At 33.3% G+C, this 72089-nt stretch overlaps 5 protein-coding genes across 8 annotated transcripts; 4 read left to right on the plus strand and 1 right to left on the minus strand.

Moving 5' to 3' along the window:
* Window positions 1-13991: 13991 nt before the first annotated feature.
* LOC139866301 (PHD finger protein ALFIN-LIKE 2-like) lies at window positions 13992-18158 on the plus strand. 4 transcript variants are annotated; one of them, XM_071854494.1, is made up of 11 exons: window positions 13992-14189; window positions 14838-14976; window positions 15337-15411; window positions 15527-15559; window positions 16159-16381; window positions 16467-16770; window positions 16874-16947; window positions 17200-17313; window positions 17416-17483; window positions 17674-17880; window positions 18054-18158. In XM_071854494.1, the coding sequence occupies exons 1-6, from the start codon at window positions 14166-14168 to the stop codon at window positions 16486-16488; spliced, it is 516 nt and encodes a 171-aa protein (XP_071710595.1). In that variant the 5' UTR covers window positions 13992-14165; the 3' UTR covers window positions 16489-16770; window positions 16874-16947; window positions 17200-17313; window positions 17416-17483; window positions 17674-17880; window positions 18054-18158. The 4 variants fall into 4 exon arrangements, with proteins under 4 accessions (XP_071710595.1, XP_071710592.1, XP_071710593.1 ...); XM_071854491.1 differs by having other exon boundaries at window positions 17434-17483; XM_071854492.1 differs by having other exon boundaries at window positions 17434-17483; window positions 17674-17854; window positions 18054-18138.
* Window positions 18159-26040: 7882 nt separating this feature from the next.
* LOC139866768 (auxin response factor 5-like) lies at window positions 26041-32460 on the plus strand. Its single transcript, XM_071855057.1, has 12 exons — window positions 26041-26318; window positions 27390-27505; window positions 27957-28055; window positions 28136-28192; window positions 28643-28795; window positions 29748-29832; window positions 29928-30018; window positions 30099-30263; window positions 30803-30925; window positions 31020-31785; window positions 31909-32099; window positions 32185-32460. The coding sequence occupies exons 1-12, from the start codon at window positions 26237-26239 to the stop codon at window positions 32306-32308; spliced, it is 2052 nt and encodes a 683-aa protein (XP_071711158.1). The 5' UTR covers window positions 26041-26236; the 3' UTR covers window positions 32309-32460.
* A 5398-nt stretch (window positions 32461-37858) lies between these two features.
* LOC139868931 (peptidyl-tRNA hydrolase, chloroplastic-like) lies at window positions 37859-40155 on the plus strand. The gene is made up of 8 exons (XM_071857264.1): window positions 37859-38169; window positions 38559-38643; window positions 38861-38928; window positions 39021-39071; window positions 39170-39243; window positions 39475-39533; window positions 39633-39709; window positions 40054-40155. Exons 1-8 carry the CDS (start codon window positions 37867-37869, stop codon window positions 40153-40155), a joined length of 819 nt encoding a protein of 272 aa, XP_071713365.1. The 5' UTR covers window positions 37859-37866.
* Window positions 40156-42006: 1851 nt separating this feature from the next.
* On the minus strand, window positions 42007-45625 carry LOC139866450 (uncharacterized). The gene is made up of 4 exons (XM_071854684.1): window positions 45247-45625; window positions 43416-45151; window positions 42447-43323; window positions 42007-42370 (listed from the first exon to the last, which is right to left on the minus strand). Exons 1-4 carry the CDS (start codon window positions 45320-45322, stop codon window positions 42198-42200), a joined length of 2862 nt encoding a protein of 953 aa, XP_071710785.1. The 5' UTR covers window positions 45323-45625; the 3' UTR covers window positions 42007-42197.
* Window positions 45626-46304: 679 nt separating this feature from the next.
* Window positions 46305-48065, plus strand: LOC139867204 (protein SPA, chloroplastic). Its single transcript, XM_071855537.1, has 5 exons — window positions 46305-46523; window positions 46650-46733; window positions 47251-47302; window positions 47480-47636; window positions 47861-48065. The coding sequence occupies exons 1-5, from the start codon at window positions 46362-46364 to the stop codon at window positions 47880-47882; spliced, it is 477 nt and encodes a 158-aa protein (XP_071711638.1). The 5' UTR covers window positions 46305-46361; the 3' UTR covers window positions 47883-48065.
* Window positions 48066-72089: the final 24024 nt, after the last annotated feature.

Genomic DNA, 72089 nt, shown 5'->3' on the forward strand with positions numbered 1-72089 from the left:
TGATTTTGCACCCCATGCGATTGCATGGGGTCTCTTCTTTGTTTTCATGCGATCGCATGAAGGTGATGTCCAGCTCACAAACCACGAATCAAAACTGTCGACACTCTCAAACTTATTACATGCGTAATAGTTATTATGTATATATATTATTTTAATAAATAATATATTTAATCTTTAGAATTAATTAAATATTATATTATATTTGCGTGCATAGTAAAAATGTAATTTTTACCAAAATGACTCTTACGTTGTCACTCGACTCATGTACCACTTTCGATTTTTCGAGCGCACTTTCGTACATTTAGAAAACTAGCCTTTTACGTTACGCGATGTGTACCTTTAATAATAATTTGACTTATTTATTAAAAATTTACTTTATGAAAATGTATCTTATAAAATTTGAGCGTCGTGGTCATTTGCTTCTATAAATCAATGACTCGTTGTTTACCAAAATATATTATTTTAAATTGGGACGTTTTATGACTAAGTTAATATATATATATATTTTTATTTAGAATCGTAAATTTGTACATAATAAATATATTTGAATTATTTTAACTAATGATATAATATTTAGTCTTTCAAAACCAAATATATTTCAAAATTCATTTTATATAATTTCACTCGTTTTATATAATAGTAGTTATTTTACCAATAATGTTTTTAATATGAAAACTAAATAGTCGGTTTATCGAGGGACACAAGTTAATCAAAGTAAAGTACACTTTTGAAATCTAAACGGAAATGATTACTAACTTTTGACTAACTCTCGTTAATGATACATTTGTAAATCACTTTTACCAAATATTCCGGATACCGTTAAAAAGGAAAGGTTTTCTAAATCAAAGTAGACCTCTCAACAAAGACTCGTAATCATAATTCAATGTATTTGATAAATCAATCATTTGAAATTATCTTCTAATGCCATCGATAATCATATTGAAACAAATACGTTCACGTAAAGTATTATACGTTTAATACTTTATTAACGTTCTCAAGTTATAATATATATATATACATACATATACATATTCATATTCAATTATATAATGGTTCGTGAATCGTCAGAATTTGGTCGAGTTTAAATGAATGTATAAACATAGTTTAAAATTCTTGAGATTTAACTGAACAAACTTTGCTTATCGTGTCAGAATAATATAAAGATTGAAGTTTAAATTTGGTCGGAAATTTCCGGGTTGTCACAACAAATAACCGGAACCACCTCCCATCACAACACCGCCACCTTCACAACTCAAGAACACCACATCTCATCTCTCTCTCTCCTATTTTTCTGTTTGTTTTCACTGAAACCACCACTGCAATCATCGCTACTATCATTTTTCTGCTATGTTTTAGCCTGCAAACCACCCAAAACAAAGCTGCAATTTCTGTGGTAATCATCTGTTACGGTTCTTGTTCAAATAACCAGAAAACATAAACATTACTACTATTATACGATACTCCTACAATTGCTTTGTTCCTGATTTCCTGTCCAAATTCGACACTCATTAACCACCAAAATCACCAACTGCTACTGCAACTTCACGTTCCTGTCTTTGTTTCATCTCTAGTAAAATATGCGATGAAGATAAACATAATGATCATAATAATGACAAGAGGAAAAGGCGATGATAAAGGTTGCAAGTTGTTTATTCCCAGCTGGTACCTTTCTGTTATAATATTAATAATGGAATTGGGATGTGGGTTTCAGGAAAGGAACGTATATGTTTAGGGATTGTGAGATTGTTGGTCAATGTTGTTGTTATTTTTTTTAAAAACCGTAAACCAGCCCAACTATCTATGTTGTTGTTTGATACAATTGGGTTAGATTATATGGTTAGGGATTGGACTATTATCTTGGGCTTTATCTAAATAATAATGGACTCCCAATCCCATTTGTTATTTAAGGCAAGATATATGTAAATGATGATGAATGAATGATAATTATTAAAACGTAATAATAATGGTGACGACTAAATGAAGAGGGATTGTGGTTTCGTATGATGATAATGATTGATGGTTATGCGGTGTTAATGATATGAATGATGGCAGTGGAGTGACGATCATAATGATGATATGATTAGGATTATGATTATGATTATGATGGAACCTAGAATGATGATGATGATGTTAGTATGATTAGATGATGATTAGATTATGATTATATGATGATTAGGTGATGATTATGTTGAGGAGAAGAAGAAGAAAGAATACAGGAAATTGATTCTTTAGAAAAGAAACAGAAATCGAGTCATAAGGATTTAAAATACTATTTATTTCAGAAAATCAATGACATCGTAATGGTTTAGGTCGTTATTGGGTTAGCGGGACGTCGCGGATTCAAACCCGGGCTTGGGCATTTTTGGGACACTTCTTTGAGGTAGTTTACTTACTACTCACTTTTATTATTATTATATTTGTTATTATTAGTTATTATTGTTATTAGGTTATTACTAATATGAAGAACATAATTATTAGTATTATTAATACAATTAATATTATTATCATTATTGTTAGTATTATTATTATTATTATTATTATTATTATTATTATTATTATTATTATTATCATTTCTATTAAAATTATTATTCTTATTATTAAAATGATTAATAAAATTATTATTATTATTATTACTAACATTGATATTAGAATTAACATTTTTATTATCATTTAGGTTATTATGATTATTAGTATCATTATTGAAATTATTATCATTACCATTTATATTAAAAGTTATCATTATCAAAAGTATCATTTTTATTATCAATATTATTGTTATTATTACAAATAAATATTATTTTACAAAATACATTACAAATATATTAATATTATATCTTACTAAATTTTTGTTATTAAAATGACATTAAGTAAGCTATATATAAAATATATTAACGAATATAAATATATCTTCTTATCATATATAAACTTTGAAATAAATTTTTATTTGTAATATATTATGATAAATGATAAATATTATATTATTAAACTACTTTAATAAGCATTTACTATATTAATATTAATAAATGTAATATAGAAATAAATATTAACTACTTAAAATACATAGGATAAATATAACTTAATTAGTAATATGATATGTAAATTAATAATATATAAACTCGTTAGTTGTTATTATATGTTTTAATATATATAACTGATATAGGTTCGTGAATCCGAGGCCAACCCTGCATTGTTCAGTTTCGTCATATGTATTTTTATTACAAAATACAGTATTGTGAGTTTTATTTGCTCCTTTTTTAAATGCTTTTGCAATATATATTTTGGGACTGAGAATACATGCGCTGCTTTTATAACTGTTTTACGAAATAGACACAAGTAATTGAAACTACATTCTATGGTTGGATTATCGAATCGAATATCACCCTTTTATCTTGGTAACCTAAAAATTAGGGAACAGACACCCTAGTTGACACGAATCCTAAAGGTAGATCTACAGGCACTAACTCCCCCATACTGGAAAATGGTATGCTTTAGTACTTCGAGTTTATATTATACAGATGGATTTCTGTTTTGGGGATATTCTATATGCATGATGTTAATGTCGGTTACCAGGTGTTCAATCCATATGAATGATTTTTTAAACACTTGCGAGTGTATGATTATTGAATAAAGAAAATCTTGTGGTCTATTAAAATATGGAAATAATTGATTACGATAAACCTATGAACTCACCAACCTTTTGGTTGACACTTGAAAGCATGTTTATTCTCAGGTATGAAAGAAATCTTTCGCTATGCATTTGCTCATTTTAGAGATATTACTTGGAGTCATTCATGACATATTTCAAAAGACGTTGCATTCGAGTCGTTGAGTTCATCAAGAATATTATTAAGTCGTTTATAGTTGGATATATTATGAAATGGTATGCATGCCTGTCAACTTTCGATGAAATGAAAGTTTGTCTTTTAAAAATGAATGCAATGTTTGTAAAATGTATCATATAGAGGTCAAATACCTCGCGATATAACCAAATGTAATATATTCGTCCAGATGGATTAGGACGGGTCGCTTCAAAAAGCATTTGATAAAGTAAGTATAACAGCGTGTATTCTCATCCCTGAAAACATGTAAAAAGTGGGACTGTAGACTCACCTTTGAATAAAGCTCGGATTGAAAAGTGGACAATTAACTTGTACGGTTTACAGCTGAATAATGCAACCTAAGTATACGTATTTAGGTTGGTCAATATATGTATCTTAAATAAGGGTGGTTTCATAGTATAAGTTGTCTTATTGCTCGACTCGACGCGTTTCCAAGTAAAAGTCAACTATATCATGCAAGTCAAACAAAGTCAACCGAAGTCAAACCGAAAGTCAAACTTGGTCAATGTAGTCAACTAAAGTAAACATCAATAGGTTCATGTCAAATGTTGGTCAACATGTCAAACCTAAGTCACACAATACGTTTCAGGTCATGAATGATCATTTTCACAATTTCAGTTTATCGTTGTGCACAAAGTTCATGAACACGTAGCATACTTAGCACAATATCTCATAGTAAAAAATTCTCGTAAACATGGAAAAATCCAGATCATAAATATACTTAAAATAGATTCCAAAAAGTCCAGCCAGGGACTCATACGATAATTAAAAGTCAGGAATCAGAAGGGGTACATTTGGGGTTTGTCCAGTCAGTTTCTGACCGCGCACTGATTTCGTTTTGGCTATAACCGGAGTTAGGGACATGCAATTGATACAATACCAGTGACCATAGTTCAAGAACAAGTCAAAGTAACACATAACAAAAATCTAGCAACTTTTGTTTAGCCAATTTGTACAATTTATTCATGCAAGTTGAATGTTCAGTTTTTCAGCTCAAATCAGAATCCACATAAAGTACGGCTCTATTGTGCCCAATGCATAAGGTTTCAGAGATTGACATAAACTAACAATAAGTCACATATCATGTTAAAATCATATTCCAGAAGCTTACATGCTCATTCAATAAACACAATCCACAGAGTATAAAACAGAGAGCAATTTACAGATTCGATTCTAGTTTAGCTAGTCACATTCGCACGCGATTATCCGAAGATCTAGATACAATTAGCCTATCATATCTACATGAAAGGTGAAGTAATTTTTGTGTAAATTTCAAATATGCAAAGCTTTAATCACAGAAGTTATTACATTTTATCATACAAGGTTATTTTCATGCAAGTGCTGTATAAAACTACTTTTACACTAATTCAAGCATATCTCGGATTATACATAAGCAAACGACATGATATCCTAGTCTAAATTGAGTGTTTTTAAATTATATTTCCATTAGTATAAGTTTCACATGCCAATTCATTTTCTATCAAATCCATATTTCTGATCAATCACGAAAACACAACGTTAATTTAAATTAAGCATAACTCGATCATTCGGAAACGAAATCAAGCGAATCCAAAGCCTAAACTCAATAGTTTTTCGCAAGGAATCTGAATATAACATAATAATTAATATTTAAAAAACTTAATTTTTCTGATCATGCATAAACAAATTCGTTTTTAAACCCTAACGCGTCAAACAATCAATATAACAATTACAATAATTGACAACATAACTATGAAACAATCTTAAAAATCAGATTTTTAAGATTAGGGTTCATGAAAATATACCTTAGATCTACAAATTGTTTATACCAACGCGTAGCTATCGACGTGAATTGCAACTTTCGTGTTGAAGGTTTTATCAAAAATTGAAAATTGAGGGTTATGGTATGGTGCTGGTGGTCGACGAGCAGGAGAGGGAGGGAGAGGATCGACTGCACAATTTTTCTGGTGAGGGTTTTACCTAATTTTTGTTAATACTTCTATTAATACTAACCCTAGTTCTCCTAAATTGCACATAAGTCCTCCAAGTAATCAAAATTATGCATAAAAGGGTGGGGAGGGGGTAGTTCGGCAGATTGGGCCCCATGGGGTAATTCCGGGCTCGTGTTTTGCAATTCCGTGTAATCGTGGCTCGTTTTAAGTGTCGTTTAGTCGTACCGAAGGCCCGGAACGCTAAACCGATCGTTAAACGCAACCAAACGTTAATTTATTAAAAACCCAATAAATTAATTATTTTTAAAAAGTTAATAATTAATAAAATTAATTATTAAAATAAATCCGAGCGTTTCGTTGCTCAAAAAGCAGTTATCAAAATCGTATCGTTTTTATCGTATTTCATTATCCGAAATATTTATTTGAATTAATATCAACCCATATTAATTATTATAACCCTCCAAAGATCAAGTACGCATTTATTACCCATAAATACATAAAAGTCAAATAATCGCCGTTAAATAAACTAACGGAAGGTTAACGGAAGTAACGGAAAAAGCAGGGTTGTTACACCACTAAAGTTGGGCTAAATCATTTTTCACCCTTTTTCCTTTTGTATACGGCCCAAATTAATTAGTTATGCGGTCAAGACGGAGTTTAATAGGGGCTAGAAGCGGTTATGTCTCCCCTAACATTTGAGTAAGTAGTGAAAATGGTAGTTTTTGAGTTAAGAACGCTTGAGCTTTTTAATGTACTAAATCAAAGTCCGTATAAAAAATATACGACCGATTTGGTGAAGTCTCAAAAAGTTTACATTATAAACAATTTACTTCACAAGAGTTATCGGGTTCAAATCTCTTTAGCAGCATATCTTGGGTTGTAAAGATAAAGGGTCAAAAGCGATCATGGAATTACCCGGTTAGTGAACACATATTTGAGTAAAAATACTCTCATTTCATAGCTCCCAAAAACAAGAAAAGCTTTGTTCATTTACCTACTTATTTTTTAGATAATTTTCTCTCCAAATAGTCTAAATAAGACGAGCCTTTTTAAATTTCGCCTAAGCGAGAAAAGTCTTCTGCGATGGAGGATGAAATGTGTCTCGAAATATAAGTATTATTAAGTGAAAGATGATTAACCTGAAAGGACCCATTCATATACATTATAAACGACTTACAATAGTTGATTTCATCGCGAGGTATTTGACCTCTAAATGATACATTTTACAAACATTGCATTCGTTTTTAAAAGATAAACTTTCATCACATCGAAAGTTGACGGCATGCATACCATTTCATAACATATCCCACTATAAACGACTTAATAATATTCTTGATGAACTCAACGACTCGAATGCAACGTCTTTTGAAATATGCCATGAATGACTCCAAGTAATATCTCTAAAATGAGCAAATGCACAGCGGAAGATTTCTTTCATACCTAAGAATAAACATGCTTTCAAGTGTCAACCAAAAGGTTGGTGAGTTCATAGGTTTATCGTAAACAATAAAATTCATCATTTTAATAGACCACAAGATTTAAATACAGTACACCTATCTCGTGTACGAAACCATATTTCATAATGCTTAGCAGAGTACGTTCGTATCCTTTTCTCCCCCGTAGGTTGCCTCGCGATTTTTTAATATCTTTCATAAACATAATCTCATATCAGGCATTTCGCACGGCATAGAGATAAAAGTCATTCATACGAACTACAAACACCTGGTAATCGACCTTAACAAAATGCATCTAGAATATCCCCAGCATACCGGCATTCCGCACGGTCATGCAAAAGCATACAATCAGGCCACCCTTTTAAATATGATGGTTGTGTACACCTCACAAACAGATCATATCTTTTAAAGTTGGCGGTTGTATACCTATTTCGAAGTACTAAAGCAGTTCAAATTCTCTGACTGGGGCTTGTTAGTGCTCATAGATCTATCTTTAGGATTCGCGTCAATTTGGGGCTCGGTTCCCAAATTCTCAGATTACCAGACTAAAAGGGGTGATATCTGGTGTACTCATAACTCATTCGTAGAATGTTTTTAGGTACTTGTGTCTATTTTGTCAAACATTTATAAAAGCATTTCATGTATTCGCAGTTCAAATATATATTTCAAAAGCATTTAATAAAGCAGTTGTAAAAAACAGCGCATGTATTCTCAGTCCCAAAAACTCACAATACTGTATCTCATAGTAAAAATACATGTGACGTCATTGAACAAATGCAAGGTTGGCCTCGAATTCACGAACCTATATTAATTATATATATTTATATGTTGATCAATATTTGTCTAACAATTTAGGTTAAACCATAGTGTATCACAATCCTAATGCTCGAGTCTAATATGCAAAAGTCAACAAAAGTCAACTTGACCCAAAATGACTTCTAAAATTTATACATGATTATTATATATCTTAAATATAATCGTTTTATATATTTTTAAATATATTTGTCAGATTTTATTAAAGTAAATAATAAAGGTCATTTGTTAATAAAAATTTATATTTAAAATTTATATATGATAAAAATATACTTTTTATATTTTAAATAATAAAATTAATAAAGTTTACTTAATATCATAAAATATAGTGGTATGTATTATTAATGTAATTATGTTACGTGTGGTAAAAATATCTTTGTATTACATATTTATTTGATAAAAATAATATTGATAATAATAATAGTAAGTAAAAGCTGTATTATTTTGTAATAATAATAATTATTATCCTACTGATAATAATAACAATATTTATATTTATGAAAAATGGTATTATGATAAAATGATAATTCTTATAATAATAATGAAATTTTATATTAACAATGATATTCCTATTAAAAATAATAATTTTTGTAAAAATAATGGTTTTAATATTAATAATGCTTTCAATAATAATAGTGATAAAAATAATGAAAAACGATAATTTTATCTAAATCAATATCTTACGATATTTTAAATTTTATCATGATACTCATACTCATTATTTCCTAATTGATTCGTTTAATAGCTTTTAATCATCTTTTATATCGCGTTCATATTATGATAATAATAGTAATCATAATAATTAGGTGTTACTAATATTAGTTTTAATTATAATAATACTAATAATAATAAATATTATGATAATATAAATGATAATACTAATAACTATTTTAATGATAATAATACTAATTATAACTTTAACGATAATAACGATAGTAATAATAATAAAAATAACAATTTTTAATGATAATACCTTTTATTGATAATAATAATAATAATAATAATAATAATAATAATAATAATAATAATAATAATAATAATAATTAGATAAAAACTATAACGACGATAATAATAATCATTTTTAATAATAATACAAAAATTCAATTGACTATAACTTCTAATCCGTTCATCGAAACCATTCGATATCTAAATGAAAAATTCCGAATTTTTCGCTAGCTTTCCAACGACATGCATATCTTATACCTTATCTCAACCGCATATGTAACTAATTCAGGATTCAACATAACCTATCTAATGGCAATATCAAAAATACAAGCATGCATAACCCTATATACTCGAGCACTAGTCAGGGATACACTAATAATATATAAAAGTTAAGTTATGAGTTCTCACGTATCAATATTGAGATCCTATATTGTAGGAAAGTACGTAGACATAACGGAGATGATAAATACTAGATTGACCTCACGAGCATACCTATGAACCATACCCATAACCTCCATAGCTATAACCCCTAATTTCCTTAGCCCTATCCTACTCAAAAGAACTCATCTTAAAATATTTCGCTCAAAACCTCGTCGTAGTATTTTATGTATAATACTAATAATAATAACACCCAAGACTCCTAATAATAATAATATGATTAATAATAATAATAATAATAATAATAATAATAATAATAATAAATATATATATATATATTGATAGAGTGCGAGAGATAGAGTGAAAGATATCAAAATTGAATCACAATTCGTGCGTTTTATAGAAGTGAGCTACCACCGACACTCATGCGATCGCATGAGTGTCTAATATCAATTTCATGCGAGCGCATGACAAAAAAATACTGGCACACGGTTTATGTTTTCCCTCGTCGACATAATCATTAATTATTTATTATTATATATAAATTAATATTTAATTTATATAATTAATTATATATTATATTATATTTATGTGCATAGTTAAATTGTAATTTTTGTTCCGATGACTTGTACGTTGTCACTCTACTTATGTTCTGGTTTCGGTTTCTCGAACGCATTTCCGTACGCTTAGAAAACTGATACTTTATGTTACGCGATGTGTACCTTTTACAAAAATTAGACTTAAACGTCGATGAATCATATTATAAGAAATGTAACTTATATATTTGAGGGTTGTGGTCATTTGCTTCTATAAATCAGTGGCTCGTTGTTTATCAAAATGTATTATTTTAAATCGGAACATTTTATGACTAAGTTAAAATATTTAGATATATATGTTTTTATTTAGAATTATAAATTTATACATAATATATATATATTTGAAATATTTATCTAATGATATAATATTTGGCTTTTCAGAAATAATTATATTTCAAAGATTATTATATATAATCGTTTAAATAATAGAATTTACTATGTCGTATAACGTTTACGTTTTTTTTTTTTTGAAACACTATATATATATCTTTATAATATAAAGCTTAAATTCTGCTAATTCTATATAATCAATTTACCTTTATAAATAACAGATTACAATAATTCAGTTTTTGAAATCGTTTTCTTACTTTTGAAAATAGGTCAGTCGAATATTATGAAATCCAGTTCTCCACTAAATTTTGTCTAACCTTTGTCAATTGACACATTTGTTCTTACATGTAAATCACTTTACCAATTATTCCGAATATCGTTAAAAAGGAAAGGTTTCCTAAATCAAAGTGGACTTCTCAACAGAGACTCGTAATCATACAATGTATCTGATAAATCAATCATTTGATATTATCTTCTAATTCCCTCGATAATCCTATTGAAACAAATACGTTCATGTAAAGTACTATACGTTTAATACTTTGATAATATTCCCAGATTTTAATATATATATATATATATATATATATACATACATACATATATATATATACATATATATATATACATATATATATATATACATATATATATATACATATATATATATATATACATATATATATATATATATATATATATATATATATATATATATATATATATATATATATATATATATCCATTTATATAACGGCTCGTGAATCGTTAGAATTTGGTCAAGGTTAAATGAATGTATGAACATCTTTTTAAATCTTTGAGGTTCAATTTAACAAACTTTGCTTATCGTGTCGGAATAATATAAAGATAAAGTTTAAATTTGGTCGAAAATTTCCGGGTCGTCAGATAACATTTTGGATCATTGTTGGATTAAGGGTTTTTGTTAAGTGGAATGTGTAGATTTTGTAGGAGTTTTAAAGTTTCCATCAATAAATTGACGGAATTCGAATTTTAATTCCAGGGACTTTTTTTAAGACTTAGTGATATAAGCATGACTTTTAAGTTCTAATGGAGTAATTCGAAAGAAATTCGCAGTATTGAAAAACATTATTAGAAGAATGTTATACCCGTGAAATGTATCATGCACATCAATTTTTAGACCGTGCTCTCAAATCTATTTTATAAACGCTAAATGTATCATCCTCGTCATCAGGGAAATTGGCCAATATACATTTTTCAATGTTTTCAAACAAAATACATTTTTTAGAAAAAATTGTCATTATACACCGTCAGGGCGACCAAGCTTTTGGTCGACTACCATTATAACATGGTTGACTGCGTAGTCGACCAACCCTAACAAGGTAGTCGATCAACCATTACAAGGTGATCAACTATCATTATAACATGGTCGACTACGTAGTTGACTGACTCTAATACGGTGGTCGATCAAGGTGTATCATTAACAGTTTAATGCATCTATATCAGAGTACCTGACAAATGGCGCATTTGAAATTGTGAATTTATGATGCCTGCAAGGCATGAACACATGGGGATGAGATTACATGCAAAATAATACATGGTATGATTGATATAGTTTCGTGTAGCATTGCTATTAGTTAGTATGGTCTTCCTCATACATAAGGAAACGTAACCCATTTTTTTGATAGTCGACCAAAAGTAAAACCTTTGGTCGCCCGGGTTCTTTTTTTGCTAGTGGGTCGACCATGTTTAAATGAGGTAGTAGTCGCACATACTTACATGGTAGTCGACCAGGGACTTTATGAAGGTTGATCGACCACCTTGAAAATGAGGCGATCGACCAAGTTAAAAGAGTGGTCGACCAACAACTTGGTCGACCTAATGGTGTATATTGGTAAAAAAAAAATTTAAAAAGTGTATTTTGTTTGAAAATATTAGAAAAAAGTGTATATTGACGAATTTTCCTCATCATCATCATCAAAAAGTTATATGTTGTCTGTTATAAAAGAATAAGCATTTTTTAACGGCGATTTTTTTTGACGTTAGTAGATTATTTTGCTTTCAATCTTATTATGAAATAAATTTGATATATTACAAAAAATACGTATATCTAATAAAATAAACATACAAATTACATTTTTAATTTTTCATAATTTATGTTTAGTAGTAAATTCAAACAAATTTATGTTTCATCTTCGACAAAAATTACATATTGTTGTTGGGGATGACTGGTTCCTTTATGGCGCGATTCTGGGTTTTGTTCTGTTGGATGTTGCTCGTACGGTTCGTTCATTTCATTTAACCATCATTGAGTCGATTCGGGTGGGCTGGGTGCCGTTGACTTGGTTGACATGGAAAACGAATGTTTGCTTGGTTTTCTCTCGGGGTCGTATTGTCTGCCCGAATGGTGATTGGTACTTACTCGATGGACCTTTTTGGGTTTTTCGGATACGGGAGTGTTTCTTGGTTTGCAGACGTCAGTTAGGTGTGCTCGGATTGCCCGGGGAACGTTTTAGTTGTGTGATTCTCAAGGAGTGACAGATTTGGGATTGGATACGGGATCGGGTTTATATGTTTAATTTAAGTTTTTGACTGGTGGTTGTTTCTTCTTTGTATTTTCATTTCATAATTTCTATTGTGCTCGTTCGGCTTTCAATTTGATCATCTAAGTAGTATAGGACGTACAGAGCGAGTGTCAACGATATAATCCCATTATAGATCTACAGGATCTGCAATGTTGTAACACTGGTTCTTTGAACGTTATATATATATATATATATATATATATATATATATATATATATATATATAATGGTAGGATCATGGGGGAAGTAACCAATCGGGGGGAGCGGGGGAAGTAAAAAATTTTCGTTTTTTGAAAAAACTTTGTTCATGAACATTATAGATTGGATGAAAATATGAACATTTAATAAAGACACTTTGTGATAAATGTTTTTATTTTGGCGGGAAAATGCTCGAAGAATTAATATATACAGAGTAATAATTATCGTGTTTTTCGAGCGTATTTTGAGGATTTAGATATTAGGGTTTAGAAATTTAGGGTTTATGGTTTAGATTTAGGATTTAGATTGAGTTTTTAACACGAACGGTTTAGAGTTTAGGGTTTAGGGACTAAACCCAAAACACTAAACCCTAAACTCTAAATCGGGCTAAATTTTGACAAAAAATACTTCACAAAACATGAAGAAAAAAAACGTTATCATTATTCACGATCAATATTATCTTAAATGTTATTTTTGTCGATCGTTTTCCCGCCTAAATAATAATATTCATCACGAAGTGTCTTTTTTAATTGTTCATATTTTCGTGTGATCTTGATTCCTGAAAAAAAAACCAAAAAAATGAAAGAAAAAAAAAATTTGCTCCCCCGCTTCCCCCGATTGGTAACTTCCCCATTGATCATGCCTAAATATATATATATATATATATATATATATATATATATATATATATATATATATATATATATATATATATATATATCACTATTCACTATATACATTAAAAGAGAGTTTCGATTAGCTAATAAATGTTTTCAAAACCCCCTTAATTACCATTAGATTAGAAAATTACATTATAATAATCTTTGATCCAACAGTCATTAATCATCCGCTAAAAAAATTACTAGTAGCTAATAAATTAATTTTACATAACTCCATCCCTAAAATACCATTACAATTATAAAATCACGGTGATGACACATAGAAAATAGGGTTGTTTCACAATTTCCTTCATTCATTCCGTTCAAACTACAGAAAAAAACCTAATTTTCTCCCCAAAATCATAGTCGCCTCAATAGATCATACTCGTTTTCATCACTGTATTGATCATAAATCTGATATTCTCCATCGCTGTTTTCAGCATCTTGGGTGCCTCCACCGTATGGAAAGCTACCAAACAGATCTTGTAAGTAGTTCTTTGATATATTATCCTCTTCGTTTAGATCTATGCAACTTATAGGAAATCTCAAGCAAATATTATTTAGTAAAATTAATAATGTAAATAGACATCGGGTCACAACCCTTATGTTCATCGATAAAAAAAAACCTCAAACTTTTTGAAGTTCTGATTCAGGGTTCACCTGGTCAAGTTATTGGTACGTGAGCATCATGAACCGAATGACATTTTTTTAGTCTCGAGGGGTTTTAGAATAAAAAGTTATTACTCGAATTATACGAAAATAAAGTTAGTCGGCGCCTTTAGGTATGTTAATGGGCTTCGCCCTGTTATGAGCTATTCTGACCAATAGGTGTTTTGTAGTGATGATTAATGTGATAATGTTATGTTTTACTCATGTACTCCAATTCACCTTTTTAGGTTTGACAAAGAAAAAAACTCATGTACTCCAATTCATTTTCAATATCAGCTTATACATTAACTAAGAATATAGTTTTCAAAATGGGTGGGTCGGGCAAGTTAGATAACGGGTCATAACGTGTTATCATTATCTAAAAAACTTAAGATGATAAGACATGGTTCCAGAAACTATTCAATAGCATTGAAAATATGGTTCGTCCCAAATTTGACAGACTAAAATGTGTCATTTTGGTGTAGGTTGAAATAAGTTGGCTAGATTTGGTTTATTCATTTGTTGAAGTTTGTTATATGATATTAAGCTTTACAACTCTAATTCTGGCCTCAGTGGCTGTACGATTCATTTTGCATGAGAATTTGAAAATAGCTGAAGTAGCAGGTTCGGTTTTACAATAAAACATTCAAACTTGTTTATATTTAATACTTATATAGAAAGGTTCCGTATGTTTGGTACATCTCTTTGCCTTAGTGGGGTAATTTGGGATTAGTTGCATAGCAAACCTAGAAGATATAATATGGACTTCTTCCTCCAACGACGGAGGTTTATTTTAGGATACACCTCTTAATCTTCATCTTCTGCATTGCTGAATACGCCTATCTACCTTTTGCATTTTTCTAATTTTCTTTTTAGTCAAATCCCCTTCGTCAAAAACACATAAGAGAAATAGAATACTCAATCTTCTTTCAATACTTCAAAATTCAATTTAATTCAATTTTTTTTGTACGGACATGGCTGCAGGTCTTCGAATAGTAGAAGATATCTTCAAAGATTATAGCAGTCGCCGTTCCGGCATCGTTCGTGCCCTAACTCATGGTACTACTTATAAATTTCTTTATTAAACCTAACCCTAATTTTAATCCATAAAAAATCCCTCTTTTTGTTTCAAGTTACTTACTTTCGAATCCATGTTTTAATTTGATTTACTCAGATGTCGATGACTTCTATGGACTTTGTAATCCAGGTATACTTTCTTTCAATTCGAGAGTTTTAGGCTTTTTATTTACTTTTCTTCTTTAGATACATTCTGTTGCCGTTTTGTTTGTTTTTGTGTTGCGTATGTTATCTTAATGCTATAACATCATAAACCAAAAAAATTAGGTCAGCTATTGTTACGCACAAATAGGTATGTATGAATTTACGAATTTTGTTTTTTAGTCAAATTGCTTTATTCGTGAGTCAAGACAGTCAACTTTAATGTGTTAAATTCAAGATTTTTTGGGATTAAACTTGTTAATTGAATTGAATTCGTGTTCAAACCCTTGTATGCAAAGAGTATCTGTTGTAAATATGATATAGTATCACAATTGCAATACACAAATTAGCTTAATCATGTTAATTAAATGTTTTAAAAGAAAGTTGTTCTGTCAATGAACTTTTTTTTTTATTGGGAGTGAAAATTGTTAACATGTGAAGCATATGATGAATATAATCATGATCTTACGCAGTTTAATGTCTTTGCAAATAACTTGAAATTTTTAACTTAAAATTAAACTTTTCAATGTTGGTTAAAATTCTTTCTATAAATTAATACTTTTTAGTGTATGTTTTTTGTGTTTTCAGACAAAGACAACCTGTGTCTGTATGGACACCCAATTGAAAACTGGCAAGTTACTCTTCATGCGGAGGAGGTTCCACCGGAACTTCCTGAACCAGCGCTTGGAATCAATTTCGCAAGAGATGGTATGAACCGTAAAGACTGGTTCTCTTTGGTTGCAGTTCAGAGTGATTATTGGTTGCTTTCTGTTGCGTTTTATCTTGGTGCCCATTTGAATCGAAGTGAAAGGTGATTTGATTTTTTATTTACTATTGATGTACATTGGTTCAGTCTCTCTCCATTCACTTATGCAGGTTTTTATCCTTTTGTGTAGTTCTTTTCGTATCGCTTCGTAATTTTGTAATTTTTGAAAAGACGCATCTCTTCCCTGACGTCAAACCAACAAAAAATAAGGGCTTTATAACTGCTATTCTTCTTCACCAATCACGCTTCCTCTTTGACAGCCGGTGAAAAAAAGGAAAAATTAGGTATACAAATACACGGTTGTTGATTATCATCTTTCATAGTTGGATTAATATTTTGTGGGAGGCAATCTCCTGGAGGACATAATGTTGTATGGGGCCTACATGAAGCTCTCAAACTTCACAATTCTAAAAGTATTTTGGTTGGATTTCTCAGTAAGTAATGTTTGTTTTTGTTTTATTTGTTTTATACTTGTGAATATGTTATAGTCTCACGATTGAGAAATCATAAAAATAATTATTTAATGGATGTCATTAGGTGGTTCTGAAGTTTATTTACTCAACGGACACTTGAAATCACAGCCGATGTTCTTGCTACCTACAAAAATCAAGGTATATTGCAAGAAAAAAGATTTATGATTTTTTTTTTTTCCTTTTTGAAGTAAGTTAGCTACAGGTGGCAAAATGGGTTGGTCTGGTGGGGTTGTTAATGGCTCACAGTGTTGATTTTTGACAGGGGCCATGTTGTGTTGACCCAAAACACTTTTTATCTGAACCTTTCCATAATTTGTGAAATGATATATAAGTTTATGGGATACACTACCACCTGTCATAATGCTTTATGACTGTTTGAGTGATCTTTAGGTGGTAACGACTTATTGGGTCGAACAAAAGACCAAATTAGAACAACAGAACAAGTCAATTCTGCAATGAACACGTGTAAGGCGTTGAAGTTAGATGGACTTGTCATTATTGGAGGTATGCAACAGCTAAAATTGTGTGATAGTGTTCAACTGTTCATCATTAGACTTCTTGTTTTTATAGTTAATAAATTTCACATTTTGTTTATTAAAATCAAAGTGGTAACATCAAATACAGATGCAACCCGTCTTGCTGAGACGTTTTCTCAAGCAAAATGCTCTACAAAGGTACATAAATGTGGCCTTATGGCTAAGTGTAGTTTATTGTAATTGTAATGATATTTATATTGAAGTTGAAAGTATTTATTAATTCATATAGATGTTTTTGGTTTTGTGCCGCTTTAACATTGGTTGAAATTGCAGCTTAAAACATTCAAAAAGTCAAAACATTCACTTATCCTATGATGTTCTTTTTTAGTTTTTAGGGGATAGAAATGGTCGTAAAGAAGAATTGGCTTACAACTGTCTCATCAAGTTGAAGTAAGGCGGGAATCAAATATTCAGCTAAAGGCTACTACAAGAGATAATAAGTATCATTCGTTGTCTGCCATTGGAATGCTTGAATCTAATGATGGTGATGGCATGATGAAAGATAAGTTGTATGATCTAACCGCGAGTCCTCGATGTGTGCATCCACTATCTTTTTGCCTTTATTTTTATTTTTATTTTTTCCTAGCTTAAATCTTAAATAAAAAGGAATTTTCCTTTTTCATTTGCAATCCAATTTTTGCGTTTCTGTTGGCAAATATTATGATTATGTAATATTTGATTTTATGTTCCTTTTTGTATTTGTTTCAGGTTGTGGTCACAAAATGGGCAGTTGGACAAGTTGTGTAAGTCATTGAAATGAGACCGGTGGAAATGAGTCAGGGTTGAAATCGTCATTTTTTAGTTGGACAAGTTTTGTAAGTCATTGAAATGAGACCGGTGGAAATGAGTCAGGGTTGAAATCGTCATTTTTTAGTAGCAGCAGTTGAAATGGGTCGGGTAAGTTTGGTTGGCTAGAACTCTTTTTGAGATGTTTGTCATTTTTCCGTCTTGCTTTTATCCTTTTGATAATTTAACCACTCTACACTGCTCAATGTTGATCCTTTATTTGTCTAGAATACAAATTAATCTTAAGCTATTTGTCATTGAGCAGTCGTGATCTAGATATTCAATCGGTAGGAAATGAAGTCTCAAAGGGGTTTCAACTTTCTGCTTTAATATTAAGCAACTGATCTAGATCATGTTGGAAATGAATTAGATGAATAAGACATCACGTTTTACTACGAGATTAATGTTTGTGGCTTTGTGCAGGGATCAACTTTACTAAGTGTCAAAATGGTTTTGCTTGACATGAATATCCACGATGGGGAAAGGGATCAAGGATTGCTTAAGAAAGTATTTGACGAAAAATGCATATAACAATTTCCAACATTGCCAATCCCTTTTTCAACCATTTCGTGTGTTTACAATCCTTGCTATGTAATTTGTATAAATGTTATTTGCGATTTTAGTAATAGCCATGGATATAAGAAGCATGACCATGTAAATGCCTATAGCATTGCAATCATGTTATGGGAATACATTGTCAATCTTCAAGTTGTCATGTAAATGGCTATAGCATTGCTATGTAACACATTTAATCTGGTGTTGACCGAATACATTTTTCTTAATCTGAATTGTTCAAGTCACAACATTTTCCTACACCATACTTTTCATCTTACATTGTGATGACAAAAAAAAAAAAAAAACAAGTTATGACACATTACATTTGTCATGTAGCATATACATCATATTACAAAAATTATTAATATGTATTTACTTCTTTCAATAAAATGAATAAACAATCATTGCAGACATGCGTATTTGACTACAAAAAATGGATTAAACCAATCATATTGGACGACAATGGGAATGATTCAAATACCACCAAGAATGTTGTTTATAAGAAAGTCTTGAGACGTATTTGACTCAGATGTAAATGTTCTATGGTTAAATATATTTTGAATATTTTTTGTACTTCTGTAACTATATATACTTATAGTACAAACTAAATTCATTTTGACAACTGATATAAGCTCAATTGATAAAAAAGATTAACGTTGAGAGTTAATGGTTTAAGGTTTAGGAATTGCTATTTAGGGTTTACGGTTTATGGTTTACAATTTAGGATTTAGGGTTAAGATTTTAGAATTAATGCTTCAGGGTTTAATGTATAGGGTTTACGGTTTAGTGTTAAGGGTTTAGAGTTTAGGGTTAAGGGTTTAGAGTTTAGGGTTTAGTTTTTAGAATTTATGGTATAGAGTTTAGGGTTTTATGGTTTATAGTTTAGGGTTTAGTGTTTAGGGTTTAGATATAGGGTTTAAAGTTTAGGGTTTAGTATATAGGGTTTAGTGTATAGGGTTTTGGTTTTAGATTTTAGGGTTTAGGGTTTAGATTTTAGAATTTTTGGTTTAGAGTTTAGGGTTTAGTATGTAGGGTTAAGGGTTAGTGGTTTAGGATTAAGGGTTTGAGGTTTAGATATAGGGTTTAGGGTTTAATGTTTAGTGTATAGGGTTTAGGGTTTAGTGTTTAGGATTAAGGGTTTAGGGTTTAGATATAGGGTTTAGGGTTTAGAGTTTAGTGTATAGGGTTTAGTGTTTAGGGTTTAGTGTTTAGGGTTTATGGTTTAGACTTTAAGATTTAAGGTTTAGATTTTAAAATTTATGGTTTATGGTTTAGGGTATAGGGTATAGGGTTTGGGGCTTAGGGTTTAGTTTTTATAATTTATGGTTTAGAGTATACATATAGGGTTTAGGGTTTAGTGTATAGGATTTAGGGTTTAGAGTTTATAGTTTAGTGTATAGGGTTTAGGGTATATGGTTTAGGGTTTAGAGTTTAGGGTTTAGGGTTTAGGGTTTAGATTTTAGAATTTAAGGTTTAGGGTTTAGGGTATATGGTTTAGAATTAAGGTTTAGTGTATAGGGTTTAGGGTTTAGTGTGTAGGGTAAAGGGTTGGTGGTTTAGGGTTTCGATATAGGGTTTAAGGTTTAAAGTTAGTGTATAGGGTTTAAGCTTAATGGATAAAAAGGATTAACGTTGAAAGTTAATGGTTTAAGGTTTAGGAATTGCTATTTAGGGTTTACGGTTTATGGCTTACAGTTTAAGATTTAGGGTTTAGGGTTAAGATTCTAGAATTTATGATTTATGGTTTAGGGTTTAGGTTTTAGTGTATATGGTTTACGGTTTAGTGTTTAGGGTTTAGGGTTAACGGTTTTGGGTTTAGAGTTTAGACTTTAGAGTTTAGGGTTTAGTTTTTAGATTTTATGGTATAAAGTTTTGGGTTTAGAGTTTAGGGTTTTATGGTTTATGGTTTAGTGTTTGGGGTTTAGATATAGGGTTGGTTTAGTGTATAGGGTTTAGGTTTTAGAGTTTAAGGTTTAGATTTTAGAATTTATGGTTTAGGGTATAGGGTATAGGGTTTAGGGTTTAGTGTGTAGGGTTAAGGGTTGGTGGTTTAAGGTTTAAGGTTGATTTAGGGTTTAGGGTTTAGATATAGGGTTTAGAGTTTAGTGTATAGGGTTTAGAGTTTATGGTTTACACTTTAAGGTTTAAAGTTTAGATTTTAGAATGTATGTTTAGGGTATATAATTTAGGGCTTAGGGTTTAGTTTTTACAATTTATGGTTTAGAGTATAGATATAGAGTTTAGGGTTTAGTGTATAAGATTTAGGGTTTAAGGTTTAGTGTATAGGGTTTAGGGTATATGGTTTAGAGTGTAGGGTTTAGGGTTTAGTGTTTAAGGTTTAGATTTTAGAATTTAAGGTTTAGGGTTTAGGGTATATGGTTTAGGGTTTAGAGTTCAGGGTTTAGGGTTTAGTGTGTAGGGTAAAGGGTTGGTGGTTTAGGGTTTAGGAGTGGTTTAAGGTTTATGGTTTAGGGTTTAGATATAGGGTTTAAGGTTTAGAGTTTAGTGTATAGGGTTTAGGGATTCGGTTATAATTAAGAAATTACAAATATTGTAATAATTTAATCTAACTACATTTACATGAGTCAAATATAACTAATATGTATTTTTTTATAAAATTTGCAGAAAGAAGATAAAAAACAAAGAAGAGATAAGCAGTTATGAAACACCGCTATAAAAACAGGTTCCAATTGTTAGAATGACAATAGTAATTGTCAATTTTAAACTGTTATAATTAACTTACAATTATATTTTTTTTTAATTGTAGACGTATTTCACTAAGATGGAAGAAAACGTTATACAACTGAACAAAGATATACAACTAAAAAACGAACTACTACAAAAGGTACTTTTTAATACATGTTCACCAAAAAATAGAAAATATACGAATTTATGACTTTCAATTCTCAATCCATTTACAATTACATTGCTAAAGTATTATATCACATTTACAGATTGCCAGTAACCAAAACCTCAATCGTGGTACATCTTAATTTAATATAATTTATATACTTCGATCTTTTATAAAACAATACTATGTATACCTTTTAAGTTTTTGTTTAAATGTTTCCTGAAGATCCGATTAACTTTAGCAAAAAGTATAGTGATTGGTTTGCTGAACATCACTAACGTAGATTACAACTACGTAGAAAATTGATTGGAGAATTCATTGAAGACGACATTCTACCGATTATCGAAAACATATTATCACATTTCTATAGCTTACTTAATATGAAAAAAATTGTTACTAAATTTGAGGTCTTTAGTATTACTTATGGTACTTGGATGTGTCCTACTCAGAGGTGTATAATGCGGATTGATGGATTACGTCCAACTGATATGCTACAGGCAAGTACACGAAACTATTTCTTTACCTTATTTATTATTATTGGTTTTATATTAACTACTTTTTCATATTTCAATTTCGAGATTAACATGCATTAACTTAATCTTGATTGTGACAGTTAATCAACAATCATATTGAAGTTTTTGGGCCTCAACTTGAAAAAAAATTGAAATCTTTAACATCTGAACTTATGAACGAAGAGATTGCACTTACTACAAAATTTAGAAATTTAGAAGTCACAATATCAAATGCTTTAACAGAGAAATATTTTGTGAATAAAGGAGACGAAGTGAGAGTGTCAAGTTATTACAATTATATGTCATTTTTAGTTGGAAACTTACTATTATGCACAACTTTATGGATGAGGTATACTAAATCATAAACTTCATGCATCTTCTAAATAATTAAAAATATATTATAATATTATGCATTTTATTACAAATATAATGTTTCAACTTACTATAGGCTGACGAATTAATATTTGATATAATGTTCATCATAGATCATAGATTTATTAATAGTTCGTTAGTGCATTTTGAAACTTTAAAAATCCCAAACCCCTATAAAACATTTGGTTTAATGTTCATCTAGAATTAATAATAGTTTTTTAATTTATATACTTAATTTTGTAGCATAATTGATTATACCCTTCAAAAATCCCGCGAAATCGCGGGTCTTTAACTATATATATATATATATATATATATATATATATATATATATATATATATATATATATATATATATATATATACTAGTATTAATTTTTGCAAAAAAAAAAAAAAAATGTAAGATCATATTATTCGCAACAAATAAAGAGTTATTATTTAATTAAAATATTTTTACTTTTTATTTATTAATTAGAAGTCAAAGGTTGTTACTTTTTTCTAAGTAGAAACTAACTCACTGTATTGGATACTTGGTGGGTTGGTTAAAAGTTTATGTAATCAAATGGTAGGTTGTTAGGTATTTGGCCTAAACTTTTGGTTGAGTCTTTGACCATCTCATGTCGTTTTATTCGATTATGAAGTTTTAGGTTGATTTTCACGTATGTTTGAAATGAGCAAACAAAATTTGTTACTACGTAGTTTATTACTCCTTTCACGCAAAAAAAATTTTATTATTATACTAGAGTTGTAATCCCTTACATCCATTAATTTGCTTAAAATCCTAGGGACCAATGAGAGCGCGACATGTGGCGGCAAAATCACATGTAATTAAAAAAAAAATTCAAAATTTGTTTTTTGAAATTTTTTTTTTTTAATTTTTTTTTTCGAATTTTTTTTTTAAAATTTTTTACAATCACATATGATTCTGCATGTTAATCATATGTGATTATGCATGTTAAATTCAATAACATGTGATTGTACAATTCAATCACATGTGATTGTGCAGGTAAATCACATGTAATTGTAAAAAAAAAATATCGAAATTTTTTTTTCTATACAAATAATATTTGAAAAAAAAAATTTATCCTAAAACTTTATTTTTTTATTTTTTTCAATCATATGTGATTTTCGCACCACATGTCGCGCTCTCATTGATCCCTTGAATCTCAATTTAATTTATGGATTTAAATGAATATTCCCTATTATACTAATACTATAATTATTCTTTACTTTACAACTTTAATCTTTACTTTGTACATGTTTTTTTTGGTCTTATATATATAAAAGTTGTAATAGTTAAAGGTATGACAGAACTTTACCTTATTTTATTTTTATCTATTAATGAAGATTGACTATTAATTTGGAACACTCAAAATGGAACACTGAACTACTAGGGTTAAGACTATTAAAGGGTCATATACTTTTTTTTTTGTCCCTATGTAGGCCATATACCCAAAAGAATACTATTATAGGCCATAAACTTTAAAAAAATGTGTTAATGTAAACCAACTTAACTTGTTGACCTGATAAATAAGGTTGTTCGTATGACTTTTTTTCTCGAAACTTTGACTTCGAAATTCGGATTCATTTCTTTGATTTAAGAGCTGTAAATTTACAAAAAGTTTCACGAAGAGATTTCGATCACATCTATATTTTTACATTTTGCTATAACCTCTCAGATTGATCCGGTGCTCAATTCGGGCACGACTTTCGGTGAAGGATGAACTCGAGATCAAACTCTATGAATTTGTTGTTGATTATCAGTTATGATGATGTGCGAAACTTCGTTTGATGTTATGATTCACTAATCCGAAGTCAATTCGTTAAGAGAATCATCGTTGATTGATTTTGTAGATTGAGCTTCAAAAAACGTATAATTTTTTTTGTTTCAATGTAAGCTATATACAAAAAAAAATACTAATATAGGTTATATATTTTCAAAAAGTGTATCGATGTAAACAAAAGGTGACCTGTTTAGCTGGTAATAGGTTACCTTTTGTTTACATCGATACACTTTTTGAAAGTATGTGACCTACATTAGTATTTTTTATTTTTTTTTTGGTATATGACCTACATCGAGATAAAAAAAAGTATATGACCCTTGAGTGGCGTTAACCCGAACTACTAATATGAAACGAATGGAGTAGAAATTACATTATCATCGATTCTTATATTCTTCAACGATTAAAAAAATTTGTAAATGTAGCTAGCAACGTATAGCTTCACCAACATTATAGAAGTGCAAATCAAAGTCTCACATACGAGAAACAAAAATGTATCCATATAAGTTTGAGGGGAACTCTCTCTACTACCAATTGAGTTTAGAACTGAAGAGACTTTTTGAGCTTATATTATAGGACATATTGTTAGGCTACACGATTCTATCAAACATATCTTTTATTTTTTACTTTTTCATTCTTCTTTTAAACTTTTTTTATTTATTGTTTTTTATCTTTAATAATAATTATAATTAATACTATTAAAATATATGATTTTAATAACATTAAAAAAAATTAGAGGTAACTGCCTTTATGAGTTTTTTATTTATTTTTTTGAACGGAAAACAACTTTTATTAACCTTCTAACAAGAAATAGAAGCAAAACACACAAACAACAATACAATACAATGTTTTAAGTGTAACAACAATACAATGTTGGCTTGCACAAAACTCGTCTAAATGTCTATACAAATGGATAAACATATAAACTTTTTTTTTTGTTTAGGATATTGGAGGAGGAGATTTTTTTATTGAAATGTAAGCGACTCAATCAAGTTATTATTTAATCGTCATTGACCCTTTAAACTTACCATTGCAAGTAGTGAAGTTTGAATTTGTGACGGATATTAGAGCCTTAGCTAATATGCTAGTAATGTCTATCTTCGCTATTTTAAAATAGAACTCGTGCCATATGTTTGGCCAACCCCCCTATGGTTTTATATTCGTTTAGTTGGATTGGATAAACTTTATAATACTCTCTATTCTATGCTATTAGTAAATACTCTAACTATTAAGGCACTCCCATCTGTATCTTTGACCTATAATGAATTAGTTTTCGTGAATCAATAAACCTCTATTCTTGTGTAAACTTTATTAATAATATAAATATAAATGTTAGTTTAATCATTATTCATCACACTTTGAACATGCAAATATGATCACCAACGCATACAAAAATCAGTGCACAAAAAAAAAAGTGAGAACTTTTTGTTTGTATGTGGAGTGAGAAAGAATGAAATTAGTATTATGACCACTTCCATACAAAGGTGATTTGTTTTTTCATGGAGGACCCCCTATGTATAATTCACAAATTCACAAATTCACAAATTCACACATTCACAAATTCACAAATTTATTTATATTAAAGATAGCACTCAATAAACAGAGCACTCTTTTGCTTTGATAACCGTGCTATGATGCAAATAAGCAAATAAACAAAAGAAAACACCCTTTCATTCTTCTTCTTTTTTCTTTTGTGTTTATGATTAGAGAAAGATAGGCCCACTTAAATTTGCAGATTTTTTGTTCTTTGGTTTTGGATTTATATAGCATGCTCTCTTTATCAACTTCTTGTTTCTTAGATTCCTCTGTTTTTTCTCCCATAAACAAACACTCAATTCTTGAAAAGTTTTTGTTTTCTTTTGCTTGTTTCTAACAAATGAATGGTTTTTCTAAATGGGATTTTTCAGTAACTAAGAATCTCAAGTGGGGTTGTCTGTTTTATGCGTGAAAGAATTTGGGTTGATTGATGTGAGAAAGTAGTTTGCATTGTTATATTTATTTGATGATAATTGAAGAGTCATTGCATAGTTTGAAATGAGCATGATTGAAGAGAAAACTGGGGTACAAAGTTTAGTTGAAGGCGTGAACTTGTTGAAGGAAATGCAAGATCATTGTGGTTAGTTTCTCCAATTTTTTGGTAGGATTTTTTTATTATGTAGGAAGATATATCATATTATGTTGAACCTAATACAATCTTGAGGTTTTACCAAAAAAACATGTTGCTTTGCTAATATGTTTTATTTATAAGTCTGCAATACTTGCTACACCTTTTTTTAGTACAAGTGCATAACAATGGTGTACTAGTAAGGCATGGGTATAACACTCGTTCACATTTACTCTTTGTTTCATAGCACAAGAGTCAATACCTTTTTTCCTCCGTTTCCAAATCCAATGCCGAGCCACCAGCGTTGGCGACTCCTTTCCGGCGGTACACCGCCGTTGCTGCTCACCGCCGCCCTTCAGTGTGGTCTCCACGACTTTGAATTTGCACCGAAACATTTTCCCAAATTTGACTTCAGCGTTAAATTTCATTGTCTCCCTATACACTTAAAATAGACACCGAACCCATTGTCACGATTCCTTATGCTCTCAATGAATAGAAAGAGTATTATACTTTTTGAGGTTTATCTTACCTTGTTGAGTTATAAAAGAAAGGAGAAAAAGTTATGCTATTTCCACATCGGAGATGCGAGTTCGAATCTTTGCACACACAATTAATTCTCAAGTTCACCCTCACATTACGTGAGATGCCTGGGTTGAGGTCACTAATTTAAATCTCTTCGTGAGAGAATATGTCTCATTAAAATAAGCCTAACTAGAAGGTTTTACTGGATTCGTTCACGGACCTCTACCCGGACACTGCCCGTATGGACGTGTTTCCGGGTACCGTCGATCGGGTTCGGGTTTCTGCCTGAACGTGTGTGTTACGTGCAAATGATGAGGGTCGTTGAAATAAATGATCCGTTGATGCTAAAATGACCGTTAAAAAAAGATTGTGATAATTAAGTAAAATTAAAAACACTGTTTTATAGAGTCAAAAGGGTCACGTGCTAACCAGATTAGACCCTGTACATCTTAGTTAAAATACTCACCTTCCAAATTCTAATAGTGATAGAGAGTGAAGAAAATAGTTGTTTATATTATTCAGGTCCTGTAATATATGGTTTTGTTTTTATCCAAATTGTAGGGGTAAAGAAGCCAATAATAAATTCAGAACTATGGCATGCATGTGCTGGACCACTGGTAACCATACCACAAATTGGAAGCCTTGTTTATTACTTCCCACAAGGACACAGTGAACAGGTTTGTTTGGTTTACATATAATTCATTATTCAGTATTAATGAATAATTGTACACTGTTGAGGTGTGCGAACAAACAACTTAATACAAAATTCTTTCATTGTTGGCCGTGAAGTAAAGTAGTATTCGATAACACCACTCAAATTCCTTTTGTCAATTTATTTTTACGCATTTACTTTATTCTTTTATTGATTTGATGGTGCAATTGTGTTTAATTTTTTGTGTCATTTGGGTCCAAAATTCCTAACATGTAGTTATATGGTACTCTTCTACAATCACTCTTTTGTTAGCTTGTATGAAACCGCCATAACTAATTATATTATAGCAGAGTGAAACTAGAAACTGATCATTGAGACTGATAACCATTTTCAAAACACACATGATACATAATCTCAAGTATTGTGAAATTAGACTGATTATTTGTGGTCGACTAACGTTCAAGTTGGCTTATTAGGTTGCAGCAACAACTAATAGAAGTGCAACAATGCAAGTTCCTAACTATCCTAATCTTCCTTCTCAGCTATTGTGCCAAGTTCTAAACACTACCCTACATGTAAATCTTCTAAATTTGTATTAAAGAATGTTTGTGTGTTACTTTTTTTCCTTAATATTTTCTTTTCATGGAATTAATAGGTGGACAAAGACACTGATGAGATCCATTCACAAATGAGCCTTCAACCTTTGAACTCTGTAAGTTCTTGCATAACTAAATATTTAGAATGTAGCAATTTCAAAAAATATAATTAATTAATAATATGTCGTTACGGGATGCTTCTTGTCTCAAACACGCCTAACCTTTTTCAAATCAATATCCGTTGAATTTTATGAAAATGTATTAAAAGTATTTTAAGGTCAGTTGAACCCACTTTGACCTGTTACCGGTGGCGGAACTTGAACTCGATCACAGATGGGGTTGTTGCCCAAACTTAAAAAAAATTCATTGACAGGGGGTAAACACTAATAAAAACCTTAATTTTTAGTAATTTTTTTTCTTTTAGTGTAATTTTTTTTTTTTTTTTTTTTGAAATCCAGATGGGGCGGGGGCACCTACCTGTCCCTTAAATGTTCCACCCCTGCCTGTTACCCAACCCGTTCATCTTGCCATTAGTGATGTAATTGATGAATATGATAATGTTTCAGGAAAAAGATGTTTTTCCCATATCGGATATTGAAATGAAGCCAAGCAGGCATCCATATGCGTATTTTTGCAAGAATTTGACCCCGAGCGATACTAGCACACATGGTGGCTTCTCCGTTCCTCGTAGAGCAGCCGAAAAGCTTTTCCCACAACTGGTTAGGTTTTGTTTTCGATATGGGCTATGCATTGTCACTAAACGGGTCAAACCAGTAAATCAACAACAATAAAAAGGTTCAGATTAGTTGAAAGTTGTTCAAAATATATTATTATTTAACTTGTGCAATATAGACAAACTAACTATTTGTTAAAATAAATTATATTATACTTTACTTATATACTAAACCTCCTCTCATTTTGTGCCGTTTCAGTTTTAACGAATTGTCGTTTTGAATTTGTAGTTATACTAAACCTCCTCCCATTTTGTGCCGTTTCAGTTTTAACGAATTGTCGTTTTGAATTTGCGTTCACACTACAAATGGTCCTCCAACTTTCGCACAAATTACACAACAACCCCTCAACTTTACACTTTTTCAGGGGTAAAAAACGTAAATTTATAATTTAATTAAAATAAAAAAACCTTACTCCACCCGAATTTATAACGGGCCCTATCTTCTCGCTCGGTGCGAGTTAAATTTTCCCGAGGCCACCGTTCAACTCGAAAAAATCTCACGAACCCAACGGGACTAACTATATACAAAACGGACATCGTTAAAAAAACACTAAATAACGGGCCCTATATTCACGCTCGATGCGAGTTAAATTTTTCCGAGACCACCGTTCAACTCGAAATAATTTTACGAACACAACGCGACTAACTATACGCGAAACGGACATCGTTAAAAAAAATAAATATTTCGGGCTATATTACATACATATATATACATATACAACACGACTAACTATACGCGAAACGGACATCGTATATCCAAATTGGACCGCGCGTCGAATACAACCGCAGCAACGCGCGGTCGGACTTTTTCTAGTTACTAAATATATGGACTAAAAGTGTTTTCACCCAACCTAACCAGTACTGAAAACCACCCATTTTAACTTGTTACCTGACCCGCCCATTATGTGACCCGCCCGTTTTAACATGTCATTTATCAGGATTTCTCAATGCAACCTCCAACACAAGAGCTTATCGTTCCAGATTTACATGGCCATACATGGAAATTTCGTCATATATATCGTGGTGAGCAACTGAGCATGCCATTTATTTTAAATGTTTCATTGTTTATAATCTAAAAGATAACATTCAACTTAAAGTTATGGTTTAATGTTACGCAGGGCAGCCAAAACGGCACCTTTTAACTACAGGATGGAGTTCGTTTGTTGGTGCAAAACGTCTTAAAGCAGGCGATGCAATTCTATTCATCAGGTAAGGGACAGCATTTTAAATCCTATAACCGCATATTTCAAACACGTTTTGATGTTGTTTGTACTACATTATTGAGGTAGGGATGAAAAATCACAATTATTATTGGGAATAAGACGTGCAAACCGTCAACAAACAGGTTCACCATCTTCGGTTTTATCTGCTGATAGCATGCACATAGGAGTTCTTGCTGCTGCAGCTCATGCTGCTGCTAATCGAAGCCCGTTTACAATATTTTACAATCCAAGGTAGTCTTGAATATCCCAATGATATAATACACGAAAATATAATAACTCCATTGTTATGTAGATAATCATATTTCTTGTAAAACCTCGTATGTAGAATATATTATTAATCAGCTATATATATACTACAATAGACCCTGATACCTAATTAAACCTGACGGAACCAAGCCCACATATTGGACTTTGGCCTACCCAGTGACTGATCTAGCAATGGTAGTCACTGGTTAAAAATCAATTTTTTTTCTACTAGATGGATTTTTTCGATGGTGTCACTTAACAAAATTTACACTGTCTACTACTATCACTAATTAAAAATCTAAATTTTTTTCCATTAGATCGCGATTTCACTGGTAGCACTTGCTACCGGTCAAAGTACACTTGCGCCTAACCTATCATCTAACACTCTCCATCAGTTTGAACGGCGAAATCGTGAAAGTTCGGAATGGAAGGAAAAACGCTAACAAATAAACAAAAGTGACTTTTCTTTTTCTTATTTATTGCACTGAATGATTGATATTCGTTGTTTATTCACTATTTTGTAGGGCTTGTCCTTCCGAATTTGTAATCCCGTTGATTAAGTACCGAAAGTCCGTAAGTGGAATCCATCTTTCGACAGGTATGAGGTTTGGAATGATGTTTGAAACCGAAGAATCTGGAAAACGCAGGTAATTTTTCACATTTTTTCGCTTCAAAGCCTGACTTTTCGGTAAGGATCAGAAACTATTCAAATGTGAAACGGTTGTCTTGTTATTCATGTAGGTATATGGGCACAATTACAGGCATAAGTGATGTGGATCCAATAAGGTGGCCCGGTTCGAAATGGCATAATCTTGAGGTACAGTGGGACGACCCAGGGTGCGGTGATAAGCAAAATCGAGTTAGTCCATGGGACATCGAGACTCCCGAAAGTCTTTTCAGTTTTCCTTCACTCTCAAATCTTAAACGACCCTTCAGTACTATCTTCACAACAGAACCGACCCAATGGGGTAATGTGGGTACCCGCCCGTTTGTCAACTGTACCATCCCATCAATATCTAACCAATGGTCAGAACAGTTAGTCAACATGTTAACAAAAACTCAAACAGTTAACAGTATTTTCCCCATTTCACCTATTACTCAAAAAACCGAACATTCACCTCCCGAGCCTACTTTAAATGAGGTGCCGATTCTTAACGAGCTGTCTACTGTCGAGCAGCTCGATCCGTCTCTTTGTGGTTTATTCCCTATCCCCGGGCATGAAACCTGGGGTCCACACGAAGATGTTTATAGTTGTATTAATTTTGAGGTTAGTAATGGCGGTGGCTCAGTTGTAAATCCATCAGCCTCGAGTGTGATGCTGAATGAATTTAAAGATAGTGATTCGTGTAATCCATGTGATAATTTAGTCAACAAGTGTAGTTTGACCAGAGATGTTCAGTCACAGTTAACGTCATCTAGCAACGAAGAGTTAACTGACACTGGAATCGTGAAGAATGGCTCGTGGAAACAAGTAGCCCCACCTCTACGTGTGAGAACCTATACAAAGGTGAGAATTTTGACCCATTTGACCCATTACAAACAACCTCATCAAACTCCCCGATTGTTATGTGGAGTTGTGTTTTGATGATACAATTTGCAGCCCCTAAATAAACTGTAATTTTTGTTGCAGATTCAAAAGGCGGGATCAGTAGGTAGATCAATAGATGTTTTGAGTTTCAAGAACTACGATGAACTGTGTAGTGAAATTGAAAGGATGTTTGGGCTCGAGGGGTTACTTAACGATTCGTTAGGTTCTGGATGGAAGTTGGTGTACGTGGATTACGAGAATGATGTTCTTCTTGTTGGTGATGATCCATGGGAGTAAGTTTTATTTAAAAAAAAAATAAAAAATTGTTTGTGACTGCTTTGATTTAGTGCTAATTTTGATTTGATGGGTTAAATGTAGGGAATTTATTGGGTGTGTTCGATGCATTAGGATTTTATCGCCTTGTGAAGTTAGGCAGATGGGCGAAGAGGGTATGCAGCTTCTGAACAACAGTGCAGCAGCATTGGAGGCGCTAATCACGTGAAGTTTATTGTAGTATGATCACTTGGATTCTAATTTGTTCGTGATATAGACATATAGGGGTACAAGCTTTGTAATATATGAATGCTAGTTTATTCATGCTAGAATAGTAGGATTTAGGTGATTAGATCAGATGATAATGTATATTAGCTTATGTGTAGCTGTCAAATATGGTGGCTTGGTAGGTGTATTTGTGGTCAAATACTCAAATGTATTTGATGGTATATGTGATACAATTAAGACTTTCATGCCATGCAAACTTCACCAACCTCAATCTCATTTACTATAAATAGAGGTATGAGATGGTTCATTTTATTCATCCCAAAATTACAAGATTACTTATATACTAAAAGAAATAATTAGAGAGTTTGTGAGTAATCTCCTAATTACAAGAGATATAAAGATTAGTATTTATCCTTGTAATTAGAGAGAAAGTGTAATTCCTATTTTTCTTATTAGTGAAACGTTTCTTTCCTTGCCCGTGGTTTTTACCCTATTGGGGTTTTCCACGTTAAATCTTGGTGTTCCTTTATTGTCATTATTTCGAGTATTACTAGCGGTTTGCTATAATTCGGTGTCGCTTTTCTCAACAAGTGGTATCAAGAGCTAAGGTTCTAATATCTAGTGTGTATTAATCTACTTATCGTATGCTCTGTGGTTGCCACTGGAGTGGATCGTCCACATCAGAAAATAAGTAAGATTAATTTCACTCGATAAAAGTTCTCGGGTACTATTTCTCAAGAAAAATAATATTGTCGAAAAGAAGATTGTAATTATAGCAATGTCTACGAAATTTGAAATTGAAAAGTTCAACGGGAGTAACTTCTCGTTATGGAAACTAAAGATGAAAGCTATCCTGAGAAAGGATAAGTGTTTGGCGGCCATCAGTGGACGTTCCGCCGAAGTCACTGATGAAAAATGGGAAGAAATAGACGGCCAGGCTATCGCAAATCTTCATCTGGCACTAGCAGATGGCGTTTTGTCTAGCATAGAAGAAAAGAAGACGGCGAAAGAGATTTGGGATCACCTCGTAAAATTGTACGAGACCAAATCACTCCACAACAAGATATTCCTTAAGAGGAAACTTTATGCGCTACGCATGAATGAATCTACTTCAGTTAATGAGCACATTAATTCTTTGAATACTCTATTTTCTCAACTCGCTTCATTAAGCTGCAATATAGAGCCAAAAGAACGTGCTGAACTTTTACTTCAGAGTCTACCTGATTCATATGATCAACTCATTATTAACTTAACCAATAATGTTCTCTCGGAGTATCTAGTCTATGATGAAGTTGCGGCTGCTATTCTAGAAGAAGAAAATCGGTGCAATAACAAGGAGGACAAACAGGCCGGTTCACGACAAGTGGAGGCCTTATTGGTGTCAGGAGGGTGATCAACGGAACGTGGCCCAAGTGGGAGTCACAATCACGGTAAACCAAAGTCTAAAAAGAAAAAGACCTATACATGCTACAATTGTGGCAAGAAAGGTCACCTGAAGAAGGATTGTCGAAGTTTAAATAACTCAAATCCTCAAGGAAATATTGCAAGCACTTCAGATGATGGGACTGCTTTGATTAGTGAGGCAGTGGTAGCAAATGAAGGCAGAAAGACATTTGTTGATGTCTGGTTATTTGACTCGGGAGCTACTTTTCACATGACCCCTAGAAGAGAATGGTTCAAACAATATGAACGTATCTCAGGAGGATCTGTATACAGTTGTAATGATCATAAACTAAAGATCATTGGAATTGGAGATATCATTTTGAAGATGCATGATGGTACAGTTCGTACTATTCAAGGTGTGCGACACGTGGGGGGTTTGAAGAAGAACTTATTGTCTTTAGGACAATTGGATGATCTTGGTTGTAAGATGGTGATACATGAGAAGATCATGATAATCAAGAAAGGCGCGGTTGTACTTATGAAAGGAGAAAAGGTGGGTGCTAATTTATACATTCTGAAAGGCGAGACGGTACAGGAATCGGAAGCATCTGTTGCTTCGAATAGTTCAAGTGATAAAGTTGCTATGACATGGCATCAAAAGCTTGGACACATGTCTGAACAAGGTATGAAGATTCTTGTGGAAAGAAATCTTATTCCTGGTCTTACAAAGGTATCGCTACCTTTCTGTGAGCATTGTGTAATCAGCAAGCAGCATCGCCTGAAGTTTAACACATCAAATTCTAGAAGTAAATTGATTCTAGAATTGGTTCACTCTGATGTGTGGCAAGCACCAGTTCAATCCCTAGGAGGAGCAAAGTATTTTGTATCATTTATTGATGATTACACTAGGAGATGTTGGGTGTACCCAATCAAGAGAAAGGCGGATGTGTTTGAAGTTTTCAAAGTTTACAAAGCGCGGGTTGAACTTGAATCTGGTAAAAAGATCAAGTGTTTGAGGACAGATAATGGAGGAGAATACACTGGTGATGAATTTGATAGGTTTTGCAAACAAGAAGGTATCAAAAGGCAGTTCACGACAGCATACACTCCTCAACAAAACGGAGTGGCAGAGCGGATGAACAGAACCTTGTTAGATAGAACAAGGGCGATGTTGGCAACTGCAAGTTTGGGAAAATCATTCTGGGCAGAAGCAGTAAGTACTGCCTGTTACGTGATAAATCGGTCACCATCAACTGCAATTGAGTTGAAATCGCCGATGGAAATGTGGACTGGAAAACCAGTTAATTATTCTGACCTTCATGTATTTGGAAGTCCTGTGTACGCAATGTACAATTCTCAAGAAACGACAAAGTTGGATCCGAAGTCCAGAAAGTGTTTGTTCTTGGGGTATGCTGATGGAGTTAAGGGGTATCGCTTGTGGGACCCCACTGCCCACAAAGTAGTCATCAGCAGAGATGTTGTCTTTACAGAAGACAAAGATCTTGAAGATGTTAGCACTTCAAAAGAAACTATACCGATACAGGTGGGTAATGAATTTCATAAAGATTCTTCTGAAGCAGTACCAGAGCACGATGAAAATCAAGTAGTCGTTGATGAAGCTCCAGCGACTCGTATTTCTAATCGGGAAAGAAAACGTCCAGGGTGGCACTCGGATTATATTATGGAAAGTAATGTTGCATATTGTCTTCTAACAGAGGAAGGAGAGCCAACAACTCTTCGCGAGGCACTAAATCATTCAGATGCATCTCAGTGGATGACAGCTATGCAGGAAGAAATTGAAGCTCTTCATAAAAATAAAACATGGGAACTTGTGCCATTGCCGAAAGGTAGAAAACCTATTGGAAATAAATGGGTGTATAAGATCAAGCGAAATGGCGATGATCAAGTGGAGCGGTATCGTGCAAGACTGGTGGTTAAAGGATATGCTCAGAAAGAAGGTACGGACTTTAATGAAATATTTTCTCCTGTGGTTCGACTTACAACAATTCGAGTAGTTCTAGCGATGTGTGCTACATTTGATTTGCATCTAGAGCAGCTAGATGTGAAAACTGCATTTCTTCATGGAAATCTTGAAGAAGAAATTTATATGCTTCAACCAGAAGGTTTTGAACTACAAGGAAAAAAGAACTTGGTTTGCAGGTTAAAGAAATCTCTGTATGGTCTCAAACAGGCGCCGAGATGCTGGTATAAGAGATTTGATTCTTTCATAATGAGCCTTGAATATAACAGACTTTATGCAGACCCTTGTGCATATTTCAAGAGGTTTGGGGACAATGATTTTGTCATTTTGCTGTTATATGTAGACGACATGTTGGTTGCAGGCCCCAACAAAGATCGTATTAATAAGCTGAAGGCTCAATTGGCTAGGGAGTTTGAAATGAAAGACTTGGGTGCCGCAAACAAGATTCTAGGGATGCAAATTCACCGAGACAGAGATAATAGGAAGATTTGGCTTTCTCAAAAGAATTATTTGAAGAAAGTCTTGCAGCGCTTCAATATGCAAGATAGTAAGCCAATCTCAACCCCACTTCCTACTAATCTCAAGTTATCCTCCGTTATGTGTCCTAGCAGTGAATACGAGAGAAAGGAGATGTCTCGCGTACCGTATGCATCAGCAGTGGGAAGTTTAATGTTCGCAATGATATGTACAAGACCAGACATTGCACATGCAGTGGGAGTAGTTAGTCGGTACATGGCGAATCCTGGTAAAGAGCATTGGAATGCGGTAAAGAGGATCCTTAAATACATCAAGGGAACCTTAGATGTTGCATTATGTTATGGGGAACCAGAATTTATTGTCAAAGGGTATGTTGATTCAGATTATGCAGGTGATATCGATAAAAGTAAATCTACCACTGCATATGTTTTCAAACTTTGTGGTGGAACAGTAAGCTGGGTTTCAAAACTGCAGTCAGTTGTGGCAACGTCAACAACAGAAGCAGAATATGTAGCAGCTACTCAAGCTACTAAAGAGGCAGTATGGTTGAAGATGTTGTTGGAAGAACTCGGGCACAAACAGAAGAATATCACTTTATTTTGTGACAACCAGAGTGCCTTGCATCTTGCAAGGAATCCGGCATTTCATTCGAAAACAAAGCATATACGAGTTCAGTATCACTTCGTTCGTGAGAAAGTGGAAGAAGGAACCGTGGATGTGCAGAAAATTCATACTGACGACAATGTGGCCGATTTTCTAACAAAGTCAATCAACCGTGACAAGTTTATTTGGTGCCGTTCCTCATGCGGCCTAGTAGAGACGTAAGCAACATCATTGGCAAGGAAGAATTATCGTGTGAAGATTGATTGAGCTTCAATCGAATTTTCAAGTGGGAGATTGTCAAATATGGTGGCTTGGTAGGTGGATTTGTGGTCAAATACTCACATGTATTTGATGGTATATGTGATACAATTAAGACTTTCATGCCATGCAAACTTCACCAACCTCAATCTCATTTACTATAAATAGAGGTATGAGATGGTTCATTTTATTCATCCCAAAATTACAAGATTACTTATATACTAAAAGAAATAATTAGAGAGTTTGTGAGTAATCTCCTAATTACAAGAGATATAAAGATTAGTATTTATCCTTGTAATTAGAGAGAAAGTGTAATTCCTATTTTTCTTATTAGTGAAACGTTTATTTCCTTGCCCGTGGTTTTTACCCTATTGGGGTTTTCCACGTTAAATCTTGGTGTTCATTTATTGTCATTATTTCGAGTATTACTAGCGGTTTGCTATAATTCGGTGTCGTTTTTCTCAACAGTAGCGTGTTCTTTTACTCTACTATTATCAATACAACCTGGAGTTATGGTGTAACAATCCGTTTCGCGTTGATTTAGATATAAAAATAGAGCTATAGTTCGTCTTTATCATGATATAAATTTAGTCATGATTAATGTTGTTGGTTCGTTTTGGTATGTTTTGGTTTGTTTAGTCGTGTGAAATTTCAGTGGCTTTACCTTTGTTGTATTTTGTACGAGTTCGTGTTGTGCCCGTATTTGGTTCTTCGGCTGTTTGGTTTGTTTTGTGATGATGAAGTGTTTCCTTTGTTGTAAAGTTTTTTATTTTTTTTTGGGAAAAAAAGTAACATGGAATTTAAATAAGCTTAAACCAAACAACCCTTGTATGTGTTTGTGATTGGCTACAACCACCATGAATATTACCACCGGAATACTATCATCATTGCGCCCATTATCATCACATTCATCAACCCTAATTAAATTTAACCGCTGTAACCAATTTTTAATTTCATCGTTTACCTCATCATATGAAACCAAAAAACTTCAATCTAATTGGAATTCAACTTTTTGGAGAAGTAATTCAATGCGTTCATCATCTGCATCACCGTCGGTTGCCGGAGAACCGACGGAGGATAACAAGCCTCCAAAGCAATATCCGTGGTTGATTGTTGGTCTTGGAAACCCTGGAAAATTGTACAACCGTACAAGGCACAATGTCTGTAATTTTTCTTTCTATACATATACATATATTTGGTTGCTTTATGATTTTGGATGAGGGTTTAGGTTTTTAATTGCATAGGTTTTATTTATGTATTCAGTTGTGTATAAGGGAGTGTTTGATTAACCTTATGTTGCTGTTTTATTGATTTACTGAAATTTAAGAAAGCCATTAAGTTAACTTTCATGGGCTTATGAGCTTTTAAGCTTCAGATAACACGTAAGATCAAGTTGATGGTCAAAAAAGAGCTTAATCAAATTCAATTTTAGCATATATATATATATATATATATATATATTTTAGATATATGTGATTGGTAAGTCGTCTTATTGCTTTTTGAGTATTTGTAAAAAGGTGTGAACCATTATGATTATGGATACTTGCAGGTGGGGTTTGAAATGGTGGATGCTATAGCAGAAGCTGAGGGTATCTCACTGAGCAGTGTCTCCTTCAAAGCTTTATTTGGGAAAGGTTCGTTCGTTAAGTTTATTATTCGTTCTTTATGTTTGTTTGGCAATACTTATTGTTTCATAATCATATGAGTTATGATATTTTTTTATTAAACTCGGTTATGGTCTATTAAAGTTTCAGCATTGAAACGGCCCAAATCTTTTTATGATGCTATGTATCTTATTATGGAATATGTGAATCTAGTAACTTAACAGAGTCGTCTTCTATTTCTCTTTAGGGTCTATTGGGAACACGACATTGTTGCTTGCTAAGCCACAAACTTTCATGAATGTTAGCGGTGAGTCTGTAAGTAAGCTCATTGGATTGTACAATTGTTTATTTTATTTTATTTATTTGTGTTTAATGCAATTTATTGACTTCTCGATTTCATGTAAAAGGTTGGAGCAATTGTTTCTTTCTATAAGATTCCACCAAAGCAAGTACTTGTGGTGAGGTCTCTGTTATTATTTTTATTTTAATTTAATATTAATATTATTCTGCATAGCATTCCTTTCTAGTATGTTTACGTTCGTGATGTCACTTGCAGATATACGATGACTTAGATTTGCCTTTTGGAAAGTTGAGGTTATTGCCGAAAGGTGGACATGGGGGTCACAACGGGTAATTGTCATGCAATTATCACTTGCTTTTTACATCTTTTATTTCTTAGTTTTTTTTTTTTTTTTTTTTTTTTTTTTTTTTTTTTTTCCTTGAGTTAGGACCTGCTACTTTCTTAGTTAAATGTTTGACCTGATAGCATAAGTATAGAACCCAAGTTGACCCATTTTCTCGTAAAGTGGTTGAAGCTACCCCGTTTAGTAAATGATTTTGATGGTGTTTATGGTCTTGAAGGATGAAGAGTGTGATTAATCACCTAAAAGGGAGCCGTGACTTTCCCCGTTTAAGAATAGGTTGGTTGACCATCTCCTTCATTATTTTTACCATTTATTTTTATAATATATGTTTATTATTTATTATTTATTGAGCAAATAGTTGGTCCACCTATGTAGGCATTGGGAGGCCTCCAGGCAAGATGGAAGCTGCTAGCTACGTTCTTCGACGATTTAACAAACAGGAAAGTGAAGAGGTATGACGCACATAGCACTTGCCTATAGCAAACAAATCAGTTAGAGCTGGCAATTTCTTATGAATGGATCGGTTTGGTTCATGTTTTATCTTTAATGGCTCAGATACGTAAAAAAAATCCAGTTCAAAATAGGATCAGGTCAAATGGTTGAAAACTGAAAGGGTATTTAGAAGGCATAAAAATCTTGAGTATATCAAAAATTTAGACCAAGGTTTTTGGATCGGCTCAACCTGAACAAAAAGTTAACCATTTTGATGCGAGCTTGTTACCTAACCCGCCCATTTTGCCACGTATAAAGCTAAGTGAAAGGCTGAATGATGGATCCTCATTGTGTTATTTTGCAGCTGGATTTTACGTTTCAAACCGGCATTGTTCGAATGCTATTACTCCAAGGTTTAGATAAGAGTGCAACATTTGTGAATAGTCAAAAGCCCTTAAAAGTATAATTATAGAACATCACTAGTTCATGAAATTTCTATTTAAGAGAAGAGGCGATGAAGGTATATATGGGACAAACTATGGTTAACACTTTCCCTGTCAAGTATCAGCCAACGATTTTGGGTGACTGATTTGTTTTTGTGAGATAATGCGTGAGTACGTTGGGACATATTCTTTAAAAGCTATAGACTAGCAACAAATCATGATCTTAATTTTTTTTTTTATTAAGTTTTATGGAAAGTATGTATATGTTATAGGTATTGTACTAACGCATGAATGCAAATGCTATCACATACTACTTCCCATAGAACTTAATAAAAATAAAAATTAACGATCTTATTATTATTAAGTTTAGTTATGGATGTGGTCTTATTTCACAATGTGGTGAACCTACATGGTGTGCTAGGTTAAACTCCTTTATTATGTTGTGATTGTAATGTTCGTTAGTGCATTCCTAGTGTTGCAGATTATGGGGAGGACACTTACGTTTGCAAACTTCGACATACATTTTGGGGGATGATATAGGGCAACATAGACAAGTTTGAACTTTATTACGTTATAAATCTATTGTGACAAAAAATGGTTGATAGCTGGCAACCCTACCGGCTCAATCGGCTGATATACATAACGTGAGGGTATACTTGATTTACTTGGTGGTTGTCGTTTTGACCTTTTTCTTATTGTGCCAAAGATACACTCACTCATTACCAATTGAGTTACGATGGTCAATGGCTTTAATATAAAGCTATTAGAAAGTACTACTTCATTTTGAGAAACATAATGTCACAAAATGACATCGTGAATTGATAAATGCGTCATAGGAATTGACTTTATTAGAAATTAGAAAAAATAGGTTAACAAATGAAAACAAGTCAAATTGCATCCCGAAAAGTTAAAAACTCTATTATATGTAACTTTTTGTTGGACTTTTTTGCTCAGTTGGTCCCTCTATTATACCCCAAATCGCTGGTTTGGTCCCTCAGTTTTTAATTTGGCAATCAGAGTCCCTTTATTATTTTAATTTTGCAATTGGAGTCCCTCCGTCAACTGGACATCCAAATCGAACGTTAACTATCATCATGTGAGTTACACGTGATGGGTATTATCGGAATTAAATTTTTTTTTTTTGGTATTTAATAACGCCAACGGGTAAGGTCTCCACTTTCATCCTCCGCTTTTCACTCTCTTCTCACTTGAAACCCTAATTCATTTACATAACGTATTAATCAGAAATTGGAGCTACAAATCGATAACAATGGAATGCTGGTGTGGTCGACCTTGTGTAATTCGAATATCTGGCACTGAATCTAACCCTGGACGTCGATTCTATACATGTGAAAAAAAGGTAAGATTGTTTATGTTGTTTCGAATTTTATGAAATAATTAACAAGATGTTAGCATTTCCTGTTTATGTTGTTGCTCAGATCACTAGGTGCGACTTCTTTGCTTGGTATGATCCTCCAAATACAATCAATGCCCTAGCTACACTTATGAATGCCAAAATGGAAGTGGATGAAAAGCTCAAAGATGCAGAAAAAAGAGGGACGAATTGGAAGATGATGTGTATATTTAGCTGGATTGTGTTTGGTATTTATTTTTTTAGTCATTGAAATTGTGGTGTATGTATGATGTACTTTGTAAAATGGTAATGGTAATGGAATGAAGGTTGTTTTGTTAAATTTTGCATCTGTTTTATATGTGTATCAGTAACCTTACAACACAAGACAATGACTCCAAGTGTAGACAATAAATTGTAACCAAAGTCATACAGTGTAACCAAAAACACAAGACAATACATTGTAACTAAAGTGAAATGACAAACATACAGACAATACATTGTAACTAAAGTGAAATGACAAACATACAAGCATTACCAAATGTCATAGATTCCAAAAGTCAACATAAGTACGTAGTACCAGTTACCAAATGTGCTTAAACTTACCAAAAGACAACAACACACCTTAATAAAATACAAACATTGTACCAAGTCACATAACAAGTTTTAAGTAGACATAAAACACATGATTAAAACACAAACCACCACCAACATTCACTTCTTCTTCTTCCCTTTTCCAACTACCATTGTCTTCTTTGAAGATAGCTTAACTTTCACTGTCTTTTTTGTCCACTTGTTATCCACATTCCCACTTCTTTTCTTCTCACCTGTACAAGTACTCTTATTGTGTCCATAAGTACCACATGTGCCACACTTCTTTAGCTTGCCTATAAATATTAACAAAATAAATACCATATTAATTGAAATGGTACTAGATGTAATTAATAAATAAAATGAGCATACCTTTTGAGCTAAGTTTACCACTATCACCAATGACATCAACTTCATTTTTGGACAACCTTCTTTTCTTTTTTGGACGACCAGGTGTGGAAATAGTCTTTGGTGATACCAGAGTGAACATGCCTTCTGCCTTTGGCCATAAGCTTCTCCCATTCAATGGCTCAATGGTGTATTGGTAAGTTTTGATCCATGTATCTAACAAATACACTGGATGAACCCATGTTTCTGGTTCACCAGTTTCCAAACCATTTTCACTCATGTTATAAAACACTGCAATTGCATGCTTACAAGGTATCCCTGTTAGTTCCCACTTTCTACAAGCACATGATCTAGTCTCCATATCCACAACATATTGATTAACTTTTCCACTCACTTGGTACCTTTGATCTCCACCCCATAAGACAGTACACTGGTGAGCCTCAGATTTGATTTTGTCAAACAATTTGGTGGCTGCAGGTGTTAAAGGGCCATTAGTCTTGGAAATGTTTTTCTTTACATTAACAATTCTCTTCATGCAATACTCTCGGATGTATTCTAAAGCTGTAACTATGGGTTTGTCACGTGCATCAACTAACCATCTGTTGAAACACTCACACATGTTACTGAGCAACACATCTGATACAGCCCTTCCTGTAAAATGACTCCTTGCCCACTGATGGGCAGGAATTTTAGCTAACCAAACAAAAGCTTCATTATCAAACTCCTTCAATTGTTGCATAGCCTGCTCAAACTCAGGAACTGTTGTTACACTAGCACATCTCCACAAGTGATTCTTATAAGCAACACCCCTGAAATCCCCTTTCATATTCCCATGAATATGTCTAAGGCAATGTCTATGCTCAGCACAAGGAAACACATTTGTAACAGCTTGTATTAAACCCTAACAGCATAAAACAATAAAAGTTAAAGTAACTAACCATTAACAAATGTAATGTAATTAAATTAAATATGAATTAAACAAGTAATTTTTACCTTTTGCCTGTCACTGATAAAAGTAAAGTTAGAATTGGTAGACAAGTCAAGATCTTGACCCAAGCACTCTAAGAACCAAGTCCAGGATGAACCACACTCTTGTTCAACAATGGCATATGCTACAGGATATATGCCATTGTTTGAATCAACCCCTACAGCACTCAAAATACAACCAGTTGCAGGTTGTTTCATAAAAGCACCATCCAACCCAAGTAGATCTCTACCTATTGCTTTAAAACCCTTCTTCAATGGTCCCAAACAAATGTAAATTCTCTTGAAAACCCTAGTTTCAGACTTTAGGGTTCCTGGCTCAACCTCAAACTTAACAGTAGTATCAACATTACCTCTCTTTAATTCACAAACATAATCTCTGAGCTCAGCATACTGAGATTTATAATCCCCTTGAATCATCTTTGTTGCCTTTCTCACAGCACGATATGCTTTATGCTCACTGATGATTAATTCAGTTTCTGTTTCCAAATATGATCTGACAGCTTTAATTGGTATCTTTGGATTCTTTTGAATTTGAGGTACCAACCGATTTGATAAAAATTGGTAAGTGCAGAATTTTAGTATTCTTGCAGGTTGACATTCATGTTGGTGTCTGTAGGTTCTAACCTCCCATTCTTCACTATCTTTTTCTTTGGATACCAACAACACCCACTCACAAACAATGTGTAATTCCCTTTTTGCCCATTTGTTAGTCTTCCCACTACAAGATTCCCCTGCTTTTTTAATTTGACTAGTCACTTTCTCTTTACTCTTCCCAACTACACCACCTTTAACTCTTAATTTACTGGGCCCCACATCACATTTTGTCTTCTTTGACAAATCACTTTGACTAACTATCTCACCACCTTTTGAATTTATACACAACCCTTCACATTTAACCCTAATTCTTCTTTTGTCATTCTTAACAATAACTAGCTTTCTCCTAGTTTCAATAGCATGCATTCTCACAGCTTGCCTAACCTCTGATTTACTTTCAAACTTTTGTCCAAGATAGAAGATAGTTTTTCCCACTTGAACACTACCTTCAACCTCCTTTTTATGATTACGAATTCTCTTCTTCCTTACCCCTTCTTCATCACTTTGAGAATCATAGCTTTCAAAACCATCATTGTTCAACACTTCCAATTCTGTACCCTCAATATTGACCTCATCATCTTCAAATGAGTTACAGCCATTTCCCATAAACTCTACATTCTTATCAATGTTAAAATTAAAATCTTTCATCTCTACATGAACATCCAAAATCTCATTTTCATCATCAACAATGTAATCACTATCCTCAGAGTCACTACCTTCACTGTTATCACCCTCTACTAAGCTCCCATCACTGTGAACACCACCAACTACTAAGTTATCATTATTAATTTGTTCTGACCATAACCTCTTCCCTTTCATATCCTCATGTTCAGCATACACATCAATTTGCCTATAAATCACATCACCATCTTCTAGACAACTAAGCAAATAGTCCCTATGTTCATTATCATTTAAAAGATTTAACCCAGTATCCATGTTTGTATTGGGTTTAAGAAAACGATATACCACAGACCTGGTGGGATCATAACCTAATTCTTGCATGACTGAATCCAGTTGTCCTAAACAAAACTTTTCAATGTCAAAACAATCAATGTAATCAATTTTACCTTCTGTGTACACAACTTCACTACCCATTCTAAAATATCCACCATGATGTAACACAATCGTGAACAAATCAGGGTATACATCTGAAAAATGTGTAAAAAATTAAAGTTAACAAAACAATTACCTAATAATATTTAGGGTTCCACAGAATTATGAGCTTTGGGTGCATAAAACATACCGTATAATTGGTCGATAGCCTTTTGATCAGTTTCTGATGTACGAATAGTCCATGAATCATCCATTGAATCATCCATTGATAATCAATTTTGCTTTTAGGTTTTACTTCGTGGTTAACACTATTTGGAGGGATGAGTGTGAAAATCGGTGGATAATAGTGGGGGACCATACCCGTTTGGGTTTATTCAGTACCAAGAATTAAAATTAATTCCGATATTACCCATCACGTGTAACTCACGTGATGGGAGTTAACGTTCGATTTGGATGTCCGTTAGACGGAAGACTCCAATTGCAAAATTAAAATAATAAAGGGACTCTGATTGCCAAATTAAAAACTGAGGGACCAAACCAGCGATTTGGGGTATAATAGAGGGACCAACTGAGCAAAAAAGTCCTTTATTATGTTGTGATTGTAATGTTCGTTAGTGCATTCCTAGTGTTGCAGATTATGGGGAGGACACTTACGTTTGCAAACTTCGACATACATTTTGGGGGATGATATAGGGCAACATAGACAAGTTTGAACTTTATTACGTTATAAATCTATTGTGACAAAAAATGGTTGATAGCTGGCAACCCTACCGGCTCAATCGGCTGATATACATAACGTGAGGGTATACTTGATTTACTTGGTGGTTGTCGTTTTGACCTTTTTCTTATTGTGCCAAAGATACACTCACTCATTACCAATTGAGTTACGATGGTCAATGGCTTTAATATAAAGCTATTAGAAAGTACTACTTCATTTTGAGAAACATAATGTCACAAAATGACATCGTGAATTGATAAATGCGTCATAGGAATTGACTTTATTAGAAATTAGAAAAAATAGGTTAACAAATGAAAACAAGTCAAATTGCATCCCGAAAAGTTAAAAACTCTATTATATGTAACTTTTTGTTGAAAGTATACTCGATAAAACTCAATAATCTCTTGAAATCACATGATCCAAAAAACAAACTTTTTATGAACGCAACTTCTGGTTGAAAATTGCTGTGGCCCCACATGATCCAAACTCCCTCCAATGTTTGATTGCAGACAACAGATTCTGCAGTCTCACTTGTTTTTTTGAGATAGATATACAGATAGAGATAGAACGCACAAAATTCACCAAAAATGTCATCTGCAACATCACTTCGGTCACCATTTCTTTCACCTCCTGCATCAACTTCTGCTTTGAAGCTTTCTTCATCTTCACATATCCATTTGCTTTCATACAAATGGTCAAGAAGTCAACGTTATCCACACCTCATCAAAGCTGAACTTGACCAAAACACGGTTTGTTTCTATTTTCAATGTCAAAACATCATTAATTATATGTTTGGCTTAGTATCCTTTGTTAAGTAGCTAAGTAATTAGTTATGTTTTGTTTCATATGAAAATTTTGTCGTTTGTGGTTGGTAGGTGGTGGCTGTAGCAGTTGGAGTTATTAGTGTTGCAGCTGGACTTGGCATTCCCATTTTCTACGAATCGCAGATTGATAATGCCGTATGACATTTTATATATAGTTCTTTTTCTCTTTTTCTCATTTTGTTTGTGGATAGTTTTGAAGATTTATCGTGTTAGTTTGGACTAATTAATCAAAATGTGGTAAGAAAGAATATTGGCATTGTAGATTAAATTCAGCCTGCGTAATTAGTTACTTAAATCTAGTGGTTTGGGTCATGATATTTTCGCAATAGGTCTCAAGTTCTATCCGGACTAGCAGCCTATCTTAAAGTGATGAAGAAAAATGGTCGAAAATGGTCACGGATACCCCGGTTAGGTAGCATACATTGAGTAATAATAGTAAAAATACTCACCTTCCCCGGGCAGACTGAACAGGAAAAATCTTATTTGTATATTTGCTTACTATTTAGAATAAAATGAATAATGATACTAGTAAAAAAATGGAATATGATACTGTTGCTAGATGCGATAGGAAACCAAATTGATCAGGAAATTGAATTATATAGCAAACTAGTATTGCATATACTTTTTTTAAAAAGAAATGTATGTACTGCAGGCAAAACGAGATAACACGCAGCCATGCTTCCCCTGCAGTGGAACCGGAGCACGTAAGTCACTATCTTATACGTATAAATGTGGTTTATAGACTATCTGTGTATGGTACAGATGCGAAGCAAAACTGGTATTGTATAGTTTACATCATAATCATAAGGAAACAATCGAAATCGAACGTATGACCTCCAACAACTAACTGGCTTTTAAATGTCGAAATTCTATTGTTTCAGAATCGTGCAGATTTTGCACAGGAAGTGGTAATGTAACTGTCGAGCTTGGAGGCGGAGAAAAAGAAGTGTCGAGATGCATCAATTGTGACGGTGCTGGTTCTTTGACTTGTACCACTTGTCAAGGCAGTGGGATTCAACCTAGATACCTTGACCGAAGGTACTAACCTCAAATTCGTATCTATCTGATTGTCAATATGGGTGGTTTTTTATGGGTCAAAACAGTCGGATTGGGTTGAGCTGACCCACAGATACTTTTTTATCTAAAAAAGTTACTATTCTGCCTCATTTTTTTACTCCATCCAAAACATAGGTCTAAATAACATTATTAAATTTTAATAACTTTGCATTATAACTCATGAATTGTGTGATTTGGGTCGCCAGGGAATTCAAGGATGACGACTAGACCAAGAGTTTTTGAGGTATCATTATCAGAGGGTTACTCATCTACTGTAAAGATGCACGAACATCTTAATATGAAGAATATTTCCGTTACCTACAAACAACATTGATATTGATATACTTTTTGTAAATGTTTATAACTTGTTCCATTGTTGTTGAGCTAATAAATACCGTTTCAAGTTTTCAATATCTTCACATTATGTGTATAACAGCAACAAGTTGTTCACTTGATATATCTGAGTTAACACTAGGTGCGTATACCAACCATATTCATCTGGTTGTAAATAGTAGTAACGGTGAAGTGATGTGGCAGCTTACCACCAGTGCATTTTGACATTTTCGTACCTTTTATGGGGTTAAGAGAAAGGGTTTGATAAAAGACATGTGTCACGAAGTGATTGGTTGTTTGGGTGATCCATTCTTCACTAGGCTACTTCGTTATTGTAAGACTTAAAACACACTCACAAAAGGGTAAGATTTTTTATTTTTCTCATTGAACAATATGATAATGCCATTTGCCTTAATTTGCATTAACTTGTGTGTTTGTGTTTTTATATGGATTAGTATCATCTTATTATATTTCAATATATTGAATAGAATATAGATACAGTAGTTCATAACATTATGATATCATTGGTAAATGGTAGATATATACACTAAATAATATACATCCTCTGTACCAAATATTACTGGTTCTATTGGGTTAGTGTTAAGTAGGAGATTTAGCCCTCTATCGAGAGGGAAGAGGGAAGCAAGGTGACTGCTCGTTGCTTTCTGGTGTGAAAGTCCAACCAAGATCGGATATAACTAGCTTTCCGCGAAATCTATTTCAGTTGAGCGTATGATGTCGTTGGCCTGAGGTAGCGCGCACTCATAAATTTTCACATAGATTTTTGTTTGTTCTAATATAAGTGTCCATTGTGAAAATGTGGTAATCAACTTTACCTTTTTACTTTTATTTACAATTTTTTCACCAACTCTACACCTAAAGTAAATAATCAATATTAAAATTTAACTTTTGTCATGAGAAATCTTTGACTCCCTCTCCCTCAGTTTTGACGCCCCACATTATGAGGTCAAACATTACCAAGTCAGATTTTAACGCCTATTTGATGCCCCGTAATGTGTGGTCTAACAACCACGGACTACTTAAACATGTCTTACTCAACCAGCTTAAAACACACTATGACTCACACTCATACATCTTTTTATATAAAGATATCGGGGTTTGTAAGAAACACGGGCAATGTTTTTTTGATGGCAATGAACCCCTATCAATGAACATTTTGGCTCCCATAGCCAGGGGCGGAGGGAGTGGGGTAGCCAAGGGAGGCTGTGTCACCCCCAACAACATTAATCAACCCAATATATATACTTGGTATTTGTTATTCATGCCCATAAAATTAACTAATCTCCTTTATTCAAGCCCATAAAATTAACAAGCTTCCCTTATTCAAGCCTATAAAATTATTAATCATCTACATTCCAATACATGCAATATGATTCTATTTAATTTATTTAAATATAGAAGTTACCTTTGCCCCCGGTGGATTTTTTTATTTACCCAAACCTACATATTTTGCTTCAAAAACCTTCAAATTTACCCAAAAATCTCCAAATTTTGTCCCAAAACTTTCAAATTTTTCCCACAAATCTTCAGTTTTGCCCCAAAACCTCCATAATTTGCCTAAAAACCTCTATTTTTGTCCCAAAACCTTTATATTTTGCCCCAAAACCTCCATATTTTGCCTAAAAAAATTGTTATGGTTTTAAAAATTATTTTGGCCCCGGTGAAAAAAATCCTGGTTCTGCCACTGTGCGTGAGCCTCCCCCATTAGGAAATCCTGGCTCCGCCCCTGCCCATAGCAGGAAAACCTCGGATATCTGAAATGAAATTCAGACGTCACCCTGATGTCGATGTCAAGTAAAACACCTACCACTAAAATTTTCTGACTAGGTTTAAATGCACATTGCTAAAGATTGAATTCGAGATCTACAACCAAGTGATAACAGAGGCAAATTAGGGAAGAAGGAAATGGGAAACTAGAGGAGACATGAGTTCTGATTTTGAGACAGAGAGAGTTAAAATATAGTTTTCAAAATACGTATACAATAATTTGAAATAATTAATGCCTTCCGTAACAAATTTAATGAATAAACTTGGTGAATGAAAGTTAACCTAAACAACCATTTGTGTAACAAGTATTAAAATAAACAATTATTAATATGTTAAAAAAACCTTAAATAATGAAATTATTAGTATTAGTTAGTAATTTCAATACAAGAAAAAACTAGGGCTGTAAACGAGCCGAGTCTAGCTCGAGCTCGGCTCGTTTAAATTTCATCGGGCTCTAGCTCGAGCTTGGCTCGGTTCAAGACTAATAGTTTAATCTCGAACTCGGCACGTTTAATATTTTACAAACTCGAGCTCGGCTCGAACTCGACACGTTAATTAAATAATCTTTTTTTTCTCTTCTTTATAGTATTAATTAATTACATTATATTATAAATTCATTGTTTTTTGTAAATTCTATTAACATATAATAAGATTTACTATTATTCTTTCAACTATTGTTGGTGCATGAATCCCCAGCCGTAGCTTATTTCTTACGTTTAATACATTCGGTTATGTAATAATGTTTACTCTTGACTATTGATTACATTTGTGATTGTGCGTACTTAATTTATTAAATGATCAATATGTTAAACTGCACACAGTCGACCGAGTGTGTATAGACACTCGACCGACTGTGTTAGTCAGACGACCGAGTGTACACAGACACTCGACCGAGTGTGTCTGTGTTCACTATATATACGGGTTTAGACTTCTTTGATGAGGTTACTCGTCCCATTCACCCTAAGTCGTAGGTTTTCGTCTCCAGAGAACCCTAACACCATATACCACCGAAATATATCATCTAGGAGTCGATCTAATCTAGGTTTTGCTCTAGGTTTGACCAATTCGATCCCAAAACGACCCATATTTCGGTTTAACCCTATTCTAGTGTATTACACCTCTAGTTTAGAGTCCAAGCGACCTAAGATCCTAAGAATAAACGTCTACGAAGTGGTATCAGAGCTGGAGTCTTTGGTTTTGCTTGATCAAATAGTTTTTGGATCAAAAAAATTGGTGTTTTTGGGTTTTATTCAATTAACCAGCTTTTCTACGTTATTATTGGTGTTTTTATTGGCAAAAGGTTTTTCTGGAGTCATCACTATTGTTGTCTACGTGTTGGTTTTGTGTTTTTCATCCATAATCGATTGCAAAATCGATTTTTGTCTAGAAAACCCTAATAGTCGACCTGATACTGTCAAGAACACACTCGGTCGTGTGTGTACTGACAACCGACCGAGTGAGTCTTTAGATCGACCGTGTGAGTAGTTAAACCGACCGTGTGAGTTTTACCAGAGCCGTATTAGTTTCCAAAAGTCAGTCGGCCGTATGAGTTAGTCATTCGACCGTGTGAGATAGTGAACCGACCGTGGGAGAAAGACAATCGGCCGTGTGAGTTTGTAATACTCAAGGCTCAGCTTGTAACGAAGTGCTGCCAAAATTTTGTCAGACAATCGACCGTGTGAGTCTTACACACGACCGTGTGTCTCATTCAATCGACCGTGTGTCAAGGACAATCGACCGTGTGAATTTAAACAGCTCATAATTAACTTTAAATTTAATACTTAATTAATTAAAATGTCTGACACAAACGAACAAGTGATGAATAAATACAGTGCATTAGTTATTGCACCCGGACTACAAAAACTATTACTGAATGAAAGTGAATCTGGTTCATCAAATAAAGTACCTAGACTGGACAATCTTAAGAACTTCTTGGACTGGAAAGTTAGGTTTGTTATTTACTTAAACGGTGTCGATTCTAGACTTTGGGAATGTATTGAGAATCCGTATGTATGGCCATGCGGAGCAGATGGTGAACCCAAAGAAACTTCACAGTTTAGTCCCACAGAGTGTGAAAAGTACAATCTTGAGTGTAGATGTTATGCTCAGCTAACCCAAGCTTTGTCAAAGGAGATCTTTCAGCAATTTAAGAACCGAAACAAAACCTCGTATACTATCTGGTTAGCTCTTCAGTCTGCAACAGAAGGTACAGCTACTTACCGTGCGACTAAGGGTAAGGTTTTGAAGGATGAGTGGAGGGTGTTTGCAACTCTTCTATCAGAATCTCTAGGACAGACTTTGGAGAGATATCGATTATTGGTTGTAGAGATGGCAGATGATAATGCTAAAAACGAACATATATTTCATCGCATTATCCCTCAAGAAAGACAAGCTTTTAGTTGCAATTGTTCTATTTACAAGTGATATTCGTTTAAATAATAAAAGGTGAAGACAAAAGACAGATTCGACGAATTGAAGATGCAAACGACCAAAAAGCTCAAAAGTACAAAGTACAATCAAAGTGGTTCAAATTATTGATGAGAAACGTCTCAAAATTACAAGAGTACAAGACGTAAAACGCAAAGTACAAGATATTAAATTATACGAAAGGACGTTCGAAAATCCGGAACCGAGACATGAACCAGCTTTCAACGTACGACGCAACGGATCAGAAATTATAAATTAATTATGTATATAAATATAATATAATATATAATTAATTATATAAATTATATATTTATATTATATTTATAATAAAAACCGTCGGCAGCTTTGGATCCTGGTTTGGTGAGCTGAAATTGTGGGCTCCGCACTCGCTGAGCTCTGAAGAGTAAAATCCACCGCATTCGCGAAGCATAGAATTCTATAAAAGCCCATGCAATTCGACGGTTTTGAGATACCTTTTATATTTTATATATATTTTTCTTTCCCCATTTTTATGTATCAAGTATCACTCCAAATCGTAATCTCAATTTGTAATTTTAATTTTAAGTTAGTGATAATAATAAGGATCGATTAGTCGAATGTTTTAAGGTTTTATAAGTCGAAACTCTGTCCGTGTACCACTACGCTAATAAACACCCACTGTAAGTTATGTTTATGTTATTTTCATTAATGTCTCGTAGCTAAGTTATTATTATGCTTATTTAATGCCGAAGTAATCGTGACGTTTGACTAAAAATATTAAAATTGGGTAATTGGGCTTTGTACCATAATTGGGGTTTGGACAAAAGAACGACACTTGTGGAAATTAGACTATGGGCTATTAATGGGCTTTATATTTGTTTAACTAAATGATAGTTTGTTAATTTTAATATAAAGATTTACAATTGGACATACCTATAAATAACCATATACACTCAATCGGACACGATGGGCGGGATATTTATATGTACGAATAATCGTTCATTTAACCGGACACGGGAATGGATTAATAGTTACTAGAATTATTAAAACAGGGGTGAAATTATGTACAACGACACTTGGCGTAATTGTTAACAAAGTATTAAAACCTTGGATTACACGCAGTCGATATCCTAGTGTAATTATTAAACAAAGTATTAAGACCTTGTTACAGTTTAAGTCCCCAATTAGTTGGAATATTTGACTTCGGGTATAAGGATAATTTGACGAGGACACTCGCACTTTATATTTATGACTGATGGACTGTTATGGACAAAAACCAGACGGACATATTGAATAATCCAGGACAAAGAACAATTAACCCATGGGAATAAACTAAAATCAACACGTCAAACATCATGATTACGGAAGTTTAAATAAGCATAATTCCTTTATTTTCATATTTAATTGCACTTCTAATTATTGCACTTTTATTTATTGTTATTGTATTTAATTGCACCTTTATTTATCGTCATTGTATTTAATTGCACTTTTAATTTTCGTACTCTTTAATTATCGTAATTTTATTTTATCGCACTTTTATTTATCGCAATTTCATTATCGTTATTTACTTTACGCTTTAAATTAAGTCTTTTATTTATTTAATATTTTACATTAGGTTTTAACTGCGACTAAAGTTTTAAAAATCGACAAACCGGTCATTAAACGGTAAAAACCCCCTTTTTATAAAAATAATATTATTTATATATATATTTTTATTTTTACAAATTAAAACTAATATAGCGTTAAGCTTTGTTTAAAAGATTTCTCTGTGGAACGAACCGGACTTACTAAAAACTACACTACTGTACGATTAGGTACACTGCCTATAAGTGTTGTAGCAAGGTTTAGGTATATCCATTCTATAAATAAATAAATATCTTGTGTAAAATTGTATCGTATTTAATAGTTTTTCCTAGTAAAATATAAGCTATTTCATATACACCTCGCATAACATCAAGTAATTTTTGGCGCCGCTGTCGGGGAACAACACTTAACGCCGAAGCGAGACGCTATTATAAAAAAAAAGTAGTTTTTACGTTATTTTTGTAGAAATATATTTACATAAGTTTTAAATATCAAAAATATAAAAACATAAAAAAATATATATATATCTTTAAGTCTTTTAAAAAAAGAAGAAGGTATTTTTAGTTATAAAATACTCATAAGTGATTTTTATTTAAAATATAAGTTTTAGTTATATTATAAAACATTTTTTTAACAGAAAATTAAAAAAATAAAACATAAAAAAAAAAATCCGAACCTGCATAAAAAATTGAACCTTTCTCAGCTGAAACTGAACCCTCCGCGACTCGCGGAGAATTTGAACTGGGTTTATCTGCACTCGCGGAGGTACCCTGACACGCCTGATCAACCCTAGTTTCGCATTTATTATGGTGTATTATTATTTATTATAATTAAACCTTAATTAGGTTTTTAGTATTTTATTATTTAGTTTAGTTTTATTAATTAATTTGTATTTTTAAGTTTAATTAGTTTAAATAAATATATAAATTAATACTTTTATAAAATAAATAATATAAAAATAATATTTTTATAAAAATTATAATTTTATAAACTTTAAGTTTATTTTTATATTTTGTATCTTTTTATTTGTTTTAGCATAATTTTTCTTTTTTTTTTATCGTTCGTACTTAGTTTTAAATATAGTATTTGCCATAGTTATTTTTACTTCTAGATTTTTAGGCTTTGCCGTAAAATACCTTAAGTGCTTTTTCTTTAGACTAAGATTTAGGTGCTTTAGAATTTTGCGACGCTGTTCTAAGTTTTTAGTACCTTTTTAAGTTATTACCATTTGGGATATATTATTTCTTTTAAGCTTTAATATTTTTAGACGCAACTTTTAATTTTTAGTTTTTAGTGCCTTTTTAAGTTTAGACGCGCTACTTTCTTATTTTTATTTTTCGACGCCTATTATTTTTCGCCTTTTTATTTTTCGACGCGCTCTTTTTCTCTCTTATTTCTCGCCATTCTAGTTTTTAGGACTTAGAATTTTCTCTATTTCTTATCTAATATTTCTTTAAATTTCAAACGAAAAATTATTTTAAACAGTTAAATTGATAGACATCAAAATTTTCTGGTTCGTAGTAATAGTTGGATTTGTACGTGGACCGGGTTATTGGAGCCAAACAGTACTCAATTATATTGAGACCAAACGAATCCTGCCCCTCTGCTGCATCTTTTGGCTATTCGAAACTTGGGCAAAATCAGAAAAGTCTATTAATTTGATAACTTATATAATTTTTCTTTCTTTTTAAAAACTAATAGGATATTCAGTGAATGCACCGAGCAAAACGTTCACCACCTTTTGTACGTTCACCACCTGTAACTCGATCAAGACATCTAGCAAATATTATCGCCGTTGATTTTTCTTTAGAATCGTCATCCAGTCGACCAAGTACTCCAATTCAAATTTCCGATAATCCATTTTTTGAACCCGACCTCACAATTGAGAATCCGGAGAATATTCAGGGACGATTTCGAGATCCTGAACCACTAATCTTTCCTCCGGAACCACCAATCATTCAAACAGAGATTGTTGAGGAACCAACCATTAAATCAGAATCCTCTAGTGATTCAGATTCAACGAATTCAATCATGGAAAATCTGAAACCTCTAAGTATGGAAGACCGAATGAGAGCTAAACGCACTGGCCAAGGTCACGCAATTACTCAACCTGACATTAATGCGCCAGATTATGAAATCAAAGGACAAATTCTACATATGGTGACTAATCAATTCCAATTTAGTGGTGCGCCGAAGGAAGATCCAAATGAACATCTTCGTACCTTTAATAGGATCTGCACTCTATTTAAAATAAGAGAAGTTGAAGATGAACAGATATATCTCATGTTATTTCCCTGGACTTTAAAGGGAGAAGCCAAAGATTGGTTAGAATCATTACCTGAAGGGGCGATTGATATATGGGACGTTTTAGTTGAAAAATTTCTTAAACAATTCTTTCCGGCATCTAAAGCCGTAAGACTTCAAGGAGAAATTGTTACGTTCACACAGAAACCAAATGAAACTCTATATGAGGCATGGACCAGATTTGGAAAGTTATTGAGAGGATGTCCGCAACATGGTTTAGACACTTGTCAAATAGTACAAATATTCTACCAAGGATGCGACATCACTACAAGGAAAGACATAGACATAGCAGCTGGTGGTTCCATTATGAAGAAAACAGAAACTGATGCTTATAAAATTATTGATAACACTGCTTCCCACTCACATGAGTGGCACCAAGAAAAAGATATCGTTAGATCATCTAAAGCAGCTAGAGCCGATTCTAGCCATGACTTAGATTCCATTTTTGCAAAGATAGATGCTGTCGAGAGACGAATGGAAAAGATGACTAAGGATATCCACTCAATACGAATTAGTTGTGAGCAGTGTGGAGGACCACATTTGACAAAAGATTGTCTCAGTATTGAACTAACAATGGAACAAAGAGAGAATGTTTCATACGTAAACCAAAGGCCTGAAAATAATTATCAGAATAATTATCAACCGCCAAGACCGATTTACAACCAAAACCAGAATTATAACCGAAATGTTCCATACAACAACCAACAAGGTCCTAGCAATCAACAAGTATCCAATAATACTTACAATCAGCAAAGACCTAATTTTCAAAACAAACCACCACAAACCGATGATAAAAAGCCGAATTTAGAAGATATGATGACGAAGCTAGTTGAATCTCAAACTCAATTTTTCACATCTCAGAAACAAACCAATGAACAAAATGCTCAAGCATTTAGAAATCAACAAGCTTCTATTCAAAATCTGAAACAAGAAGTGAGCAACCTAGAAAGGTTAATAGGTGAAAGAAAATCGGGAAGTCTACCTAGTGATACAAATGCTAACCCCCGGAATGAAACAGCTAAAGCCATTACCACAAGAAGTGGTATTACACTTTAACCACCTGAAATACCTGTAATTTCTGATAAAGCTATTCCTACTCAACAAGAACCACAACCTGAACAAGATAAGGAAAAAGAACCGGTAGTTGAAAAGGTTAATGAAGATAACACAGTTAAGGCTAAACCTTATGTTAAACCATACCAATCACCACTTCCTTACCCGAGTAAAATGAGAAAAGAGAGACTTGAAGCCGAGCAATCCAAATTCTTGGATATGTTTAAACAGATAAATGTAAATCTTCCTTTCATTGATGTAATTTCAGAAATGCCTAGATATGCTAAATTCCTGAAAGATCTAATCACGAATAGAAAGAAAATGGAAGAACTCTCGGCTGTTACTATGAATGCTAATTGTTCTGCAGTGCTGTTGAATAAGATACCAGAAAAATTATCAGATCCAGGAAGTTTCACAATTCCATGTTTTCTGGGTAGTCTTAGTTCAATAGAAGCATTGGCAGACTTAGGTGCTAGTATAAATTTAATGCCGTATTCACTATACGCTAAACTAGACCTTGGAGAATTGAAACTAACAAGAATAAGCATACAAATAGCCTATCGATCAATAAAATATCCTAGAGGGATAATGGAGAACATGCTAGTTAAAGTTGGTACTTTAGTATTTTCAGTAGATTTTGTTGTTTTGGACATGGAAGAATATTCTCAAGTTCCTCTCATATTAGGAGGACCATTCTTAAACACGGCTAAAGCAATGATAGACGTGTTCAGTAAGAAACTGACCCTAAGTATAGAGGACGAGAGTGTTACCTTTTCAGTTGATAGAGCAATGCAACAACCGCAATCTGCAGATGATACATGTTATTATATTCAAAATATAGATTCACATGCAGAATTGTTAGAAGAATTTCCAGAATTACAAGGAACAGGAGAATGTTCTTTAGGAGAAGGTACTGAACCAATTAATGAAACTGAAATGTTAGCTACACTTATGGCTAATGGATATGAACCAACAACAGAAGAAATTCAAATGCTAAAAGAAGAAGACAGATATCGATATAAATCATCGATAGAAGAACCACCGACATTAGAGTTAAAGCCACTTCCAAACCATTTGGAATATGCTTATTTACATGGTGAATCTGAATTACCTGTAATAATATCATCTTCTCTTACTGAAAATGAAAAATCTCAACTTATTTCTGTGTTAAAAGCTCATAAACCAGCCATTGCATGGAAGATTCATGATATTAAAGGAATAAGTCCTTTGTATTGCACACATAAAATCCTTATGGAAGAAGGTCATAAAACGTATGTGCAACGCCAACGAAGACTAAATCCTAATATGCAAGATGTTGTTAAAAAAGAAATTATTAAACTGCTAGATGCAGGTTTAATTTATCCAATCTCTGATAGTCCATGGGTAAGCCCAGTTCAATGCGTACCTAAGAAAGGTGGCATGACTGTCATTACAAATGAGAAAAATGAGCTTATTCCTACCAGGACTGTAACAGGATGGCGTGTTTGTATTGATTATAGAAAATTAAATGAAGCCACCAGAAAAGATGACTTTCCCTTACCTTTTATTGATCAAATGTTGGAAAGATTAGCCGGAAACAGTTACTATTGTTTTCTTGATGGTTTTTCCGGATATTTTCAAATTCTAATAGCACCCGAGGATCAAGAGAAAACCACATTCACGTGCCCTTATGGTACTTTTGCTTACAAACGCATGCCATTTGGACTTTGCAATGCCCCTGCAACCTTTCAAAGGTGCATGATGGCGATTTTTCACGACATGATAGAAGAATGCATGGAAGTTTTCATGGATGACTTTTCAGTTTTCGGTGATACTTTTGAAACACGTCTAGTTAATCTTGAATGAATGCTTATTAGATGTGAACAATCAAATCTAGTTCTTAATTGGGAGAAATGCCATTTCATGGTTAAAGAAGACATCGTTCTTGGACATAAAATTTCAAAGGAAGGAATTGAAGTGGATAGAGCTAAAGTAGATGTAATGGCTAAACTTCCACATCCCACCAATGTTAGAGGAGTTAGGAGTTTTCTAGGGCATGCCGGTTTTTACTGACGTTTCATAAAAGATTTTTCTAAAATTGCCACTCCTATGAATAAACTCCTAGAAAAGGATGCTTCATTCATCTTTTCAGATGAATGCATCAAATCTTTTAATATTCTTAAAGAGAAACTCACTAATGCGCCGATCATGATAACACCAAATTGGAATCTGTAGTGACCCGAACTTTTCCATGTTTATATAAATTAATTAAGATTGATATTTACATGATTAAATGTTTCCAACATGTTAAGTAATCAAACTTGTTAAGACTTGATTAATTGAAATATGTTTCATATAGACAATTGACCACCCAAGTTGACCGGTGATTCACGAACGTTAAAACTTGTAAAAAAAACTATATGATGACATATATATGGTTATATATATAGTTAACATGATATTATGATAAGTAAACATATCATTAATTATATTAACAATGAACTACATATGTAAAAACAAGACTACTAACTTAATGATTTTGAAACGAGACATATATGTAACGTTTATCGTTGTAACGACATTTAATGTATATATATCATATTAAGAGATATTCGTACATCATAATATCATGATAATATAATAATTTAAAATCTCTTTTGTTATTATAAACATTGGGTTAACAACATTTAACAAGATCGTTAACCTAAAGGTTTCAAAACAACACTTACATGTAACGACTAACGATGACTTAACGACTCAGTTAAAATGTATATACATGTAGTGTTTTAATATGTATTTATACACTTTTGAAAGACTTCAATACACTTATCAAAATACTTCTACTTAACAAAAATGCTTACAATTACATTCTCGTTCAGTTTCATCAACAATTCTACTCGTATGCACCCGTATTCGTACTCGTACAATACACAGCTTTTAGATGTATGTACTATTGGTATATACACTCCAATGATCAGCTCTTAGCAGCCCATGTGAGTCACCTAACACATGTGGGAACCATCATTTGGCAACTAGCATGAAATATCTCATAAAATTACAAAAATATGAGTAATCATTCATGACTTATTTACATGAAAACAAAATTACATATCCTTTATATCTAATCCATACACCAACGACCAAAAACACCTACAAACACTTTCATTCTTCAATTTTCTTCATCTAATTGAACTCTCTCAAGTTCTATCTTCAAGTTCTAAGTGTTCTTCATAAATTCCAAAAGTTCTAGTTTCATAAAATCAAGAATACTTTCAAGTTTGCTAGCTCACTTCCAATCTTGTAAGGTGATCATCCAACCTCAAGAAATCTTTGTTTCTTACAGTAGGTTATCATTCTAATACAAGGTAATAATCATATTCAAACTTTGGTTCAATTTCTATAACTATAACAATCTTATTTCAAGTGATGATCTTACTTGAACTTGTTTTCGTGTCATGATTTTGCTTCAAGAACTTTGAGCCATCCAAGGATCCATTGAAGCTAGATCCATTTTTCTCTTTTCCAGTAGGTTCATCCAAGGAACTTAAGGTAGTAATGATGTTCATAACATCATTCGATTCATACATATAAAGCTATCTTATTCGAAGGTTTAAACTAGTAATCACTAGAACATAGTTTAGTTAATTCTAAACTTGTTCGCAAACAAAAGTTAATCCTTCTAACTTGACTTTTAAAATCAACTAAACACATGTTCTATATCTATATGATATGCTAACTTAATGATTTAAAACCTGGAAACACGAAAAACACCATAAAACCGGATTTACGCCGTCGTAGTAACACCGCGGGCTGTTTTGGGTTAGTTAATTAAAAACTATGATAAACTTTGATTTAAAAGTTGTTATTATGAGAAAATGATTTTTATTATGAACATGAAACTATATCCAAAAATTATGGTTAAACTCAAAGTGGAAGTATGTTTTCTAAAATGGTCATCTAGACGTCGTTCTTTCGACTGAAATGACTACCTTTACAAAAACGACTTGTAACTTATTTTTCCGACTATAAACCTATACTTTTTCTGTTTAGATTCATAAAATAGAGTTCAATATGAAACCATAGCAATTTGATTCACTCAAAACGGATTTAAAATGAAGAAGTTATGGGTAAAACAAGATTGGATAATTTTTCTCATTTTAGCTACGTGAAAATTGGTAACAAATCTATTCCAACCATAACTTAATCAACTTGTATTGTATATTATGTAATCTTGAGATACCATAGACACGTATACAATGTTTCGACCTATCATGTCGACACATCTATATATATTTCGGAACAACCATAGACACTCTATATGTGAATGTTGGAGTTAGCTATACAGGGTTGAGGTTGATTCCAAAATATATATAGTTTGAGTTGTGATCAATACTGAGATACGTATACACTGGGTCGTGGATTGATTCAAGATAATATTTATCGATTTATTTCTGTACATCTAACTGTGGACAACTAGTTATAGGTTACTAACGAGGACAGCTGACTTAATAAACTTAAAACATCAAAATATATTAAAAGTGTTGTAAATATATTTTGAACATACTTTAATATATATGTATATATTGTTATAGGTTCGTGAATCAACAGTGGCCAAGTCTTACTTTCCGACGAAGTAAAAATCTGTGAAAGTGAGTTATAGTCCCACTTTTAAAATCTAATATTTTTGGGATGAGAATACATGCAGGTTTTATAAATGATTTACAAAATAGACACAAGTACGTGAAACTACATTCTATGGTTGAATTATCGAAATCGAATATGCCCCTTTTTATTAAGTCTGGTAATCTAAGAATTAGGGAACAGACACCCTAATTGACGCGAATCCTAAAGATAGATCTATTGGGCCTAACAAACCCCATCCAAAGTACCGGATGCTTTAGTACTTCGAAATTTATATCATATCCGAAGGGTGTCCCGGAATGATGGGGATATTCTTATATATGCATCTTGTTATTGTCGGTTACCAGGTGTTCACCATATGAATGATTTTTATCTCTATGTATGGGATGTGTATTGAAATATGAAATCTTGTGGTCTATTGTTACGATTTGATATATATAGGTTAAACCTATAACTCACCAACATTTTTGTTGACGTTTTAAGCATGTTTATTCTCAGGTGATTATTAAGAGCTTCCGCTGTCGCATACTTAAATAAGGACAAGATTTGGAGTCCATGCTTGTATGATATTGTGTAAAAACTGCATTCAAGAAACTTATTTTGTTGTAACATATTTGTATTGTAAACCATTATGTAATGGTCGTGTGTAAACAGGATATTTTAGATTATCATTATTTGATAATCTACGTAAAGCTTTTTAAACCTTTATTGATGAAATAAAGGTTATGGTTTGTTTAAAAATGAATGCAGTCTTTGAAAAACGTCTCATATAGAGGTCAAAACCTCGCAACGAAATCAATTAATATGGAACGTTTTTAATCAATAAGAACGGGACATTTCAGTTGGTATCCGAGCGTTGGTCTTAGAGAACCAGAAAATTTGCATTAGTGTGTCTTATCGAGTTTGTAGGATGCATTAGTGAGTCTGGACTTCGACCGTGTTTTCTTTAAAAATGATTGCTTAACATTTTTGTTGGAAACTATATATTTTTAACATATGAATATTATGTGATATATTAATCTCTTAACGTGTTTGATATTATGTGATAGATGTCTACCTCTAGAACAAGTCCCATTGACTCACCTAATAATAATGAAGAGTCAAATGTAAATTGGAATGATTTGTGGACTGATTCACAAGTTCCCGAAGAGGAACCGGAAGAAGAGTCGGAACCGGAAGAAGAATCGGAACCGGATGAAGAAATAGAACCGGTGGGGGAAATAATAAAACGGTTAAGTAAAAGAAAATCCTCAACCAACCGACCAAAGTTAATTATGGTCAATGGTGTTTCCGCCAAGGAAGCAAAATATTGGGAGGATTACCAATTCTCCGATGAATCGGATTCTGACGAGAATTCCGATGATGTTATAGAAATTACCCCAACTGAATTTAAAAAGGCAAAAGAAAATAATAAGGGAAAGGGCATAAAAATAGAGAAATCTAATTCCAACCCCGATGAACTTTATATGTATCGTCAACCCCCGAAGTCCTTAAGTTGTAACAATGACCCGGGAACCTCTAAACCACCAGGTTTTTCTAAACCAATGTGGATAACGACGGCTCGTATTAGGGGAACATCATATATCCCTAGAAACTTGGCAAAACGAACCAAAACTAAAGAAGAAGAAACAAGCGAGTCGGAATAAGATAGTTGTATTCGTGTGGTGTAATATATGTAATATAGTGTGCTTATGCTTTATGATATATGTAAAAATTGCTTGTATTAATAAGTATTTTTTTTTTATGAATCTAACTCTTGTCTATTTTACAGTATAAAAACACAAAATGGATACACAACCCAATATTTTAAGAGACCTACCCGGAGACATGATTGATGAAATCTTGTCTAAAGTCGGTCAGAATTCTTCGGCACAACTATTTAAGGCGAGATCAGTTTGTAAGACATTCGAAGAACGTTCCAAGAATGTCTTGGTTTATAAGAGACTTTCGTTTGAAAGATGGGGGATATCACATTGGGAAACCCATAAGTTACGATGTGTTTACTTTGACGCATATATTGCGGGGAACCCAAATGCTATTTTACGCAACGGGTTAAGAAATTATTTTGACTCAATATATCCGAATATTGGACTTCGTGATTTAGAAAAAGCGGCTAACATGCAACATAAAGAAGCATGTTATGCTTACGGATTAGTAATGTTCGCTTCTCACCAAAGTGAGAACAAGAACATCGGGCTACAACTATTAAACAAAACGTTTCCACAAGTGACGGAGTCGGTAATTGGGGTAAGAAATGAGGTTTTTAGATTATTACGGGACTGTTGGACATTACGTAACCCTCGTCCCTTTGATGACGTTACAACACGCTGTCTTATCAACGGCCATAACGGTTATGTTGCACAAGACCAAGGATGGGAAGCAGTCCTAGTAAAACCAGAATGCATGACTTGTTTCTGGACGTATGAATTACGTGTCTTTATTGCCTTTGCTGAACGACTTGTGTACTAGCTAGAATTGTCTTCACAACTATCTTGTATCAAAGTTATTGTGTGCTATATTTCATGCTTTATGTAAAATAAGCGGTATTGTAAGTTTGTAAAATATTGTATAAAAGTTTGAACGCGAAATATTATTATAATCAGTTTTTCATATAGAATTGTAGTAGTTGAATTGTATATTAGCTACTAAGTATGAACTTAACGGGTAGGTACTACCCGAATTTAAACTTATAAAACGCTAATATGAAGAAAAAGCTTTTATAAATGAGTTCATATTATGCTACGAAATACTATTAACTACTCTTAATATTCTGTATGATTAACTTGTTCCATTTAACTATTTTGAAGGAAATGGCACCGACTACTCGACACACTGTGAATATGAATGAAGAGGAATTCCGTACTTTTCTAGCTTCAAACATAGCCGCAGTACAGGCTGCGCTACATACCAACAATAACCTTGGATCTAGCAGTACAGGAAATCGTGTAGGATGCACCTACAAAGAATTCACTGCCTGCAAACCTTTGGAATTTGATGGAACCGAAGGACCGATCGGATTGAAACGGTGGACCGAGAAGGTTGAATCGGTGTTTGCCATAAGTAAGTGTACTGAAGAGGACAAAGTGAAGTACGCTACGCATACCTTCACAGGTTCTGCGTTAACATGGTGGAATACCTATCTAGAGCAAGTGGGACAAGATGATGCGTACGCACTACCGTGGTCAGCATTCAAGCACTTGATGAACGAGAAGTACCGTCCCAGAACCGAGGTCAATAAGCTCAAGACAGAACTTAGAGGGTTACGAACCCAAGGATTTGATATTACCACGTACGAAAGACGATTCACAGAATTGTGCCTATTGTGTCCGGGAGCATTCGAAGATGAGGAAGAGAAGATCGACGCGTTTGTGAAAGGATTACCGGAAAGAATCCAAGAAGATATAAGTTCACACGAGCCCGCCTCCATACAACAGGCATGTAGAATGGCTCACAAACTAGTGAACCAGATTGAAGAAAGAATTAAAGAACAGACTGCTGAAGAGGCCAATGTGAAGCAAGTCAAAAGAAAGTGGGAGGAAAACGGTGATAAGAATCACCAATACAACAACAACAGCAATTACAACAATAATCGCAACAATTATCCCAACAATCGCAACATCAATCGCAACTACAACAAACGGCCCAACAACAACAACAACAACAACAACAACAACAACAGCAACTACAACAATCATCCCAACAACAATAATAACCGCAACAACAACAACAATCAGAAGCAACTATGCCAAAGGTGTGAAAAGAATCACTCGGGGTTCTTCACCAAATTTTGCAACAAGTGTAAAAGAAATGGTCATAGCGCGGCGAAGTGTGAGGTCTACGGACCAGGGGTTAATAGAACGAAAGGAACAAATGGTGTCAGAACGAGTAATGGCGGAGCACGTAGTGTCGGAGCAAGTTATGCCAATGTAGTTTGTTATAAATGTGGAAAACTAGGCCACATTATTAGAAATTGCCCGAACCAGGAGAACACGAATGGACAAGGCCGTGGAAGAGTTTTCAATATTAATGCGGTAGAGGCACAGGAAGACCCGGAGCTTGTTACGGGTACGTTTCTTATTGACAATAAATCTGCTTACGTTTTATTTGATTCGGGTGCGGATAGAAGCTATATGAGTAGAGATTTTTGTGCTAAATTAAGTTGTCCATTGACGCCTTTGGATAGTAAATTTTTACTCGAATTAGCAAATGGTAAATTAATTTCAGCAGATAATATATGTCGGAATCGAGAAATTAAACTGGTTAGCGAAACATTTAAGATTGATTTGATACCAGTAGAGTTAGGGAGTTTTGATGTGATAATCGGTATGGACTGGTTGAAAGAAGTGAAAGCGGAGATCGTTTGTTACAAAAATGCAATTCGCATTATACGAGAAAAAGGAAAACCCTTAATGGTGTACGGAGAAAAGGGCAACACGAAGCTACATCTTATTAGTAATTTGAAGGCACAAAAACTAATAAGAAAAGGTTGCTATGCTGTTCTAGCACACGTCGAGAAAGTACAAACTGAAGAAAAGAGCATCAATGATGTTCCCATTGCAAAAGAATTTCCCGATGTATTTCCGAAAGAATTACCGGGATTACCCCCACATCGATCCGTTGAATTTCAAATAGATCTTGTACCAGGAGCTGCACCAATAGCTCGTGCTCCTTACAGACTCGCACCCAGCGAGATGAAAGAACTGCAAAGCCAATTACAAGAACTTTTAGAGCGTGGTTTCATTCGACCAAGCACATCACCGTGGGGAGCTCCTGTTTTGTTTGTCAAGAAGAAAGATGGTACATTCAGGTTGTGTATCGACTACCGAGAGTTGAACAAACTTACCATCAAGAACCGCTACCCACTACCGAGAATCGACGACTTATTTGATCAACTACAAGGCTCGTCTGTTTATTCAAAGATTGACTTACGTTCCGGGTATCATCAAATGCGGGTGAAAGAAGATGATATTCCAAAGACTGCTTTCAGAACACGTTACGGTCATTACGAGTTTATGGTCATGCCGTTTGGTTTAACTAATGCACCAGCTGTGTTCATGGACCTTATGAACCGAGTGTGTGGACCATACCTTGACAAGTTTGTCATTGTTTTCATTGATGACATACTTATTTACTCAAAGAATGACCAAGAACACGGTGAACATTTGAGAAAGGTGTTAGAAGTATTGAGGAAGGAAGAATTGTACGCTAAGTTTTCAAAGTGTGCATTTTGGTTGGAAGAAGTTCAATTCCTCGGTCACATAGTGAACAAAGAAGGTATTAAGGTGGATCCGGCAAAGATAGAAACTGTTGAAAAGTGGGAAACCCCGAAAACTCCGAAACACATACGCCAGTTTTTAGGACTAGCTGGTTACTACAGAAGGTTCATCCAAGACTTTTCCAGAATAGCAAAACCCTTGACTGCATTAACGCATAAAGGGAAGAAATTTGAATGGAATGATGAACAAGAGAAAGCGTTTCAGTTATTGAAGAAAAAGCTAACTACGGCACCTATATTGTCATTGCCTGAAGGGAATGATGATTTTGTGATTTATTGTGACGCATCAAAGCAAGGTCTCGGTTGTGTATTAATGCAACGAACGAAGGTGATTGCTTATGCGTCTAGACAATTGAAGATTCACGAACAAAATTATACGACGCATGATTTGGAATTAGGCGCGGTTGTTTTTGCATTAAAGACTTGGAGGCACTACTTATATGGGGTCAAAAGTATTATATATACCGACCACAAAAGTCTTCAACACATATTTAATCAGAAACAACTGAATATGAGGCAGCGTAGGTGGATTGAATTATTGAATGATTACGATTTTGAGATTCGTTACCACCCGGAGAAGGCAAATGTGGTAGCCGATGCCTTGAGCAGGAAGGATAGAGAACCCATTCGAGTAAAATCTATGAATATAATGATTCATAATAACATTACTACTCAAATAAAGGAGGCGCAACAAGGAGTTTTAAAAGAGGGAAATTTAAAGGATGAAATACCCAAAGGATCGGAGAAGCATCTTAATATTCGGGAAGACGGAACCCGGTATAGGGCTGAAAGGATTTGGGTACCAAAATTTGGAGATATGAGAGAAATGGTACTTAGAGAAGCTCATAAAACCAGATACTCAATACATCCTGGAACGGGGAAGATGTACAAGGATCTCAAGAAACATTTTTGGTGGCCGGGTATGAAAGCCGATGTTGCTAAATACGTAGGAGAATGTTTGACGTGTTCTAAGGTCAAAGCTGAGCATCAGAAACCATCAGGTCTACTTCAACAACCCGAAATCCCGGAATGGAAATGGGAAAACATTACCATGGATTTCATCACTAAATTGCCAAGGACTGCAAGTGGTTTTGATACTATTTGGGTAATAGTTGATCGTCTCACCAAATCAGCACACTTCCTACCAATAAGAGAAGATGACAAGATGGAGAAGTTAGCACGACTGTATTTGAAGGAAGTCGTCTCCAGACATGGAATACCAATCTCTATTATCTCTGATAGGGATGGCAGATTTATTTCAAGATTCTGGCAGACATTACAGCAAGCATTAGGAACTCGTCTAGACATGAGTACTGCCTATCATCCACAAACTGATGGGCAGAGCGAAAGGACGATACAAACGCTTGAAGACATGCTACGAGCATGTGTTATTGATTTCGGAAACAGTTGGGATCGACATCTACCGTTAGCAGAATTTTCCTACAACAACAGCTACCATTCAAGCATTGAGATGGCGCCGTTTGAAGCACTTTATGGTAGAAAGTGCAGGTCTCCGATTTGTTGGAGTGAGGTGGGGGATAGACAGATTACGGGTCCGGAGATTATACAAGAAACTACCGAGAAGATCATCCAAATTCAACAACGGTTGAAAACCGCCCAAAGTCGACAAAAGAGCTACGCTGACATTAAAAGAAAAGATATAGAATTTGAAATTGGAGAGATGGTCATGCTTAAAGTTTCACCTTGGAAAGGCGTTGTTCGATTTGGTAAACGAGGGAAATTAAATCCAAGGTATATTGGACCATTCAAGATTATTGATCGTGTCAGACCAGTAGCTTACCGACTTGAGTTACCTCAACAACTCGCGGCTGTACATAACACTTTCCACGTCTCGAATTTGAAGAAATGTTTTGCTAAAGAAGATCTCACTATTCCGTTAGATGAAATCCAAATCAACGAAAAACTCCAATTCATCGAAGAACCCATCGAAATAATGGATCGTGAGGTTAAAAGACTTAAGCAAAACAAGATACCAATTGTTAAGGTTCGATGGAATGCTCGTAGAGGACCCGAGTTCACCTGGGAGCGTGAAGATCAGATGAAGAAGAAATACCCGCATCTATTTCCAGAAGATTCATCAACACCTTCAACAGCTTAAAATTTCGGGACGAAATTTATTTAACGGGTAGGTACTGTAGTGACCCGAACTTTTCCATGTTTATATAAATTAATTAAGATTGATATTTACATGATTAAATGTTTCCAACATGTTAAGTAATCAAACTTGTTAAGACTTGATTAATTGAAATATGTTTCATATAGACAATTGACCACCCAAGTTGACCGGTGATTCACGAACGTTAAAACTTGTAAAAAAAACTATATGATGACATATATATGGTTATATATATAGTTAACATGATATTATGATAAGTAAACATATCATTAATTATATTAACAATGAACTACATATGTAAAAACAAGACTACTAACTTAATGATTTTGAAACGAGACATATATGTAACGTTTATCGTTGTAACGACATTTAATGTATATATATCATATTAAGAGATATTCGTACATCATAATATCATGATAATATAATAATTTAAAATCTCTTTTGTTATTATAAACATTGGGTTAACAACATTTAACAAGATCGTTAACCTAAAGGTTTCAAAACAACACTTACATGTAACGACTAACGATGACTTAACGACTCAGTTAAAATGTATATACATGTAGTGTTTTAATATGTATTTATAAACTTTTGAAAGACTTCAATACACTTATCAAAATACTTCTACTTAACAAAAATGCTTACAATTACATTCTCGTTCAGTTTCATCAACAATTCTACTCGTATGCACCCGTATTCGTACTCGTACAATACACAGCTTTTAGATGTATGTACTATTGGTATATACACTCCAATGATCAGCTCTTAGCAGCCCATGTGAGTCACCTAACACATGTGGGAACCATCATTTGGCAACTAGCATGAAATATCTCATAAAATTACAAAAATATGAGTAATCATTCATGACTTATTTACATGAAAACAAAATTACATATCCTTTATATCTAATCCATACACCAACGACCAAAAACACCTACAAACACTTTCATTCTTCAATTTTCTTCATCTAATTGAACTCTCTCAAGTTCTATCTTCAAGTTCTAAGTGTTCTTCATAAATTCCAAAAGTTCTAGTTTCATAAAATCAAGAATACTTTCAAGTTTGCTAGCTCACTTCCAATCTTGTAAGGTGATCATCCAACCTCAAGAAATCTTTGTTTCTTACAGTAGGTTATCATTCTAATACAAGGTAATAATCATATTCAAACTTTGGTTCAATTTCTATAACTATAACAATCTTATTTCAAGTGATGATCTTACTTGAACTTGTTTTCGTGTCATGATTTTGCTTCAAGAACTTTGAGCCATCCAAGGATCCATTGAAGCTAGATCCATTTTTCTCTTTTCCAGTAGGTTCATCCAAGGAACTTAAGGTAGTAATGATGTTCATAACATCATTCGATTCATACATATAAAGCTATCTTATTCGAAGGTTTAAACTAGTAATCACTAGAACATAGTTTAGTTAATTCTAAACTTGTTCGCAAACAAAAGTTAATCCTTCTAACTTGACTTTTAAAATCAACTAAACACATGTTCTATATCTATATGATATGCTAACTTAATGATTTAAAACCTGGAAACACGAAAAACACCATAAAACCGGATTTACGCCGTCGTAGTAACACCGCGGGCTGTTTTGGGTTAGTTAATTAAAAACTATGATAAACTTTGATTTAAAAGTTGTTATTATGAGAAAATGATTTTTATTATGAACATGAAACTATATCCAAAAATTATGGTTAAACTCAAAGTGGAAGTATGTTTTCTAAAATGGTCATCTAGACGTCGTTCTTTCGACTGAAATGACTACCTTTACAAAAACGACTTGTAACTTATTTTTCCGACTATAAACCTATACTTTTTCTGTTTAGATTCATAAAATAGAGTTCAATATGAAACCATAGCAATTTGATTCACTCAAAACGGATTTAAAATGAAGAAGTTATGGGTAAAACAAGATTGGATAATTTTTCTCATTTTAGCTACGTGAAAATTGGTAACAAATCTATTCCAACCATAACTTAATCAACTTGTATTGTATATTATGTAATCTTGAGATACCATAGACACGTATACAATGTTTCGACCTATCATGTCGACACATCTATATATATTTCGGAACAACCATAGACACTCTATATGTGAATGTTGGAGTTAGCTATACAGGGTTGAGGTTGATTCCAAAATATATATAGTTTGAGTTGTGATCAATACTGAGATACGTATACACTGGGTCGTGGATTGATTCAAGATAATATTTATCGATTTATTTCTGTACATCTAACTGTGGACAACTAGTTATAGGTTACTAACGAGGACAGCTGACTTAATAAACTTAAAACATCAAAATATATTAAAAGTGTTGTAAATATATTTTGAACATACTTTAATATATATGTATATATTGTTATAGGTTCGTGAATCAACAGTGGCCAAGTCTTACTTTCCGACGAAGTAAAAATCTGTGAAAGTGAGTTATAGTCCCACTTTTAAAATCTAATATTTTTGGGATGAGAATACATGCAGGTTTTATAAATGATTTACAAAATAGACACAAGTACGTGAAACTACATTCTATGGTTGAATTATCGAAATCGAATATGCCCCTTTTTATTAAGTCTGGTAATCTAAGAATTAGGGAACAGACACCCTAATTGACGCGAATCCTAAAGATAGATCTATTGGGCCTAACAAACCCCATCCAAAGTACCGGATGCTTTAGTACTTCGAAATTTATATCATATCCGAAGGGTGTCCCGGAATGATGGGGATATTCTTATATATGCATCTTGTTATTGTCGGTTACCAGGTGTTCACCATATGAATGATTTTTATCTCTATGTATGGGATGTGTATTGAAATATGAAATCTTGTGGTCTATTGTTACGATTTGATATATATAGGTTAAACCTATAACTCACCAACATTTTTGTTGACGTTTTAAGCATGTTTATTCTCAGGTGATTATT

This window comes from Rutidosis leptorrhynchoides, chromosome 9 (genome assembly GCF_046630445.1).
Source record: "Rutidosis leptorrhynchoides isolate AG116_Rl617_1_P2 chromosome 9, CSIRO_AGI_Rlap_v1, whole genome shotgun sequence".
Classification (NCBI taxonomy): domain Eukaryota; kingdom Viridiplantae; phylum Streptophyta; class Magnoliopsida; order Asterales; family Asteraceae; genus Rutidosis; species Rutidosis leptorrhynchoides.

Excerpts from the sequence above, each read along its gene's own strand:
- LOC139866768 (XM_071855057.1), top strand. The coding sequence starts at position 26,237 with ATGAGCATGATTGAAGAGAAAACTGGGGTACAAAGTTTAGTTGAAGGC. Across the intron at positions 28,796-29,747 it reads AAAAGCTTTTCCCACAACTG|GATTTCTCAATGCAACCTCC; the intron begins GTTAGGTTTTGT and ends GTCATTTATCAG. Across the intron at positions 30,019-30,098 it reads GATGCAATTCTATTCATCAG|GGATGAAAAATCACAATTAT; the intron begins GTAAGGGACAGC and ends TTATTGAGGTAG.
- LOC139866450 (XM_071854684.1), bottom strand. The coding sequence starts at position 45,322 with ATGGATGATTCAATGGATGATTCATGGACTATTCGTACATCAGAAACT. Across the intron at positions 45,152-45,246 it reads GGCTATCGACCAATTATACG|ATGTATACCCTGATTTGTTC; the intron begins GTATGTTTTATG and ends CACATTTTTCAG. Across the intron at positions 42,371-42,446 it reads TGGTAAACTTAGCTCAAAAG|GCAAGCTAAAGAAGTGTGGC; the intron begins GTATGCTCATTT and ends TAATATTTATAG.
- LOC139868931 (XM_071857264.1), top strand. The coding sequence starts at position 37,867 with ATGAATATTACCACCGGAATACTATCATCATTGCGCCCATTATCATCA. Across the intron at positions 39,072-39,169 it reads CACCAAAGCAAGTACTTGTG|ATATACGATGACTTAGATTT; the intron begins GTGAGGTCTCTG and ends TGTCACTTGCAG. Across the intron at positions 39,710-40,053 it reads ACAAACAGGAAAGTGAAGAG|CTGGATTTTACGTTTCAAAC; the intron begins GTATGACGCACA and ends GTTATTTTGCAG.
- LOC139866301 (XM_071854494.1), top strand. The coding sequence starts at position 14,166 with ATGGAAAGCTACCAAACAGATCTT. Across the intron at positions 15,412-15,526 it reads CGTTCGTGCCCTAACTCATG|ATGTCGATGACTTCTATGGA; the intron begins GTACTACTTATA and ends TGATTTACTCAG. Across the intron at positions 16,382-16,466 it reads CATTTGAATCGAAGTGAAAG|TTCTTTTCGTATCGCTTCGT; the intron begins GTGATTTGATTT and ends CCTTTTGTGTAG.
- LOC139867204 (XM_071855537.1), top strand. The coding sequence starts at position 46,362 with ATGTCATCTGCAACATCACTTCGGTCACCATTTCTTTCACCTCCTGCA. Across the intron at positions 46,734-47,250 it reads AATCGCAGATTGATAATGCC|GCAAAACGAGATAACACGCA; the intron begins GTATGACATTTT and ends TATGTACTGCAG. Across the intron at positions 47,637-47,860 it reads CCTAGATACCTTGACCGAAG|GGAATTCAAGGATGACGACT; the intron begins GTACTAACCTCA and ends TTGGGTCGCCAG.